Source organism: Megalobrama amblycephala, linkage group LG14, assembly GCF_018812025.1.
Source record: "Megalobrama amblycephala isolate DHTTF-2021 linkage group LG14, ASM1881202v1, whole genome shotgun sequence".
In the NCBI taxonomy this organism is placed as follows: Eukaryota; Metazoa; Chordata; class Actinopteri; order Cypriniformes; family Xenocyprididae; genus Megalobrama; species Megalobrama amblycephala.
In genome coordinates, this window is record NC_063057.1 from 37,291,503 (window position 1) to 37,363,103 (window position 71,601).

At 40.7% G+C, this 71,601-nt stretch overlaps 5 protein-coding genes across 9 annotated transcripts in view; 1 reads left to right on the top strand and 4 right to left on the bottom strand.

The window, feature by feature from the left end:
• Positions 1-10,774: 10,774 nt before the first annotated feature.
• On the bottom strand, positions 10,775-25,645 carry LOC125246080 (gastrula zinc finger protein XlCGF7.1-like). The gene is made up of 3 exons (XM_048156925.1): positions 25,542-25,645; positions 20,530-20,736; positions 10,775-11,727 (listed from the first exon to the last, which is right to left on the bottom strand). Exons 2-3 carry the CDS (start codon positions 20,684-20,686, stop codon positions 10,982-10,984), a joined length of 903 nt encoding a protein of 300 aa, XP_048012882.1. The 5' UTR covers positions 20,687-20,736; positions 25,542-25,645; the 3' UTR covers positions 10,775-10,981.
• A 2,717-nt stretch (positions 25,646-28,362) lies between these two features.
• LOC125246431 (gastrula zinc finger protein XlCGF8.2DB-like) lies at positions 28,363-29,707 on the bottom strand. Its single transcript, XM_048157376.1, has one exon. The coding sequence runs from the start codon at positions 29,409-29,411 to the stop codon at positions 28,587-28,589; it is 825 nt and encodes a 274-aa protein (XP_048013333.1). The 5' UTR covers positions 29,412-29,707; the 3' UTR covers positions 28,363-28,586.
• Positions 29,708-37,683: 7,976 nt separating this feature from the next.
• On the bottom strand, positions 37,684-47,201 carry LOC125244916 (gastrula zinc finger protein XlCGF8.2DB-like). Of its 5 annotated transcripts, none has more exons than XM_048155307.1 (3): positions 47,075-47,201; positions 46,257-46,447; positions 37,684-38,683 (listed from the first exon to the last, which is right to left on the bottom strand). In XM_048155307.1, exons 2-3 carry the CDS (start codon positions 46,375-46,377, stop codon positions 37,713-37,715), a joined length of 1,092 nt encoding a protein of 363 aa, XP_048011264.1. In that variant the 5' UTR covers positions 46,378-46,447; positions 47,075-47,201; the 3' UTR covers positions 37,684-37,712. The 5 variants fall into 5 exon arrangements, with proteins under 5 accessions (XP_048011264.1, XP_048011265.1, XP_048011263.1 ...); XM_048155308.1 differs by lacking the exon at positions 47,075-47,201 and adding an exon at positions 46,739-46,954; XM_048155306.1 differs by lacking the exons at positions 46,257-46,447; positions 47,075-47,201 and adding exons at positions 43,717-43,907; positions 44,537-44,663.
• Positions 47,202-52,500: 5,299 nt separating this feature from the next.
• Positions 52,501-57,101, bottom strand: LOC125244904 (tripartite motif-containing protein 16-like). Its single transcript, XM_048155291.1, has 6 exons — positions 56,478-57,101; positions 55,963-56,058; positions 55,644-55,877; positions 54,026-54,217; positions 53,857-53,890; positions 52,501-53,630 (listed from the first exon to the last, which is right to left on the bottom strand). Exons 1-6 carry the CDS (start codon positions 57,048-57,050, stop codon positions 53,104-53,106), a joined length of 1,656 nt encoding a protein of 551 aa, XP_048011248.1. The 5' UTR covers positions 57,051-57,101; the 3' UTR covers positions 52,501-53,103.
• Positions 57,102-65,809: 8,708 nt separating this feature from the next.
• Positions 65,810-71,601, top strand: part of LOC125244900 (tripartite motif-containing protein 16-like) — a 7,994-nt gene continuing 2,202 nt past the window's right edge. The window contains exons 1-5 of the mRNA XM_048155286.1: positions 65,810-66,444; positions 67,219-67,314; positions 67,401-67,634; positions 68,546-68,705; positions 68,859-68,906. Of these exons, the coding sequence (XP_048011243.1) occupies positions 65,872-66,444; positions 67,219-67,314; positions 67,401-67,634; positions 68,546-68,705; positions 68,859-68,906 (1,111 nt within the window). The 5' untranslated portion in view covers positions 65,810-65,871. The remainder of the gene's footprint in view (positions 66,445-67,218; positions 67,315-67,400; positions 67,635-68,545; positions 68,706-68,858; positions 68,907-71,601) is intronic.

A 71,601-nucleotide genomic window follows, 5' to 3' on the forward strand; every position in this document is an offset into this window, starting at 1 on the left:
TATGAAGTCGGGGTTCTACTGCCCCTACTTCATTGTACCGAAAAAGGGCGGTGGGCTACGGCCAATCCTGGACCGTCCCCAGGATTGGTTTGCAGCAATAGACCTGAAGGACGCGTACTTTCATGTCTCGATTCTGCCTCGACACAGATCCTTTCTCCGGTCTGCGTTCGAGGGTCGGGCATGTCAGTACAAAGTCCTACCCGACATGGTTTTAGCTCCCAGCCGGTTGGGTCTTCAGGTCAACTGGGACAAGAGCAAACTTGCCCCCGGGCAGAGGATCTCTTGTCTCGGTCTCGAGCTAGACTCGGTCGCACGGACTGCGCGTCTCACCGAGGCGCGCGTCCAGTCGGTGTTGAACTGCCTGAGCTCGCTCATGTGCAGGACAGCGGCTCCACTGAAAGATTTTCAGAGGCTCCTGGGGCATATGGCATCTGCAGCCGCGGTAACGCCGCTCGGATTGCTTCATATGAGACCGCTTCAACACTGGCTCCGCGGCCGGGTCCCGAGATGGGCGTGGCAGTGCGGCACGCTCCGTGTTCCCGTGACACCGAGCTGCCGTCGCACCCTTGTCCGGTGGTCGGACCCTTCGTTCCTGCGGGCCGGAGTACCCCTCGAACGAGTGTCCAGGCACGCTGTGGTCTCCACAGATGCCTCTGCCACGGGATAGGGGGCCACGTACAACGGGCATGCAGTGACAGGTCTTTGGACGGGGCCTCAGCTGCATTGGCATATCAATTGCCTCGAGTTGCTAGCGGTTCGTCTTGCGCTGGCCCGCTTCAAGAAGCTGTTGTCAGGCAAGCACGTTCTAGTCCGCTCACACAGCACTGCGGCCGTTGCGTACATCGACCGTCAAGGTGGTCTACGCTTCCGTCGCATGTCGCAACTCGCCCGCCATCTCTTGTTGTGGAGTCAGAAGGATCTGAGGTCCCTTCGGGCCACTCGTGTCTCAGGTGTGCTCAACCGTGCAGCCGACGAGCTGTCACGGCAGCATCTACTTGCGGGCGAGTGGCGGCTCCACCCCCAGGCGGTCCAGCTGATTTGGCAGCGTTTCAGCGAGGCCCAGGTAGTCCTGTTTGCCTCCCCGGAAACTGCCCTCTGCCAGTGGTTTTATTCCCTGACCGGCGGCACGCTCGGCACGGATGCCCTGGCACACAGCTGGCCCCCGGGTCTGCGCAAACATGCGTCTCCCCCAGTGAGCCTTCTCGCACAACTCATGTGCAAGGTCAGGGAGGACGGGGAGCAGGTTCTGTTAGTGGCTCCGTACTGGCCCACTCGGACCTGGTTCTCAGACCTCATTCTCCTCGCGACAGCATCTCCCTGGCCGATTCCTCTGAGGAAGGACCCCCTGACTCAGAGACGGGGCACCCTGTGGCACCCGCGTCCCGATCTGTGGAACCTCCACGTGTGGTCCCTGGACGGGATGCGGAGGTTCTGAGTGATCTCCCGCAAGCGGTTGTAGACACCATCACTTCCGCTAGAGCTCCTTCCACTAGGAATCTCTATGCGTTGAAGTGGAACCTGTTCGTCGAATGGTGCGCCTCTCGCCGAGAGGACCCCCGATCATGTTCGGTCGGATCCGTGCTTTCCTTTCTGCAAGATGGGTTGGAGCGAAGGCTGTCTCCCTCCACCCTCAAGGTGTATGTTGCCGCTATTGCCGCACATCACCATGCAGTTGAGGGTAAGTCCCTGGGGAGACACGATCTGATCGTCAGATTCCTGAGGGGGGCCAGGAGACTCAATCCTCCTCGCCCTTCCTCCGTACCCTCTTGGGATTTGACCCTGGTTCTCACAGCTCTCCGGGGTCATCCCTTTGAACCTTTGCAATCAGTCGACCTGAAACTTATGTCTCTTAAGGCGGTTCTTCTGGTTGCATTGGCTTCCCTGAAGAGGGTAGGGGATCTGCATGCATTTTCGGTCGACGAAACGTGCCTAGAATTCGGGCCCGGTGATTCTCACGTCATCCTGAGACCCCGGCCTGGATATGTGCCCAAGGTTCCTACCACTCCCTTCAGAGATCAGGTAGTGAACCTGCAAGCGCTGCCCTCGGAGGAGGCAGACCCAGCCCTAGCTTTGCTCTGTCCCGTCCGCGCTCTGCGCGTTTACGTGGATAGAACGCGAAGCTTCAGGACCTCAGATCAGCTCTTCATCTGTTACGGAGGCCAGCAGAAGGGAAAGGCTGTCTCCAAGCAGAGGATGGCCCACTGGATAGTGGATGCCATCGCCTTGGCGTATGAATCCCAGGGCGTGCCTTGCCCGCTCGGGTTGAGAGCCCACTCCACCAGAGGGGTGGCCTCTTCCTGGGCGCTGGCTCATGGCGCCTCGCTGACAGATATTTGTAGAGCTGCGGGCTGGGCGACACCCAACACGTTCGCTAGGTTTTATAGCCTACGTGTAGAGCCGGTATCTTCACGTGTACTCGCATCCACTAGTCGGTAGACGTGTTGTACCCACTCTAAGTGTCGGCTTGCAATGCCATTCCCGCCACTGGCCGGATACGTGCATACTTCTCTCCAGTCGTGTTCCCCGCTTGGCGAACCCTGTCGAGCTCCTCCGCCTCCCCCTTCGGCTCGGACATTGCGGAGTGTCTGATGCCAGGCCTACATCCGTCGCTGACGCTGTCTGTTGGCTGGGGCCCATATGTCATGACCCCTCTACGTGAGTGGTCCCATATGTGTATTTTCCACGGTTTAAAACTCCCTACGGGCCGAGTCCGTGTCTTTCCCTTAGCAGAGCCAGCTCTGCTGTCACCTGTCAGATGAGTCTCCCCTACCAGGTGGAGCCATCCCAGGGACTCCATATGCGTACTGCCCCCCGGGCCAGTCCATGTGTGTATTCCCACGTAAACTCCTCCCCCATTGGGTAGGTAGTGGTCTCCGCAGCGTCCCTTACGGGTTCGCTTCCCCAGTGTAGTCTAGTTTACTTAGTGGGTATTGGTTAGACAGCAGTAGACTCTCTCGGTGTAAGCTCGCCCCCTTCACCGCCAGCCGGTGCTATGGGCGGCTGAGCTTGCGCTGGGCACTGGAAGGGGTTTCGTAACTGTGGCGCTTTAGTTGGGATCCCAATTCGTCGGTCACTACTGACGTACGTCGAACGTGACCGACTGAAAGGGAACGTCTCGGTTACGTATGTAACCCTCGTTCCCTGAAGGAGGGAACGGAGACGTACGTCCCGTCGCCACAGTTTCTGTACCCTCGCTGTAGCGCGGACACCAGTTGTCTCCTCAGCGAAAAACAGAGTGCGATTGCATCTGCTTCCTATTTATATACACCTGTCGGGGGCGGTGCGCATTATGCAAATATCGCACGCCAATTCCATTGGCTTGTTTTAGTTTACACGAAGCTGATAGGGCTCTCTAAGCGATATCCCAATTCGTCGGTCACTACTGATGTACGTCTCCGTTCCCTCCTTCAGGGAACGAGGGTTACATACGTAACCGAGACGTTTTTGCAGAGTTGCATGGTTTTTTTTAGATAGTTGCATTAATATTAACCATATAAACAACAAATTAATTTGCAAGAAAACCTGCACTGCTCATTAAAACTGCATTTGTTTTCACAGCGGGAAAAAAAAATATATATATGCTTTATTTAATTTTTTTTTTATTAGTGATGCACCTATTTTGATTTTTTCATGGCCAATTCCAATTTTTTTTAAAGCAAATTGGCCTGGTTGCAGATTTTTTTTAAAGCAAAATTATTTGTTGTTTAATTGTAAAAAAAACAACAAAAAAACGTGTAGCTCTTTGATATTAGAGGCAAACACTGCATTTTTATCAAAATTCCAACAAAGATGTTATGAACATGAGCATGATCATTGTTTTTCATTTAAATTAATGTATAATTTCAAGATTAACAGCATGGTCTGACTTTAGCTTTGTGAAATTATGCTACATAAGACACCTGCACAAAACAAAATCAGCAGACGGACTGAATGAAAATGCATATTCTCTCTCTGACAGTAGGTGGAGCTTAAGGAACAGCTGTAGCGAAAATTAACTCAAAGGGGAAATATTAATAATTATTCATAACTCATTATGATTATTAATTATGATTATGAATATTAGTAGCTACATTAAAATTAATATTACAATCAGTTAACCTGTTCGTCCAGTGAACGCTCAGTGTTAATTGTTTATTAATTCTAAGAAATGTTAATTTCCAAGTTATGGAAAAATAATATTTCTTATTGTACTGTACTACTACGTGTAGAGCACGTAGTCCGGATCTATCACTTAAGAGGCAATTCATTAGCAGACGGAGTCCGAACCAAACATGTCTCGTGCACAATCTTTATTAACTAACTCACAAACACATAACTAAACTAACAAACACGTAACACAACATACATAAAGGGTCACACACACATACGCAAATCAGAATGAGTAATGATAGAGTTGAACCGGAAGAGATGCTGTTACTAGAGCTACATGAAATGTCAAAGGCAATCTGGAAAGGAATCATCAGTTTCTTCAGCAATAGCAAAGGTAAGTCTTACAAATTAATACTAACTCACTGTTTAGTGTTAAAATGTACAATACTTGCAAGATGCCCTTAGGCTGAGGAGCATCGGCTCTGCCATCTGAGGAGAGATCTTGGATGATTCAGTCCAAAGTTATTGCCAGTCTTTTCCATGTTGGATGAGGAGCACATGGCTCGTTTGTAGGCCGAGGCGAGTTCGATTCAGTCGTTCCGAAGCAAGGAGAAAAAGAGAAGGAGTGGCCCTGTTCAATCGTTTTTGACCTCTGGTCAAAGCCAACCTCTCAGGAATGATGGGGGCCAATGAGGTCGTTGTATTTCTGGGTGACACACACCTCCCCTTGGTGGGGCTTTTATGACCGAGCAAGATTAAACTGGTTGAGCTTTGAAGAAGGACTATTAAAGATCCTTATAACACTTATGTGTTGTGCAGGTATAGACATACTGCATACACAAACATTTAAATCTGCTCGATACGAATGCATAGACACCAAACATGGCATAATTGAAGTTACCGTGCAGGTCATAACATTTAAAAATCATCAAACATGTAAATACAATGAGTACAATACAACAACAGTAATAATGGATACCATTTCCTGAGAAGGATTCATTTATAGAACAGTCTGTCTATACATTAATGCCACAGAGTCTGTGTTCTGTGTGGAAAATGCAGGGAAGATGCAGATTTTCTGTGTCTCTTCTCTGCTCTCCATGCGGCAGCCACATTCCTCAGCGCAATAAACTTGTAACTGAAAACTTCCCGGGGGATGGGGACAGACTCCAGAGTGAGCTTAAAACTATTGGTTAACTAATCAATAATTGTGTCTGATTTGCCTTAGTCATTACACAGCGGTGATATAGCGTTTCCATGATCACCGCTATACAAAGCCATCAAAACTTGTCTGAAGACAGTCCCCTTCAGAGATGCATTGTAAACAACAAAAACGGGAATCTGTGAAAACGATGACGTCATGCACATGCGCATTACATGTTCCGTCTATAGTGCTTCATTGCCATAATGACCTGCCAGCAGAATAAAGCGTTTTTAGTCATTTTCACGGATTCGTATGAATGGGGACCGTTTTGACGTGTCGTCTGTACGGAAGAAGATTAGGGCCAAGCAATAATAAAAAAATAAAACCATCTCGAGATTAAAGTTGTTCAATTTCGAGAAAAAAGTCAAAATAAAATGTTGAGAATAAACTCATTAAATTACGAGAAAAAACGTAGAGGTCCAGATAAAATGTTGAGAATGAACTCGTTAAATTATGAGAAAAAAATAGCTAAATTTTGAGAAAAAAGTCGAGATAAAATGTTGAGAATAAAGTCATTAAATTACGAAATTAACGAATTTGTTCTCGTAATTTAATGAGTTTATTCTCAACATTTTATCTCGACCTTTTTTTCTCGTAATTTAACGACTTTTTTCTTGTAATTTAAAGAGTTTATTCTCAACATTTTATCTCAACATTTTATCTCAAAATTTAACGAGTATTTTCTCAAAATTTAACAACTTTAATCTCGAGATGGTTTTATGTTTTTTATTATTGCTTGGCCCTAATCCTCTTCCGTACGTCTATACGCGGAAAACTCAAAGGAAAAACTCTGTTTTGAGCATATTGTTGCCGTGTAAACGTACCCGAGTCTCATGGGAAATGAACTGATTATTTCAACTTGACAGCTCAACAATAAAACATGAACTTGCAACAGAACACATTTTAGATTGTTTTAAATTGAATTTATTTATTTCTATAGAATTTTTTCACAATATGTTTGTGTACCTTAAGCGAAAATGCAAAATAACCAGCACACTGCAATTTCTGCTCCCAAAGAAGTTTAATCAATTGCAATGCTTTGACCCAAAGTGGTTCGTATTTAACAAAAATAAAGCCAAAATGGAAAAGCTGCGCGTGACAAACTAAGTACACCCTATGATTCTGTTGCTTGTAGTCCATTACACCACTGCATCTGACACTTTGCATTGCACTTGGTATTACACAGCAGTAATGACTTTATGAACTTTTTTACTTGCAAGATTGATAATATTAGAGAAAAAATTATAACCATGCAACCGTCTACTACAGTCTTGTGTCAGACAGTGCATTGTAGTGTCCCTGAGGAAAAATTCAATTCATTTACTGCTTTAGGAGAGGAAGAATTGTCTAAACTTGTTAAATCATCAAAATCATCCACATGTATGTTAGACCCTATACCGACTAAGCTATTGAAAGAGATGCTTTCCAGAGGTCATAGATCCTCTTCTTAATATTGTTAATTCATCTTTATCACTAGGATACGTACCAAAAACTTTTAAGCTGGCTGTTATTAAACCTCTTATTAAAAAAAACACAACTTGATCCTAGAGAATTAGTCAATTACAGGCCGATTTCAAATCTCACTTTTCTGTCAAAAATACTAGACTCACAACTATGTTCCTTTTTAGAAAGAAATAGTATCTGTGAGGATTTCCAGTCAGGATTTAGACCATACCATAGTACTGAGACTGCTCTCATTATTGTTACTAATGATTTGCTCTTATCATCAGATCGTGGTTGTATCTCTCTATTAGTGTTACTGGATCTTAGTGCTGCATTTGACACTATTTAGAAGAATATTGTGATCAATAGACTCGAAAACTATGTTGGCATTAGTGGAATTGCATTGGCATGGTTCAAATTATACTTATCTGACCGTTATCAGTTTGTAGTAGTAAACGATGAGATGTCATATCAATCACAAGTTAAATATGGAGTACCGCAAGGCTCAGTACTAGGACCGTTGCTTTTCACTCTGTACATGCTACCCTTGGGAGATATCATTAGGAAGCATGGCATTAGTTTTCATTGTTACGCTGATGATACTCAGCTCTATATTTCTTCGCGCCCTGACGAAACTTACCAATTCGCTAAATTAACAGAATGTATAGCTGATATAAAAAACTGGATGACCAGTAATTTCCTACTACTAAATTCAGAAAAAACAGAGATTCTAATTTTTGGACCGAAAACTTCTTCACGTAATAACCTAGAATACTGTCTAACACTTGATGGCTGCTCTGTTAAGTCTTCGTCGTCAGCTAGGAACCTGGGTGTGCTCTTTGATACCAATCTTTCATTTGAAGGTCATGTTACTAGCATCTGTAAAACTGCATTCTTCCATCTTAAAAATATATCTAAACTACGACATATGCTCTCAATGAAAAATGCAGAAAAGTTAGTTCATGCATTCATGACCTCAAGGCTAGACTACTGTAACGCTCTACTGGGTGGTTGTTCTGCTCGCTTGATAAATAAACTACAGCTTGTACAAAATGCAGCAGCTAGAGTTCTTACTAGAACTAGGAAGTATGACCATATTAGCCCAGTTCTGTCATCACTGCATTGGCTTCCTGTTAAACATCGTATAGATGTTAAAATCTTGCTAATTACTTACAATGCACTAAATGGTTTAGCTCCCCAGTACCTGAGCGAGCTCTTAATGCATTATAGTCCTTCGGGTTTATTGCGATCGCAGAATTCAGGCCAGCTGATAATACCTAGAATATCAAAATCAACTGCAGGCGGTAGATCCTTCTCCTATTTGGCACCTAAACTCTGGAACAATCTTCCTAGCATTGTTCGGGATGCAGACACACTCTGTCAGTTTAAATCTAGACTAAAAACGCATCTCTTTAACCTGACATACACATAACACATTATCAATTTATATTTTCAAATCCATTAAAGGATTATTAGGCTGCATAAAGTAGGTCAGCTGGAACCGGGAACACTTCCTATAATACCAGATGTACTCGTTACATCAGAAGAAGAATGGCATCTACGCTAATATTAGTCTTTCTGTTTATCCCGAGGTTTACCGTAGTCAACCGGATCCGGGCTGTATCCAGCTGAGACCAAGGACCTGCGCCTTGACACGACCACAACGCAGCCCTGAAGTATCAGCAGAGATCGAGTCAACCAGATCATCCACTGTGAAGGCCTCATCGACACGACAGCCAGTGCCACAGTTCCTCAACAGACCGTCCATACCGGCGTGATGAATATGATCCTCAACTAGATGGAACTGAAATAAATACTTTGATTGTTGCGATCCTATCAGACTTATGATAGCAACCTGATTCGTAACAAAGCACTGTTCGCCAGAGGAGAACTGGCCCCCCGACTAAGCCTGGTTTTTCCCAAGGTTTTTTTCTCCTTTTTAACACCTATTTGCCACCTGATGTCACCTGTTGGAGTTTGGGTTCCTTGCCGCTGTCGCCTTTGGCTTGCTTAGTTGGGGACACTTGACATTTGACTTGACATTTGATATTCAACTCCAACAGTGCTTTGACACAATTCTGCATTGTAAAAAGCGCTATATAAATAAAGGTGACTTGACTTGGTGATGTAAGGCTTGGATGCAGCTGCTCGGCCATGGAAACCCATTCCATGAAGCTCTCTACACATTGTTCTTGAGCTAATCTGAAGGCCACATGAAGTTCGGAGGTCTTTAGCTATTGACTCTGCAGAAAGTTGGCGACTTCTGCACACTGTGCGCCTCTGTGACCCCGCTCTGTGATTTTACGTGGTCTTCCACTTCATGGCTGAGTTGCTGTTGTTCCCAATTGCTTCTACTTTGTTATGATACCACTAACAGTTGAGAGTGGAATATTTAGCAGTGAGGAAATTTCACAAATGGACTTACTGCACAGGTGGCAACCTATCACGGTACCACACTTGAACTCACTGAGCTCCTGAGAGTGACCCATTCCTTCACAAATGTTTGTAGAAGCAGTCTGCATGCCTAGGTGCTTGATTTTATACACCTGTGGCCATGGAAGTGACTGCAACACCTGAATTCAATGATTTGGAGGGGTGTCCCAATACTTTGGCAATATAGTGTACATTACTTACATATTGATAGAATATATTTTATAAATACATACCAAAATACCATATACACTTTCAGACAGAAGCGAGTGTTTGAAATTATTTCTGTTTGAGATGGATTCTGATCACCCTACAAGACAGAAATATATTTATATTTAGGATGCTAAAGGCTTTGGATGCTAACCGTTACTAAAGGTGCATTCACTGCATATCATAATTCATGTAACTACAAGATTCTGGCTCGTAAAAAGTGTTCACGCCGACGTAGAGCTTGTAATTAAAGCTTGTAAGCTGGGAGTTTTCTGAAAGCTCCCACATGTACCACCTGACCGCTGTAGATTCGTTTAGGCATTGATAATGGTGCAACAGAAATGCATAATTTCCAGTCAAAGGGCGTGAACAGCTCCGAATATAATGTCACGTCTTGTCATCTCAAGATTCCAGTAAATACAAGCTGGTGTGAACGCAGCAGAAGTAAAAAGTAAAAGACACCATTTTAAGAAATAAGACAAATCATATATCACAATCGTGTATTTATTTGGTTACATATTTTATCTGTCAATACACCTGATATGCATATTTAGCTGCACATATGTCATAAAATATAGTTTCCTCCATCATAACTCCTGTTTTTCATCCAAGAGCTCCCTCTGTTTCTCTGGCTGAAATGATAACGATATATTGAGACTGGTGAGAGCGCTCAAAGCTCCTCAGATGGTGGAAAAATTATAGAAATTTTCTAAGGAAATGTGATGTAAACATGAGAATTTCATCTCTTTTTTATGTGCATTGTTTCTGACTAAAGCCCCAGAGATTTGTGCCGTCTCGTGACTACAAATAAACAGAAATACGTCACTGAATAAGTCCTCCCTCTTTTGTGAAATAATGGTAAAAAAACACTACTTCTATATTACAACTGCAATCCTGACACAAATTAATTATCAATGTTTCACTTTTTATTGTAAAACTGTGGGAAAACATCAATGCTTGGGTTTTAAATAATAAAAAAAGTAAATAAAATCAAAAAGGAAAACATTTATCATGTTTGTTTCACAATCTCACTAGTTTTCAGTCTGATAAAACTTCCCTTTGTTGGTGAAATGATGGGGTTGTGTGACATTGTTTCAGAGAGAAGCATTAAGGTAGGGTTTTAGTAAAGCGCTGCGGAGCTTCAGGCACAACGGTGGAAACCGTGTGATTTTGGGCTCGGTCCTACAGGTCCAAGGCCAATAGCCACACCCGTTGAAAGCAGCTATTGCCAGATCTCTGTATCTTCTGAATCAAAAGCCTGTTTCTGTTATATTGTTTATTATTTTGTGCAGACCAACAGAGTTATATGTATTTTATTTGATACAGATTTATACTTCTGTTGACGTAAAATTGTAAAAACTTTATTCTTCATTTGAGTAATCAATACATTGAATCTAATTTCTTGACTCTGGCTTCTTTATTCCTCTTGTAGTCACTGGACATTAACAGGGATTTCAGTACAATAACAGTAATCAGTACATTATACAATCTCTCAAACATGAGGTGTTTCCTGTCTGTGAAAATCATTTCATGAGGATGACAAACTAAAACTTCATAACTTTATACCTAACACTTTTTCCACGGTGACCACATAAATGGCTTCTCTCAAGTGTGAAATCCCATGTGCCTTTTAAGGTTTTCTTTTCGGTTGAAACGTTTCCCACATTGTTTGCAGGTGTAAGGTGTCTCTTCAGCGTGAACACTCTTGTGCCTGTTAAGGTTTCCTTTTCGCTTAAAACTTTTCCCACACTGTTGGCAGGTGTAAGGCTTCTCTCCAGTGTGAACACTCATGTGGATGTTAAGATTTCCAATTTGAGTGAAACTCTTTCCACACTGTTGGCAAGTGTAAGGCTTTTCTCCAGTGTGAACTCTCATGTGTCTGTTAAGGCTTACTTTTTGAGTGAAACTCTTTCCACACTGCTGGCAGATGTAAGGCTTCTCTCCTGTGTGAATACTCATGTGGATGTTAAGCTTTTCATGTTGATCGAAACTCTTTCCACACTGTTGGCAGGGATAAGGCTTCACTTCAGTGTGAATTGTCATGTGGGCTTTAAGGTTTCCATGTTGATTGAAACTTCTTCCACATTGAGGACACGTGAATGGCTTCTCTCCATTGTGAATCCTCATATGCCTGTTAAGGCTTCCTTTATGAGTAAATCTGTTTCCACACTGTTGGCATGTACAAATCCTTCTAGTTTCTATCTTTATAGCCCTTTTTCGTGAGGAAGTCTTTTCAGTCTGCGAGCAACTAAAAGTTTTTTGGCCCGCTATAAGATCATGGTGATTCTTATATTGATCTTTCTCTTCCATTTCATTCAGTACTTCACTCTCCTCTTTCAGCATCATTAGGTCTAAGGCGAAAAGAGACAAATGTAAATTAACACCAGTATAATGGCAAAAAACAAAACATTTAGACATGTAAAGCATCAAAACCAACATACAGATCCTAGATCCTATACACGGGGTTGCATCAGGGGGAAAACAGAACAGAGTGGGGTGGGTGGGGGAATGTTCGGTGTCCTTCAAAATACCTGAGGAGCCTTTTCTTATTTACCCTAAACAATGACTAAAAAAGAACTTCACTCCAATCAGAGTACATCAGATTCGGAGGACTGCAGCACAAAACAGCATCTTCTCAATGAAGAAAACTGCTAAAGATACACCAGAGTAGAGGTCTGTTTTTTTGTCCCGCTTCCACAAGGTTCTGTTTCGCACCCACCGGCTCCCGCTTAAAATTAACTGTGTGTTCACCTGCTATCCGCTTACAATGATTTCTTCCTGACTATTTACATTTCCTCTAAAGAAAGAGAGAGGGATTGGGGATAACAAATATAAAATGTTGGAAAACCTATACAAGATTTATATTTGTTATTTGTCTTATGATACTGACAAAAGAGAAAAAAAAAGGACAAAGAAAAACAGGCTAAATTAAATAGAACATCTGTCTCTCAAAACTGTAGGCTGAGACAAAAATAAGAATAAATGAAAACTGTTGGCTTACTAGCAATACTGCAAAATGATATCTTTTTTTAACATCCATGTAAGAATTAATCGGATCAATTATGACTGAAAGGTAATTAATTTACAGTGAATAAGAACCGAATTAAAATGTAAATTATTCACAATTAACATTTAACACTTTGTCAACTATTCGTCCACTGAAAAGTCGAGGTTAGGGTATTTTACCAATTCTGGACAAAATGTTATCCTGTGGCCAACGGTAAGTTTTGATTACTGTGTGTGTTCTGTTATTATGATATATAAATACAGCAAGGTAACAAAAATCGAAAGTTTAAGATCGAAAGTTAAGTAATTTGTAAGCACAACACAAGACATTGTTGTATGTGTATTAGAGTAGTTTAATAATCTAACAAAAAAACACAAACACACACACACAAACACATTCATACAGTTACAGGGAAATTGTGAGGTTGTTAACAGAAGGTGAATGGAGTCCCAATGTCTAATGTTAAACACTCTATCTTTGACCGCAACATGAGGGAATTAACAGACTAGTTTGTTTGCTTTTTGTTGTTCAGATCAGTACCTTTACCCAACAGCCATTTCTTCATAGACATACAACGCTTTGTCTTCATATTTACAAATCCTTAAAGATGAGGCATGCCAGAGTCACCTATTTCTCGTCCGACTATAGCAAAGTCACAGGTCTCAAGCGTGAGAATTTCCTTAACGTGACACAGCTGTAGGGTTATTTATTGTGAAAAACCACCTTTTTACCGGCTGCTCGTGCCTAGGAGCATCTTGTCTTGGGTTCTCCAGATGTCTTGTCTTACGGGAGGCCTTCGGCATGCTTGGGGTAGCAAAAATCTCAGCTTTTCAACAAAATTCTTAATTGGTGTTTGGTGCCACAGTGGCTGGTAATACTGAAAAGCCTTTCAGTGGTGAGTATAAGCAATAGTTGCTGAGTTCACTGTGAGTCACATGTGTAAGACTTGATTTTCCTGCTAGACAAAAACTGAGATCAGGCGCCTTGCAATAAAGCAATAAAACTCATCTGGAGAGAAGATCTCAAAGAAATAGCACAGGACAACGCCTTGCCCTCACCCTCACCCTTCAAGATGTATAATGTATCTGGTGTATCTATTGTTTTTCCCTTTATGTTTGGTATCATTTTAAATGTCTCAGTGCGATTGGTAAAATGGTCTCAATTTCGCAGCAGTCACTAGTATTGTGCAGAAGATTGAAAACTAAGGAGAATTCTGTCCTCCTTTTGGGTGTTGACACACCCACTCCTCTTCCCCAAAACAGGTGTTGGTGTAATACAGTTGCATGAAAAAGTATGGAAACCCCTTGCAGAATCTGTGAAAATGTGAATAATTTTAACAAAATAAGAGAGATCATACAAAACGTCTCTGTTACGTATGTAACCCTCATTCCCTGAAGGAGGGAACGGAGACGTACGTCAGTAGTGACCGACAAATTGGGATATCGCTAGAGAGCCCCTATCAGCTTCGAGAGAACTAAAACAAGCCAATGAACATTGGCGTGCGATATTTGCATAATGCGCACCGCCCACATCTGGGGGACATAAATAGGAAGCAGATGCAATCGCACTCTGTTTTTCGCTGAGGAGACAACTGGTGTCCGCACTGCAGAAAGGGTACAGAAACTGTGGTGACGGGACGTATGTCTCCATTCCCTCCTTCAGGGAACGAGGGTTACATATGTAACCGAGACGTTCCCTTTCAGTCGGTCACGTTCGACGTACGTCAGTAGTGACCGACGAATTGGGATCCCAACTAAAGCGCCACAGTTACGAAACCCCTTCCAGTGCTCAGTGCAAGCTCAAGCCACCCGTCGCACCCATGGGATGGTGAAGGGGGCGAGCTAATGCCGAGAGAGTCTACTGCTGTTCCGATCTACCCACTAAGTAAACAAGACTACACTGGGGAAGCGAACCCGAAGGGACGCTGCGGAGGCCACTACCTACCCTTGGGGAGGAAATTACGTGGAGAATACATATGGACTGACGCTAGGGCAGTACGCATACGAAGTCCCTGGAATGGCGCCACCTAAGTAGGGGGAGACTCATTTGACAGGTGACAGCAGAGTTAACTCTGCTCAGGGAATGACACGGGCTCACCGTAGGGAGCTAGACCGTGGACGATATACATATGGGACCACTCATGTAGAGGGGTCATGACATATGGAACCCAGCCAACAGACAGCGACAGGAACGGATGTTGGCCTGGCAACAGACACTCCGCAATGTCCAAGCCGAAGGGGAGGTGGAGGAGCTCAACAGTGTTCGCCAACCGGGGAACACGACTAGAGTCAAAGATGCACGTATCCGGCCCAGAGGGCGGGAATGGCATTGCAAGCCGACACAAAGAGCAGGTACAACGCGTCTACCAGCTGGTTGAAGCGAGTACACGGGAAGATACCGGCTCTACACGTAAGCTATACAACCTAGCAAACGTGTTGGGTGTCGCCCAGCCCGCAGCTCTACAGATATCTGTCAGCGAGGCGCCTTGAGCCAGCGCCCAGGAAGAAGCCACTGCTCTAGGGGAGTGAGCTCTCAACCTGATTGGGCATGGCATGCCCTGGGAATCATACGCCAGGGCAATGGCATCCACTATCCAGTGGGCCATCCTCTGCTTGGAGACAGCCTTTCCCTTCTGCTGGCCTCCATAAAAGACAAGAGCTGATCTGAGGTCCTGAAGCTTCGAGTTCTGTCCACGTAAACGCGCAGAGCGCGAACTGGACAGAGCGAAGCCAGGGCTGGGTCTGCCTCCTCTGAGGGCAGCGCTTGCAGGTTCACTACCTGATCTCTGAAGGGAGTGGTAGGAACCTTGGGCACATATCCGGGTCGGGGTCTCAGGATAACGTGAGAATCCCCAGGCCCGAATTCCAGGCACGATTCGTAGACTGAAAATGCGTGCAGGTCCCCTACCCTCTAAGCGAAGCCAATGCAACCAGGAGGACAGTCTTAAGGGACAGTACTTTTAACTCGACCGATTGCAAAGGTTCGAAGGGATGACCCCGGAGAGATGTAAATACCAGGGTCAGATCCCAAGAGGGTAAGGAGGAAAGGCAAGGCGGATTTAGTCTCCTCGCCCCCCTCAGGAACCTGACGATCAGATGCTACCCCAGGGACTGCAACTGCATGGTGATGTGCGGCTAAGCGGCAACATACACCTTGAGGGTGGAGGGAGACAGCCTTCGCTCCAGGCCCTCTTGCAGGAAGAAAAGCACAGATCTGACCGAACATAATCGGGGGTCCTCTCGCGAGAGGAGCACCATTCGACGAACAGGTTCCACTTCAACGCATAGAGGCTCCTCGTGGAAGGAGCTCTAGCGGAAGTGATGGTGTCTATGACCGCTTACGGGAGATCACTAAGAACCTCTGCATCCCATCCAGGGACCACGCGAGGAGGTTCCACAGGACAGGACAGGTGTCACGAGGACACGGAGCGTACCGCGCTGCCACGCCCATCTTGGGACCCGGCCCCGGAGCCAGTGTTGAAGCAGCCACATATGGAGCAATCCGAGCAGCATGACTGCGGCTGCAGATGCCATATGCCCCAGGAGCCTCTGAAAGTCTTTCAGTGGGGCCGCTGTCCTGCACTTGAACGTACTCAGGCAGTTCAACACCGACTGGACGTGCTCCTTGGTGAGGGGCGTAGTCCGGGCGACCGAGTCTAGCTCGAGACCGAGATAAGAGATCCTCAGCCCGGGGGCGAGTTTGCTCTTCTCCCAGTTGACCTGAAGACCCAACCGGCTGAGGTGAGCTAAAACCATGTCCCTGTGTTCACACAACTGCTCTTGCGAGCTGGCCAGGATCAACCAGTCGTCAAGGTAGTTGCGAACGCCCTGTTCTCTGAGGGGAACAACGGCCGTATCCGCAACCTTCGTAAAGATGCGGCGCGACAGGGCCAGCCCGAAGGGTAGGATTTTGTACTGATATGCTCGACCTGTGGCGAGGCAGAATCGAGACATGAAGTACGCATCCTACAGGTCGAATGCTGCAAACCAATCCTCAGTACGGACGCATTCGAAAATGCGCATCTGCATGAGCATCTTATTACGGCAGCCTGAAGGTACCGGTTCAAGATGCGCAGATCCAGGATTGGCCGTAGCCCACCGCCCCTTTGGGTACAATGAAGTAGAGGCTGTAAACCTTGACTTCAAATCGGCTGGAGGGACCGGCTCGATTGCATCCCTCGCCAGGAGGACAGCAATCTCCGCCCGGAGAACAGGTGCAATGTCCAGCGACACCTGAGTGTAGTGGACACCCCTGAAAACCGGAGGACACCGGATGAACTGAATTGCATAGCCGAGTCTGATAGTACGAATGAACCAGCAGAACGGGCTGGAGAGCACTATCCAGGCTTCCAGACACCAGCAGAACCAAACGCACCACAGATGTACCGGGGGTGGGGCAGCGAACCAGAGTACGGGGACCCGACTCGGACGGCATGGTAGCGGCCCAGAGTGTGATAAGACTCTGCGAGGTAGCAGTGCGTATGGGAGACGGCACACGGGGCACGGCCTGCACCAACACACTGACACCTGCTGGCGAAGTGAGAGGGGGCTGGGAGGGGCAAGGCGGAGCCTTGCACACTGCCAGCCACACCCACTTGGGACCTGGAAGATCAGAAAACAGCTCTTAGTGGGTACCGCCGGACTCCGGAGAGCCAGCGGCGGAACAGACCAAATTCTCCACCCGGCCCTCCTCCGGGGAGGGAGCGATGCGAGCATCGTCTCCCGAAGAACTGTTTACCTCAGCTCCGTGTCGCCTTATCTCCAGGACCGCTACCCGCTAGCCAACTGGGTTGACTGCAGGCTGGGCGGGCTGGGTTTTAGGCCAGCTTGTGAGATGAGTGCATCGAGAAAGCTTACTTTGACGGCGACACATCCCAACAAGGCTAGCCAGGGGTGTTTCTGGACCACCAAGGTGGACATCGTCTGGCCAGGGGCCTGCGCTATGACTTGCATCATGCGTAGCTCAACCCCGACTCAGAACTACCCAATGCAATGAGTACTTTGGCCTACCACGGACTTGCCGGGGCCAAGACTCATGCAGGGCAGAGGTGGTGTGCCCGTAGCACTGCCACCCCACCGTAGAGGGTAGTGAGAGAGAAAAAACTTGCAATGCAGATTATGGCCCCCTTGGCGTTCCATATTTGACGCCAAAAAAGGCCACAAACTGACAAGTTTTTCCATGCACTTCCAGGCTAAGACAGGGGGCGGGGCGGGGCAAGGCGGGTACGCGTCGCACAACGCCCCCAGAGGCCCGGGAAAGCATTGTTGTCTAGTTTGAATCTGATTCAGCACGAGCACACCACAACCGTGGGACGCTCAGCCTCATCTTCATTTTCAGAACCCAACAACACTCTCTCCAATGTAGCAGTCGACATCTGATCCTCTGCTGAAGCTCTGACCAAGACGCTAGGTCCCCCGTGAGAAGGACCAGCAATCCAAGCAGAAGCTACCAGCCATGTTGAACAGTGAACGTGGCCGCCCAACTGGACGACACGCGGCGCACTGGGCACTGACGTGGCTATGATGTTGTACTAAACATGAACCACCCACGAACACGTCACAACATGTTTGCGATGCACTAGAGCAGTGGTTCCCAACCACATTCCTGGAGTACCCCCAACACTGCACATTTTGCATGTCTCCTTGATCAAGCACACCTGAATCAAGTCATCAATTCATTAGCAGAGACTCCAAGACCAGAAATGGGTGTGTCAGACAAAGGAGACATGGAAAATGTGCAGTGTTGGGGGTACTCCAGGAATGTGGTTGGGAACCACTGCACTAGAGGATTGGGGGGCCCACGGAGAATGGCTCGGCGGGTATTGCCCCACTGTGATCCTCTGGTCACCCAAGCTTATTAACCAAAGTAGTATTTTTCTGATTCAGAAAAATGACTAGATCAGGGAATAAGTGAGGGGACTCCACCTCATTAAAAGGCACTCGAGTCTCGACCGTGCATCTAGAGCGCCAGACAGGGTTGCCATAGCAACGCACGCTGTCAACCGGCAGCTCGACGGCACACGGCGCGCTGAGCGCTCAAGCCCTTATGAGAAAGGCGAGACAAACAACGCGCCGACATGGGCATACTCTCATTTTTCACGAGAACATGAACCACCCACAAACACAGTCTCAGCACGCTAAGCAGACATGAGAGAAAGTGATTGTGGCCGTCAGCGAGGATAGGAAACGACCGCCTCCAGAAACACACAGACTGAATGACGTCTTGAAAAAGACGCAGTGTCTGTCTGTGAAGTCTCTTTTAGAAGGGGAATTTCAGCTTTTTCTGTGTCGAGACACACAGGGAGTGTCACGAGCGTGTGTGAACACACGGGAGTACCGGCCCAAATCGCACACCCACACAAAAGGGATTCACAGCGGAACGCTTTGTTCAAAGCAGAAGTTCTGCCCGGCTCCAGCTCGCAACCTCGCTGCAGTGTCGTCTCTCCAACACGAGCGCTGAATCTTCTTTCAGAGGCTTGACTTTCTCAGTCAGCTGCAGGACACCAAAGTATGGCTCCGAAGCGAAAGACAGAGTGCGATTGCATCTGCTTCCTATTTATGTCCCCCAAATGTGGGCGGTGCGCATTATGCAAATATCACACGCCAATGTTCATTGGCTTGTTTTAGTTCTCTCGAAGCTGATAGGGGCTCTCTAGCGATATCCCAATTCGTCGGTCACTACTGACGTACGTCGAACGTGACCGGCTGAAAGGGAATGCATGCTATTTTTTTATTTAGTACTCTCTTGAGTAAGCTATTTTACATAAAAGATGTTTACATATAATCCACAAGACAAAAAAGTAGCTGAATTTATTAAAATGACCCCATTCATAAGTATGTGAACCATTGGTTCTTTATACTGTGTGTGGTTACCTGATGATCCACGACTGTTTTTATGTTTTGTGATGGTTGTTCATGAGTCTCTTGTTTGTCCTGAGCAGTTAAACTGAGCTCTGTTCTTCAGAAAAATCCTCCAGGTCCTGCAGATTCTTCAGTTTTTGAGGATTTTTTTTGCATATTTGAACCCTTTCCAGCAGTGAATGTAGGATTTTGAGATCCATCTTTTCACACTGAGGACAACTGAGGGACTCAAACACAACTTTTAAAAAAGGTTCAAACATTCACTGATGCTCCAGAAGGAAACACGATGCATTAAGAGGCGGGGGGTGAAAACTTTTGAACAGGATGAAGAAGTCCAAATTTTTCTTATTTTGTTGAAATATCATTTTTTTCATTTAGTACTTCCCTTCGGAAGCAACAGAAGATACTTGCATGTTTCCCAGAAGACAAATTAAGTACAATTTACCTTGATCTTCAAATTCAAAAAATTTTCACCCCCCGGCTCTTAATGCATCGTGTTTCCTTCTGGAGCATCAGTGAATCTTTGAACCTTTTTTAATAGTTGTGTTTGAGTCCCTCAATTGTCCTCAGTGTGAAAAGACGCATCTCAAAATCATACAGTCACTCTTGGAAAGGGATCAAATATGCAAAAAAATTCTCGAAAACTGAAGAATTTTCATGACCAAAATCATTATTTGTTCATCCTTCAAAGATTGTACCCATTTGTAAAACTAAATTTCAAGAAGCAGGAAAACTAATTTTTAAGATTATTTAAAAATAAAAAAGATATGAAATTGCCACTATATCCAGTAGATGGCTTAATAAAATATCAAGAAATTATTTTTTGTCAAAGTTTGAAATTTTTTGTACTGAAGTAGGAAAATCACAAAGTCTCATGGAAAACAAAAACTTCAAATTGTGAAGAATTACAGAGAAAGCAAGTGAAAGCCTATCCTTATAGTTACTGTCTTTACTGTGTTTACAGTCACTGAGGATTGGAAATAACTAGTTCTTCCAATGTTTCATCAGACTCGTGCTGAGATTGATACGGTAAAATCAATGCTATAATAACTGTCTTTGATGGGTGTACAATCGCTGAGGATTGGAAATTCCGATATAATAATAGGCGTTTAATTTCTGACATGCATTGCAAGCAGTCGACCAATCACAACAGGCTGGGCCATCTGACCAATCAGAGCAATCTGTATTATTCTCTGTATGATTGTACTTCTGTTTTTTCTTTATTTAGAGCTGGACATTTTAATAAGGATCAAATGACTGAGTTTAGCTTTGATAATGAAACCAACCTGTTTGTTCCTTTGTTTCTTCTTGTTTCACTCTGAATGTTTCTTCAATCTTCATGTCTTCAATCTCCTCTTTAATAAATGACATCTTTATGTCTTCAATCTCCTCTTTAATAAACACCATCTTCATGTCTTCACTCTCCTCTTTAATAAACGGCATCTTTATAATAGTGTCAGTCGCTTCATCAGGATGCTTTCTGTGAGTTTGTCCTGTTTAAAATGAGAATAATTAATAAGATGAGAATAATTAACAAAAAGAAAAATAAATCCAAACTAAATCTCTGGGTGCATCTCAATTGTCTCAATTAATGGCCTTAAATTAGCCAAAGAGACTCAAAACTAGTGCTGCAAATTAATAAAAAGAACACAAATAATACAGGCATTTATTATCTACATTTAATAAATATTTAAATTATTACACTTCAATGAAAACATTAGCAGTTGGTTTGTAAAAGTTGTCATCACGTGTTAAGGCAGAAATACACCAAACCAACGTCGATGAAGTAGTGGCGACGAAATCAGACTGCAGGGTTGGCTCACGTCGGCAGAGTCTGGGTCCAAAGTTGTTCTGACAAACCAAACCAACACTCAACAGCCGACGGCCAAGTAGCTCATCCGTTCTGCGTCTGTGTAAGATGAAATGCTTTTCCGAACCAGCAGGTGGCAGTAGCTGAACAGCCAATCAGAATGATCAACATGTCGAATCGGCCAAAAAAGAAGCAGCGAGGATCAACTTCAGCCGACGGTGCGGAACACACTGAGAAACCTTACAGTAGGTGTCCACTGGCGCAGACCAGAGTGAGCGTTTTCAATTAATTCCTATGGAAGTCGAGCTTCACAATCCCACAATGCACCTCGCGATGCATTTATTAATTCCATAGGAATTCATTGAAAAGGCTCGCTCTGCTCCGCCCGCTCCACGCCAGTGGACACCTAGCGTTAGTCAGCCGACGAAGAAATACTGCCCGACGGCCGACCGTCAGCTTGCCATGTTCCTGCTTTTAGTGTATGTTGTTCTTGTTCATTTACACTGTTTGAGCAGTAGGTGACGTCAGCATGTTGTGATTCAAGCACTTCCAACCAATGAATCAATTTTACAAAGTATTTGATACAACTGCCTCCAAATTTCGAAAAGCTCAGTTTCTCCATCACTACTCGACAGTGTTCATGTTTACGATAAACTGATTCACGATATCCACCTTATTTTTCAGGTAAGAGCATGCATGGCCATTTGTTCCTTTAATACTGCCGTCCGGTGTCATTCGCTTCCAGTTATTTTTAGCTGTACAGTAGGGTTGCCACCCATCCCGTGAAATACATAATCGTCCTGTATTTACAGGTAAAATGATGCGCCTTGTATCATATTAATACGGGATGTGATTTGACCCCCATTTCCCATAGACTCACACATAATTAAATAAACACAATGATGCTTCAAATAACACGAACCCCTTGCTTAGTTTCAAGTGTTACAGGGGTGGTTTCTTCATTAGAGCAATAGGGCAACGCACCACTAAAGTGCGAAAGGGATGGATTTTATCAATCACATTCAACCACAGTTACACTAGCTGTCACTGCTAGACTTTGTTCTGCCTCTGGATATAGGCTATAGACTATCTGGGTATAGGCTTTTTGGGCAATTTCACTCTGGCCGAGAATTGCCCCAAGTGCCCTCATAGACTTCCATTCAAGAAACTTTTTTTCGAACTGCAGGCACTGCAATGCAATCTCTATGGGTTCCGGGAGGGTTAGAACTAACATGCTTTCGTCATCATACGTAACCTTAACTTGTGCAATGATTGGTGGAAACAAACATACCTCTATTAATAACTTTTTTAGCTAAAGTAACCAATAATTTCCTCAGTGCATAACTTACATTAAACAGACATAGAAAGTCGAGGAAATATTTCCATTTTGCAGTCTTCCGAGCGCCGTCACGTGCATGTTCGCCAAACAGACGGAGTTCAATTGAATAGGAGTGCAATAATCCTGACTGTTACGGAACTGTGTAACCCTGTATATTGTTTATTTGGTTTATTGTTATTTGTGTGTGTGTTCTTTTTGCTTTGTGTCTGTCAAGCGGGATATCACTGGATGGCTCCACCTCTCTCTGCTGGGATTGGGTTACAATTACTGCGCGAGGGTTTAAAACCATCTCTTCCGTTTCCTGCCGGCGAGCTGTTGCGGCTTCGGGCCAGTCGCACCTCTCCTGCCTCCTCTCCAGCCGCCAGACCACTCTTTTTATGTTATGTATTAACTTTTATGTTATGTTTTCTTTGGTTTACAGTGAAGGTGTTCTGTAGGGATGACCTGCCCTTTTCTTTTGAAATTAAGTTCGCTCTGTTTTTGTTAGTGTAGTAAGGGTAATTTGTTGTATTTTATTTTGATACGTTGAGGGAAGTTATTTTGGATATTCTTTTCTTTATTACCCGTTTTGTTTGTTATTTTGGGCCTTGGGTCTTCCTGAAGTTTATGCACCCACTGGTTTAAGTTATCCTGGAAACTTTCAAATGTTTATTACTTAATTTCTTTCATCTTAATAAATCGTTAATCGTTTTTCTTGAATCCTGAATCTAGTGAATTTATTTGTCCATCAATTTTCTCTGTTTTTTTTTTGGTCTGACGACTGGGGAAGGCATCCCTTTTCCTTTTATTTTATTGCGATTAAACCTAGACTGGTCGTAATACTGACTAAAATATACATTTTGCTAAAAATATTTGTTGAAAATGTGTTTTTGTTAGCAAACAATTGTGCCATATGTAGAATTTCGATCCTACTACTAAGTGTATTTTTATGATAGCTGTACATTGATTATTGTAGGGTAATCAGAGTAGCCTAAGCCTAATAATTAGTCTGTTTTTTTTTTTTTTTTTTTTAGTTTAGTGTATTTAACTTCTGCTTTAAAAAACATTTTGTTTTTAGATTGTAGTGTTACAATGTTAGAATGTAGGCCTAATGTGATTTGACCCCTTTTTTTTTGCACATAATATTGCCAAAGACTATAGAATAATTCGATTTAGCATAGACTACACGGTTAAGGCCTTTGCACACTGAGTCCGAAATTTTCACATGCGTTTTTTCCGTATTCGTAATCCTAAAAATTTGTCAGAGACAGAGACCTTGCACACTGAGTTCGATGCGATGCACAGTCTGTCTTTATATTCGGTCTCTTTGTATTCCTCATGTTGTTTGTCATTCAGTGCTGCTGTTTTTGTGCTGTAGGCAACTTGGATCTACTTCTCAGATGGCATTCAGGATTTTTGAGCTTGCGTAGGATGGCTCTGGATTGTCAAAACATCTCTCAAAATGCGTGCCACAGATGTGAAAAACGCAGAAAATCGAACCTGATCCGAATATTTTTTTGACGGACGAAAGTTTCGGAGGCAGTGTGTAAACGTGATTGACATAAATAAATTTATTTTTTAACGTGCGAAGATTTTGCATGTGAATTTCGGACTCTTGCAAAGGCCTTTACACGGATGTGAAATAACATTATTTTAATTAAATACAGATTTTTTTTTTTTAGATCGCAGCCCTATGGCATGCTTTAAATACTGAATTTTCCCTGTTTTAGATAAGCAGTAATGATACATTATTATATCACTTGTTAAATGGTTATTTAACAATTAGCCTACATTCATTCCTGCGTTCTATTTTTTTTTTTTGCACCCCCCCCCCCCAAAAAAAAATTTGCACCATCCGCCACTGAAGTGTCATTCGCTTCTTTGACAAAAATAAATCATAAGATGAATAAATATTTAAAGTGAGGTTTTGATCATGTTTGTATCATTTCCCAGTTAATAAGTACTTCAACTGACCATTCCAGGATAATCTTTTATTTCGATCTTACACTCCCACAATCACACTCATTTTTTCATACATTGTTTAAGTCCAATGACACATTAATAACTTATTTATATAGACTTATAGGCCTATTTTCTTTGCTTTACGGTTATCAAAGCACCCACTGATTTATTGTATGAAAAAGTCTAAAAACGTCTGGGTCGTTTCGGACGCAAAGGCAGCTTTTTCCACCTTTTGACCACAAGATGTCGTTAGTGTGCACCATGATGAAAAGATGCGAGTAATGAACCTTTTTATGATACACTTGAGTGGAGAAAGCCTCGGTGCTTCGCAAAGCTTCATTTTTCCATCACTAGAAAACACCTTACAAAAGCATCAAAAAATAAGGTGGACAGGGAGAGAAATGAGACTCAAGTTTACTGTGTCTCATCAGTGGATGTGCTTTACTCACACAGAATATTCTCCATTTAGTGAAGGCTGATTTCGAAACACTGCTTCATGAAGCTCTGAAGCTTCATGAATCTTTTGTTTCAAATCAGTGATTTGGAGCATGTATCAATCTGCCAAAGTCACGTGATTTCAGTAAACGAGGCTTCGTTACGTCATCACTGTTTCAAAACAGTTCGAAACTTCAATGGTTCACCGGTAGAGGGCGATGATAAAGTGAACCCATGAATCATGCAGATTCACTGAGAACTATTGAACAAGTGTCTAGGGTTTTACCTGATCTCTGATCAGTTTTATACATTTGTAGATGTTTTAATTAAACATTAGAATAATTAAAATTAATAATGATAGTTATTAATCTCTTACTGGCCTGTTTAGCTTGAGAGAAACAAGCCCTGATCTTATTAGATGATTAGTTAATTGCATTTGATTGATTTTACTTTCAATAAAACTTTTGCAATGCACTTGTAAAAGGTATTTTTAATGCATGTTTGCCCTGAGTTTTGTTGCATTTACACTGTTCTGACCACTAGGTGTCACGGTGGAGACAGGTGTCAGATTGTTTCAAAGCCTCTACTGCACATTTGCTTCAACTGCTTCAGTGTTTCACGAAGCCTCGATCTGCCCATCACTATCTCCATTAAAGTTAGATAGAGCATTACAATGTTTCATTAAATAGCACTACCTAGTTTTCACACCGCTTGTAAAAACTGTCAAACACTGAACACTATCGAAGTAAACAGATTCAATTCTTAAAACAAACCTTTCTTCAGCCGAATAAACAAATGCAAGGAGTGCGTCGCAGCCTTATGACGTCACGGCATCGCAGCAAAATAAAGGTCCTGTTTACACTTTGCTGCCTGAAATCACAGAAGTGCATAGAAATTAACTATTTTTTAACAGATAATCCCTGATTTAAACTTTAAAGTGACAAATATGATAAAAAAAACAAACATGTTAAGAGTTCATAAAGCACAATCAAAGGGCTGGTTGCATAAACCACTAAGACTAGTCTTAAAAATATATATATATAAAGTATAAATGTAATTCATTCAATACCAAAAATTATTGCTAAAAGGTTCGGTCCAATTAAAAATGTAATATTTCACATTTTTAATTAAATCAATAGCAAGTCAAGTCTTCAGTGTTAAGGGTCATTTGTGTGAGTTGCTGCCTATGTAGTGATTCAAATCACTCACTAATGAGTGAACACAAACACAGTTCACACCTGCGCCACAGAAAACTCTTATATGCATCAATAAAATCTGCAGTTCAAGACTGAGTATAAATGATACACAAATAAAGATTTTTTTTACTTATATTTTATTATCATATTAATGCGTTTTCCTGTTTTTTTGTTTTTGTTTTTTTGGAAGAAGAAGATCTATGACTTCTGGAAACTTTTCTTGCAGTAGATTAGTCAGTATAAGGTCTAACAAACATTTTGAGCCTGTTTGCAGCTGGTCACTTCATGCGTTTTCTCTAATCAGAGTTAAAGACTAGGTTTAAATGCCCTCTGGGACGGATTTGAATCCGATCGCTCAAACCACTTCAGGAGGTGGTCGGAGACGCATTTCAGTCAAAACTGAACAAGTGTAAATGCATCTGGTTGTTGAAACCACATACTAAATTATTTTTTAAATGTTACACTTTGTAACTGACAAACTGTTGACGTCACCTGCATTGATATATCAATAATGGACGTGATGCTTCACACAGGATTTGTCAAGTCACGGTTCAGCGCTTAAGGTGCTGAAATAACTTCTGTTTGTGATCTGATTTGGATACCGATTACCGTATAAGACAGAAATATATTTATATGCGATGCAAAAGGCTTTGCATGCTAACAGTTACCAAGTAAACAGTAAAGACACCGCTAGAAGAAATCAGACAAATCATATATCACAATCGTGTATTTATTTGGTTACATATTTTATCTGTCAATACACCTGAATGCATATTTAGCTGCACATACGTCATAAAATATAGCTTCCTCCATCATAACGTCTGCTTTTCATTTAAGAGCTCCCTCTGTTTCTCTGGCTGAAATGATAACGATATATTGAGACTGGTGAGAGCGCTCAAAGCTCCTCAGATGGTGGAAAAATTATAGAAATGATCATTTCTAAGGAAATGTAATGTGAACATGAGAATTTATCTCTACTTTTTTATGTGCATTGTTTCTGACTAAAGCCCCAGAGATTTGTGCTGTCTCGTGACTACAAATAAACAGAAATATGTGAATAAGTACATGTCCTCCCTCTTTTGTGAAATAATGGTAGAAAACACAATTTCTGTATTATAACAGCAATCCTGACACAAATTAATTATCAATGTTTCACTTTTTATTGTAAAACTGTGGTAAAACATTGATGCTTCTGTTTTAAATCTAAAAAAAAAAGTAAAAAAAAACAAAAAAAAACAACAACAACAAGGCAAACATGTATCATGTTTGTTTCGCAATCTCGCTAGTTTTCGGTCTGATAAAAATTCTCTTTGTTGGTGAAATGATGTGGTTGTGTGACATCGTTTCAAAGAGAAGTGTTAAAGGAACAGTCCACTTTTTTAAAAATAGGCTCATTTTCCAACTCCCCTAGAGTTAAACAGTTGAGTTTTACCATTTTCGAATCTATTCAGCTGATCTCCGGGTCTGGCGGTACCACTTTTAGCATAGCTTAGCATAGTTCATTGCAGCAGGTGCAATGATATTACGCAGCGTCTCTCACAAATGTCTCCATGGTTGCAAGACACGCTCCCTGTGCAAGCAGGGGGTCACAGGCAGTGTGTAATATCATTGCGCCTGCTGCACACATGGTACAGCAGCAAAGTTCCTTGATTATTACGCCAGAATGAGAGTATTGTTCCTAGCCATATCGGCCTAGAAAATCACAACTTTTCATTTTCTGTTGGTCTTAGTACACAATGTAACTACAAAAGAGTCACATTTTATATAGGAAAAATATTGAAACTCTTTGGTCATTTTTGAGCGAGATGCTAACGGTCTAATCAGATTCAATAATAATGATAGTTATTAATCTCTTATTGGCCTGTTTAGCTTGAGCCATGGAACAGAGAAACAAGCCCTGAACATTTATATTTAATCTTATTAGATGATTAGTTAATTACATTTGATTGATTTTACTTTCAATAAAACTTTTGCAATGCATTTGTAAAAGGTATTTTTAATGCATGTTTCAATGCATTAAATACATGATTCAATGAACTAGGCTAAGCTATGCTAAAAGTGGTACGCCAGACCCGGAGATCGGCTGAATGGATTTGAAAACGGTAAAACTCAACTGTTTAACTCTAGGGGAGTTGGAAAATAAGCCTATTTTCAAAAAAAGTGGAGTATTCCTTTATGGGGAGAGTTTTAGTAAAGCGCTGCAGAGCTTCTGGCATGACGGTGGAAACCATGTGATTTTGGGCTCAGTCCTACAGGTCCAAGGCTATTAGCCCCACCTGTTGAAAGCCCTGACATGACAGTTGAAAAGCAGCTATTGCCAGATTGCCATGTCTCTGTATCTACTGAATCAAAAGCCTGTTTCTGTTATATTGTTTGTTTATTATTTTGCACAGGCCTATACTGTTATATGTATGTGTAACTACTTTATTCTTCATTTGACTAATCAATTCATTGAATATAATTCTTGACTCTTACATCTTTATTCCTCTTGTAGTCACTGGACATTAACAGGGAATTCAGCCCTCTAAGGTGATTTAGTACCATAAAAATAATCAGCACATTATTAGACATGAGGTGTTTGTGAAAATCATTTCACGATGAAGACATACAAAAACAGTTCTTTCATACATGAATAGTCATGTGGCACTTAAGGCTTACTTTATACCTAAAACTTTTTCCACAGTGACCAGATGTAAACGGCTTCTCTCCAGTGTGAATTCTCATGTGCCTGTTAAGGCTTCCTTTTCGCTTAAAACTTTTTCCACATTGTTTGCAGGTGAAAAGGCTCTCTCCAGTGTGAATACTCATGTGGTAATTAAGATTCCCTTTTCGGTTGAAACTTTTCCCACACTGTTGGCAGGTGTAAGGCTTCTCTCCAGTGTGAACACTCATGTGGACTTGAAGGTTTCCAATTTGAGCGAAACTCTTTCCACACTGCTGGCATGTGTAAGGCTTTTCTCCAGTGTGAACTCTCATGTGTCTGTTAAGGCTTACTTTTTCAGCAAAAGTCTTTCCACACTGTCGGCAGGTACGACGCTTCTCTCCAGTGTGAATTCTCATGTGGACGTTGAGCTTTTCGTGTTGACCGAAACTCTTTCCACACTGTTGGCAGGGATAAGGCTTCACTTCAGTGTGAATTGTCATGTGGGCTTTAAGGTTTCCATGTTGATTAAAACTTCTTCCACATTGAGGACACGTGAATGGCTTCTCTCCATTGTGAATTCTCATGTGCCTGTTAAGGCTTCCTTTATGAGCGAATCTGTTTCCACACTGTTGGCAGGTAAAATTACTTCTAGTTTCTGTCTTTACAGCCCTTTTTCGTGAGGAAGTCTTTTCAGCCTGTGAGCAACTAAAAGTTTTTTGGCCCGCTATAAGATCATGATGATTCTTATATTGATCTTTCTCTTCCATTTTACTCAGTACTTCACTCTCTTTTTTCAGCATCATTAGATCTAAGGCAAATAGAGACAAATGCAAATTACCAGTTTAATAGCACAAAGCAACAAAAAACAAAACATTTAGAAGATGTTCTGTCCATAACAATGTCCCTTCGAAATACCTGAGGAGCCCCTTCTTATTACCCTAAAGCCGGGTGCACACTGCGATTTATAATAGTCCTTTACGATTGTTAATTGTCAGACTGTAGGAACATGATCCTCATATCACACTGTGGAATCTCAGCTGTCCTGTATGTCAGACTGTACTACAGTCAAGATGCGTTAAAACGGATGCGCACTTGAAAACTTGTCCAGAGTTTTACATCAACCCACACACATTCAGTGACTGTGAGCTGCATTACATGTGGGACTGAAATGGTGGCTAACAAAGAAATCTCTAGTGTTAAATTTGATCACTAATTTTGGCTTGTCTTGAAAAAAGACAATTTGATGTTTGTCGTAGGAGAAATGCAGGACTGTGCGCCAAATCTTCTGACACTGCCAGAATTCCGGTAATTGCCAGAAGGTAAAATTTTATTTTAATGGTCATTAATTGGCTGTCAGTGAACATGTCAAACGCGCAATCAAAGACTACAGATTTTAGCCTAGGATTATAGGAATCTTTTAGGATTCTCGAAATTTGTCTCAGACGACCAAATCGTGGCCAAAATCGCACAGTGTGCACCTGGCTTAAATGATGACTAAAAAATAACTTTGCTCCATTTGGAGTACATCAGACTTAGAGGACTGCAGCACAAAACAGCATCTTCTCAATGAAGAATACTGCTGAAGATCCACCAGAGTAGAGGTCTGCGTGGGACTGTTATTTTGTCCCGCCCCCGCAAGTTTCTATTCCGCACCCACCAGCACCCACTTGTAATGATTTCTTCCTGACCCGACGGGTCCGGCTAAAATTTAGATAGTTTCCAGATTTCCAGTTTCCAGTGGCCGGGATGCAAAGAACATATCTTGAGATGTGGCTCAGGTCAAGGAGCTAGGAACTACGTGAACGTCACTGCTGCAGAAAGTTTTGCTCACTTCAAGTTCATGCGCAGATTGAATAAATAAATGAAACTAATGGAGCAGTGGCCAAATCAGTCAGCAGGACAGTGGGATTGTTCCTGACTGACTCCAGGGCTACAGGCTGTGCTCATGTAACGGATGCCAGCTAGTAGGTCGCTGTGCAAGTAATCCTCACTCCTCTGATATGAAGAGATGCTCTAGCGACTGACCCTAGGGGTTGCAGCCTTTAGCCTCCTTGTTAGAATGTCCGACTACCATGTGGACGGGCCCGGGTTCGAGGAGGCAGGTGCGAACTGAAAGGGCTACATTGGTGCCGTGACCTGGATGGGAGTGAGGTTTAGGGGGGTGACTGTAACAGAGGCCTACTAGTAGGTGCTGTGCGAGTAAGCCTCACTCCTCTGATCTCAAGAGATGCTCTAGCAACTGACCCTAGGGGTTGCAGCCTTTAGCCTCCTTGTTAGAACGTTTGACTCCCATGTGGACGGGCCCGGGTCGAGTCCCACTTGGAGCGGGCAGGTGCAAACTGGAGGGGCTAAATCGGTGCCGTGACCCTGATCGGAGTGAGGTTTAGGGGGGTGAGTGTAACGGAGGCCTACTAGTAGGCGCTGTGTGAGTAAACCTCACTCCTCTGATCTCAAGAGATGCTCTAGCGACTGACGTTAGGGTTAGCAGCCTTTAGCCTCATTAGGATGTTTGAGTCCCGCTTGGAGCAGGCAGGTGCGAACTAGAGAGGCTACGTTGGTGCCGTGACCTGGATGGAAGTGAGGTTTAGGGGGGTGACTGTAACGGAGGCCTACTAGTAGGCGCTGTGCGAGTAAACCTCACTCCACTGATCTCAAGAGATGCTCTAGCGACTGACGCTAGGGGTAGCAGCCTTTAGCCTCCTTGTTAGGATGTTCGACTCCCATGCAGATGGACCTGGGTTCGAGTCCCACTTGGAGCGGGCAGGTGTGAACTGGAGGGGCTAAATTGGTGCCGTGACCCGGATGGGAGAGAGGTTTAGGGGGGTGAGTGTAACGGAGGCCAGCTAGTAGTTGCTGTGTGAGTAAACTTCACTCCTCTGATCTCAAGAGATGCTCTAGCGACTGACGCTAGAGGTTGCAGCCTTTAGCCTCCTTGTTAGAGCATCCAACTCCCATGCTGGAGACCCAGGTTTGAAGCCCGCACAGAGCGGGATGAGTAGGACCTGGGTAGGAGTTACACTCACGTCAATGCCGTTTATGTTCGGGTCCAATTTTATTGGGTCAGGTTTAGGAAAGAAGGGATCCGGGTCGATTCGGATCGGGTACAGATTATAGGAGCCAAGAAGGCCTCTAGTTCCAACCCTGCTTAAACGCAAATACCTGAAGTTTTCAAATAAGTCTGAAGGACTTGATTAGTTGGATCAGGTGTGTTTAATTAGGACTGAAGCTAAACTCTTCAAGGCTGTGGCCCTCCAGGAACTGAGTTTGACACCCCTGAAATAAAACATCTGAACAGGGCCTCAGACTGCTACAAAATGGTTGCATTTTGAAACCTTTTTTCCTGCCGGTGCAACTAAATTTTGTTCACCAGGTTGCACTGCTGCAACTACCACAATGCTCAACTGATCAGAAAGGACATTTCTGTTGCATTTGAGAAACATCAAACAAAACCGTGCTTTAGAGCAGTGCAGACTGTTTATTAGCTTGGACCATTAATAGACAGCAGAGCGCGAGCCCAGAACAGGTTTACTCAAAGGATGAACAAAATCAAACCGTACCGTTCTCCACTTACAGTTCATCATGCACTTGCACCGCGGTTCAACTTAAATCTGACGACACATTTATTTTTCAAGGGCTTTTAAGTGCTTTAGACTTTTTTCAGCTCTTCAAAACTCTAAAAAAAAATCCAATTTAAATGTTATTTTTATTATCAACAATAATAATAATGTATTAATGAACAAAATCATTATTTGTTCATCCTTCAAAGATTGTCCCCATTTGTAAAACTAAACAGGTTATTTAAAAAATAAAGATATGAAATTACTGCTATAACCAGTAGATGGCTTATTAAAATATCAAATCATCAAGAAATTATTTTTTGTCAAAGTTTGACGTCTTTGTGACTTCCTACTTAATATTTCAGTGCAAAAAGTCTCATGGAAAACAAAAACTTAAAATTGCGAAGAATTACAGAGAAAGCAAGTAAAGAGCGCTCCTTCAGTGCAGTATGATACTGTAGAAGAATAGTACATTTAATAAGAGAAGAATACATTTTTCCCCATAAAAATTAGATTGCTGTTAAATGTTTAATTTTTTGCATCTCAACTAAAGCATTTCCAAGAAATAAACATATTATTAGCAACTGCTTGCGATGGAGATTATGGTTAAATAACTAGTTCTTCCAATGTTTCATCATCAGACTCATGCTCAGATTTATATGGTAAAATCAATGCTATAGTTACTGTCTTTACTGTGTGTACAATCGCTGAGGATTGGAAATTTGGATATAATAATAGCCGTTTCATTTCTGACATGCATTGCAAGCAGTCAACTGATCACAACAGACTGAACCATCTGACCAATCAGAGCAATCTGTATTATTTTCTGTATGATTGTATTTCTCTATTTACTTTTTTTTTTGTAGAGCTGGACATTTTATTAAAGATCAAATAAGCAAGTTCAGCTTTGATAATGAAACCAACCTGTTTTTTCCTCCGTATCTTCATATTTTACTCTGAATGTTTCTTCAATCTTAATGTCTTCAATCTCCTCTTTAATAAATGACATCTTCATATCTTCACTCTCCTCTTTAATAAACGCCATCTTTATGATAGTGACACATGGATATCTGTCGCTTCATCAAGATTTTTTCTTTGTGTTTGGTCCCTCTGTCCTGTTTAAGATGAAAATAATTAACAAAAAGAAAAGATAAATCCAAACAATCTTTGGGTGCATCTCAATCATCTTTAGTTCAGTAGTTTAGCACACTGGTGAGAGAGTCAGTCAGAGTTATAGTTATTAGCCTTAAATTATCCCAAAACACTCAAAACTAATGCTGCAAATTAATAAAACCTGTCCCATGGTTTAGCCGTCATTACCAACACGCTCTGCATAAAGGCACTTTCCTACTTTTTTTTCATCAAAAGTTTATTTGGTAGCCATGGTAACCTAATTTCACAGTGGAGCACATGGATTTCAAGCTGCAAGACTGATGCCTTGATGTCCAGAAAAGTAAGTAAATCTACTCTTTATTCTTTGTGTTGGGCATGTACACTTATTATGCGTCATTACCATATGTGTTGTATTTCTGTATTTTTAAACATTTTTGGATTATTTTTTATCATTTTAATAGTTTAAATGGTGTACATTACATGTAGAAAGCTAGCTACACTTGCCAAGTCATCATCTTTGCCAGTAAGGCTAGTTTTTTTACAAAAGCCTTGGCAGGCCATGGAGGGTCAGGAGCCTTGGAAACCCCGCCCACATTCTCCCCACCCACGGGTATTACCCCCGTAAGTAAGAGTAAGAGCCTCAGAGACATGAATTAAATCCATACTTTGTGGAAATCCAGTTGCTTTAAGGGTCCGTTCTTCTGTTACGGGTGCTGTTGCAGGAGAGATGAGGCGAGTACGGATATCCACAAATGATGGGTTTTATTAGCAATCCAGGAATAGAACATAATAGAACATAGGTGATGAGTGCTGATGGGGAGATGACGAGGGAAGTGAGTGCAGGTGTGGAGACAAGAGGATGATGGGAAATGGAGTCCGAGAGACACGGGAACTGTGACAGTAATGTTTTGTGGAAGATTTGGTATCAATGACATGTTTGTGGTGTTTCATTTTTTAAGCAATTGTTGAACAAAAAGTTTAAGTAAGACACAATTCAATAGTAAATAACTAACTTCACAACGCTAGTAAAAACTGCAACACATTGAACGGTTTATGTCGATTTACACAGATTAAAATCTTAAAACAAACCTTTCTTCAACCTAATCTCAATAGATGCAGGAGTGTGGCGCGGCCTTATGACGTCATGTCGCAATATCAAAACAAAAGTGCCATTCACAGGCTGCTGTCTGTATCTCAGAAGTGCATTAAAAAAGCACAGAAAGGCATAGAAATGTACCAGATAATTCCGTATGAAAAATTAAAATAGTGAAAAATGTGATATAAAAACAAAAATGTTAAAAAGAGTGTATGAGTTCAGAAATACATATAAGAGTCGTTTTTTTTTTAGTTGCTGCTGTCGTGTTATTAAACAAAAGAGATCAGGGCCATTGACTCGCTTGCCATTCTTTTATTCACTCAACTCTCTCACTCATACAGGTCTCCCCTGTTATCTCCTGACTCTTCCCAAGCTCTCTCTCTTAAAGAGGCCCATAATAAATAATAATGTGTGAAACTCACATTAGCTCTCCTGTGACTTATAAGCCTAGTCTCTTTGGTTGGATCACTCATCCTGATCGTGTTTTATATAACATGGCAGTTTTGCCTGTTTGGGCTGTTGAAGGTTCTGGGGAGTGCTTTCCTTCCTCTGTTTGATCAACAGTTTTTGGAAGAATTTCGGCACATGGTTTGTTCGGCATAGGAACAAAATAACATCTGTTCATTTTGATGGTGGCTTAAGGGCTTTCCACCAAGTATGAATGAGGTGGTCTATAGTGAACTTACTGTACAGAGTTGTCTGAAACACTGGCAGCGGGACATTAAAGGTGAAGTCCAAACTCACGTTTCGCAAGAGAACGCAAAGTTTTGCGGGGAACGCAAAATTTTGAAAATATTTTTTCCTCCCATTCCATATTTTTTCTGCCACCGTGTCCCTTTAGAGGCTCTGTACTACAATACACTCCTGACTAAAATAACTTTTTAACCTTTTGAATTTGAAGATCAAGGAATATTGTACTTAATTTGTCTTCTGGAAAACATTTAAGTGTCAAATAAATAAACAAAATAAGAAAAATTTGGACATCTTTATCCTGTTCAAAAGTTTTCACCCCTGACTCTTAATGCATCGTGTTTCCTTCTGGAGCATCAGTGAATCTTTGAAACTTTTTTAATAGTTGTGTTTGAATCCCTCAGTTGTCCTCAGTTTAAAAAGATGGATCTCAAAATCCTACAGCTAGAAATGGTTTAAAAGATTGTAAAAGGTAGCAAAAGATGCTGGAAATCTGAAGAATTTTCAGGACCTGGAGGATTTTTCTGAAGAACAGAGCTCCGTTTAACTGCTCAGAACAAACAAGAGATTCATGAACAGCCATCACAAAACAAAACAAAAAACAGTTGTAGATCATCCAGGTAACCACACACAGTATTAAGAATCAAGGGTTCACAAACTTTTGAGCTGGTCGTTTTTATAAATGCAGCTATTCTTTTGTGTTATGGACTGTATGTAAACATTTCTTATGTAAAATATCTTACTCAGGACAGTACTAAATAAAAAATAACATGCATATTGTATGATCCCTCGTATTTTGTTAAAATTATTCACTTTTCACAGATTCCGTAAGGGGTTCACAAACTTTCAAGCAGCACTGTAGGGTGCCACTTGGTAATGTTATAAGAAAACATGGAATTGGTTTCCACTGCTATGCTGATGATACTCAATTATATATCTCATCACAACCAGATTAAATCTCCAAATTATCCAATTATCCAAGAGTGTGATAAAGATATAAAACATTGGATGACCAGTAATTTTCTTCTATTAAATTCAGATAAGACTTAAGTATTACTTATTGGACCAAAAACCTGTACACAGAATCTCTTAGAATACAATTTGTATCTAGAAGGATGTACTGTTACTTCATTCTGTACAGTTAAAGAACTGGGGGTTATATTAGACAGCAAATGTGAATTGAACTCCATCTCTCCCACTTCGATTCCTGTCTGAATACTGTCCTATTGCAATAAAGGCAAAAACACCAAAAAATAAATCTGTTTTAAAAACGAAGAAAAATAAGGAAACATTCTGAATGTGTTGAAATGCTTCGATCTAAAGGTGGGTCAGTGTCAAAAGTGAACAGTTCCTGTCATTGGCGCCGATCCCTTGGGTACTCGAGCTCCCGGAATGGTCAAGCACAGATGAAAAAATTAGGTATTCTCCATTAATTTTTTAACCAATAAAAAAATTGATTGCAGCATTCAGACATGACTATCTTCTCACTTTTATAGTTCATTTAAAGTAGTTTCTATGGGGTTATTTTAATGACAAATGTGTAGAGCATATCCATGTATTGTGTGAGCAAGTGTCTTCTTCACTCTTGCACAAAACTCTCAAATATACAAAACCCATGTGCTCTCAAATATACAGTGGTCTCCTCCATCAGACCGAGTGTTCGTGTCCAATGCCTGTATATACATAAACCCTAACATACTCCCCAAAAACATGCTTCTTCGGCAAGCATCCATTATAAATCAATCGCAGGGCATTCATTTCATGACAACTATGCAAACATACTTAAATGTGCAAAAATACAAAACTTTACTAATGTGACAGTGGTTTGCTTTATTCAACAAAGAGACCTAGATCACATACGAAATGAATAAAAAAAAAAATCAACAAGTCAAATTACCCTGTTTATGTGAAACGGCTCATCATTGGTGGAGTCTGTGACAGTCAGACGTGCTAACACTAAGGCATAACCTGATATTGCTGAGTTCAACATGTTCCTGGAACAACATTCAAATCAACCAATCAGATTTGAGGGACAAGTTTACAGATTATGTCAAGTTTAGGCTTAAAATCATGAATTGGTGCTTCTACATCAGTGTTATTCAGCTATCATTTCCCTCTGATTTTTGGGATAACTTATGGGTAGGGGTAGGTTTAGGGGTAGGAATAGGGTTAAGACTAAATTTTCAGACTAGAATGTTGTTCCAGGATCAAGAAAATATGTTGACCCAGGAACGCATCTAACTCAGCAATATCAGGACGTGCAACACTAAGCGGGCGTTTGATGAATAGTATATGGGGCTATTAGAGAACTGCAGAAGCTTGGTGGACTGTTCAATGTCGCCAGAGATTTTAACATGTAATCCCAGATAGTGCTCCTTAAAACTCAGCTTGGGCCAGGCCTACACAGTTTTATGTATTTTATTTGATACAGATTTATACTTTTGTTGCTGTAAAATTGTAAGTAGTTCTTCTTCATTTTAATAATCCATATATTGAATCTAATCATCTCATACATGAATACTCATGTGGTACTTAAGAGCTTTTTTCTCTTTTTTCACACTGAGGGCATGGTAGGGTTGCTCTCCAATGAACTCTCATGTGGATTTTTCATGGTAAAAACTTTTCCACGCTTTGCTCTATTGGAATTCTCATGTGGCAATTAAGGTTTCTTTTCGGTTGAAACTTCTTCCACACTGTTGGCAGGTAAAAGGCATCTCTCCAGTGTGAACACTCATGTGGACTTTAAGGTTTCCAATTTGAGTGAAACTCTTTCCACACTGAGGGCATGTGTAAGGCTTCTCTCCAGTGTGAATTCTCATGTGTCTGTTAAGGCTTACTTTTTCAGCAAAAGTCTTTCCACACTGAGGACATGTGTAAGGTTTCTCTCCTGTGTGAATTCTCAAGTGTCTGTTAAGGCTTTCTTTTAGAGTGAAACTTATTTCACACTGAGGACAGGTGTAAGGCTTCTCTCCAGTGTGAGTTCTCATGTGTTTTTTAAGGCTTCCTTTTATATTGAATGTGTTTCCACACTGTTGGCAGGTATAAGGGTTCTCTCCAGTATGAATTCTCATGTGGACTTTAAGGCTTCCTTTACTACTGAAACTCTTTCCACACTGAGGGCATGTGTAAGGCTTCTGTCCAGTGTGAATTCTCATGTGTCTTTTAAGGCTTACTTTTTCAGCAAAACACTTTCCACACTGTTGGCAGGTGTAAGGCTTCTCTCCTGTGTGAATTCTCATGTGTCTTTTAAGGCTTACTTTTTCAGCAAAAGTGTTCCCACACTGTTGGCAAGTGTAAGGCTTTTCTCCAGTGTGACCTCTCATGTGTCTTTTAAGGCTTACTTTTTCAGAAAAAGTCTTTTCACACTGAGGACATGTGTAAGGTTTCTCTCCTGTGTGAATTCTCATGTGGACTTTAAGATTTTCATGTTGGTTGAAACACTTTCCACACTGTTGGCAGGTGAAATTCCTTCTAGTTCCTGTCTTTTTAGCCCTTTTTCGTGAGGAAGTCTTTTCAGTTTGTGAGCAACTAAAAGTTTTTTCTCCAGTTGTGAAATCATGATGATTCTTGTATTGATCATGCTCTTCTACTTCACTCTCCTCTTTTAGCACCATCAGGCCTAAGGTGAAAAGAGACAAATGCAAATTAACACTATTTTATTGGCACAAAGCAACAGACAACAAAACAAAACAACAAAAAAGATCTTGATCTTGGAAAGCTGGACTGGATCACCCTGATCGAGATCAGATTACCAAATCCAGATTACCAGTGCTCTAAATGGAATCACATTCACAGTGTGAATTTTTATTTTTATTTTTTATTTGAAGAGACAGAAAACAGCACAATAAAACAATGCAAACACCCCCTTTTTATTTTCATTTAAACAGTCAGACTCATACGGAAACCCTAAAGCAGGGGTGTTAAACACACCTGATACAGCTAATCAAGTCCTTCAAGCTCATTTGAAAGAAACAGATATGTTTTTATGTTCTATCTGAAAAGTTTTGTGTCGGGTTCACCTGAGAAACTGAGTTCTTTCGCAAATAACTGAAAATCTTTGCAATCAAATGCAAAGTTTCATGAAGGAAAGCAAAACATTTGCAAGAAAATGCAGAAGCATTAAGATAATTTTTCTTCCCATCTCAAATTCCCATCACCATGTCCCTTTAAGGGCCTTGTAGCTACACCTCTGACTCACAACAAAAAAAAAAAGATGCAGTTGTTAGAAACTACTCTTGACTGGTTCATCTCTGATAATTGCGTCACTTTAATTAAGATACAATAATAAAAAACAAACAAACAAAACAACAGTTAAAATGAAATATATAATTTTAGTTTAGGCCTCTAGACCATTTTTCCTGCCGGTGTGACCACAACATTGCACAACATTCAGATCGATAATAGAGAGAGCAGTGCCACAAGCTACTCACGAGTCGCAGGCCGATCTTGATCATGCGACACTCTGTTACTACACAATGATGGGAGATCCAGTGAAGAAATCCATTGAATTCCCCACAGAATTAACAACTAGTTAATAACTAATTAAGATCTAGTGAGAAGCATTCAGATTCAGCTCAGAGATCTCTGATATATACGACAGATATCAGAGAAAACAGCATTGACTTGGAAACCAACAAGACTGCACAGTCTGCAAAAAAGGGAGATCAAAGTTAGGAGAATGTAAGAGTGGCCCGCCGCCACACAGGGCAGCCTTTAATTTGGTTAGAGCCTGTTGGCACAGCTCTGTCCACTGGACCGGATCTTGTGCTTCCTTTTTAGTGAGATCAGTCAACAGGCTGGTAAGACTCCCAAAATCCCCAATAATAGTGAAAAAGCTGGCCAATCTGTACCCAAAATTAGTGGATGCCTTAAATGGGAATTAACTGCCACTTTAACTCCTATGATTTTTTTCCCTAAATTGAATACTGACTCGTACAAAATGATAATCCATCACATCCTCTTGCACACACCTCATCTTAACCTTGCGGCTCATATTCAATGCCCTTTGTTGCATAATGCTTTGATGAATTGAGGTTTGGTTACAGCCTGAATCCACCAAAGTGTAATATATACCCCCCTTAATACTCCCAGGTATTTGGTACTGCCCAACTTGATCAGGGGCAGCCCACAGGGAGTCAGGGGCAGCCCACAGGTAGTCAGGGACCGGATCAATGCTCCCACCTCCATCACTGGACACTGGTCCTGGAAATGACCTGGCTAACCGCATCTGCAGCCGAGGTCTTCCCGCCGCCCCAGCATCAGAAGGATGGCCAAGAGACTGGCGGAGAGAGGGAAGAGATGAATGTGGAGCAGAGGGTCTGAAGCTTTCTGACATGCCTCCTCGTATCCCAGATCTAGCTCCCTGGGAAAACTCTGAGGCCAGACTGCTTCTTTTTCTCTGCTGTTGGGTTCAAGGGGGCACGTTGCTCCATGACCTGGGAAAAGGGAAAGGACGAGAGAAAGAGAGGGAGAGGAGCTGGAGAGAGAGAGATTAGGGAGGGTCTCACCGACCCCGGGGCACACCACCAGATGGTCTTCAGCCAGCTGGATGGCCTGATTTAGAGACGCCGGGCGGTGGCACTGGACGCGTTCAGCTGTTCTTCAAGGAAGCAGAATGATGAACTGCTCCAGTACCACCAAATCAATCACTTCCTTGACGTTGCATGTCTGGGCCATCAGCCACTTGCGGCAAGCGTCACAAAGCTGCCATCACAAAATGTTGACCGCCATCTCCCAGCTCCACTGGGGCCCGTTGAAGGATGCTTCAAACACTCCACTATCATTCCAGTCACCAAAAACCCCAAAACATTGGACTTAATAACTTCAGACCTATAGGTCTCATGTCTGTGATCTTGAAGTCATTTGAGAGACTGGTGTTAGCCTACCTGAAAACATCACTGGATCCTTGCTGGACCCTCTGCATTTTGCCTACAGAGCAAACAGGTCTGTGGATGATGGAGTCAACATGGGACTGCATTATATCCTGCAACATCTCAATAGACCTGTGACTTGCGCAACAATCTTATTTGTAGACTTCGCTTTGGCTTTCAATACCATTAGGCCAGAACTTGATCATACAAACTGATCAGGCTTTTTGTGCCCATCCCAATCTGTCGATGGATTACCAGCTTTCTGACATATAGGCAGCAGCTAGTGAGGCTGGGAAAATTCACATCCAGGACTCTGACTATCAGCACTGGCACTCCACATGGTTTCATCCTCTCCCCACTGCTCTTCTTACTGTACACAAATGACTGCACCTTCTAAAGATTCCTCTGTCAAGCTTTTGAAGTTTGCAGATGACACCACAGTCACTGGCCTCATCCAGGATGGTGACGAGTCTGCAAACCGACAAGAGGTTGAACAACTGGCTATCTGGTGCAGTCATAACGACCTGCAGCTGAAAACAGTGGAGATGATAGTGGACTTCAGGAGGAACATACCAGCACTCCCCCAACTCACCATCATGGACAGCACTGTAAAAGCAGTGGAGTCATTCAGGTTCCTGGGGACCACCATCTCGGACCTGAAGTTGGACTCCATTGTCATAAAGGCCCAGCTGAGGTTGTACTTTTTTCGCCAGCTAAGGAAGTTGAACCTGCCACAGGAGCTGCTGACACACAGCTGCTCAGCTGTCATTGAGTCTGTCCTGTGTTCATCTACAGCTGTCTGGTTTGATTCAGCCACCAAATCAGTCATCAGGAGACTACAACGGACAGTCCGGAATGCTTAGAGAATTATTGGTGCCCCCTGCCCACCCTACAGGACCTGTACTCTTCTAGAGTGAGGAAAAGGGCAGGTAAAATCATCACAGGCTCCACTCACCCCACAAACTAATTTAACTGTTGCCGTCCAGACAGGACCTCACTAGGCACTAGAACATCTATGCACAGAAACTGTTTTTTCCCACAGGCTACTTCTCTCTTGAACAGTTAAATGCCTTCCGAGAGCAATACTAATTTAATTTATTATTATTTATTCATACTATTCACAATACTGTAAATGTTCTTTATCTGTAAATGGTTATTCTGACTAAACTTTTCTGTCTTTACACTTTTTATATTTTTTTTCCTAAATGTTGTGTGTCTTGTTATATTTATGTGTGTGTACCGGAAGATTCAATACCAAGGTAAATTCCTCATGTGTGCACACTTGGCAATAAAGCTCTTTCTGATTGTAAGATATGTTCTTTGTGACCATAGAACCTAGCTGAGAAATGGCACAAGACAAAAACCCAGCTGAACTAAGCAAGGACCATTCTCCCCTGTTCTTTCACCTCAAGAGTTTTTGTTACCAAGGTCTCTTATTAACAAAACTAAACCAGCAACACCTCAGGCAGCTGTAAACATGCACAATGTTCACTTTAAGCCTAAAGAATATTTTGGCCATCCGCATCCCCACACCCTGCCTTTGGTGCAGCTAAATTTTTGTGACCGTGCAGATGGTGCACATACAACAACGCATGTGCAAGTGACTTTAGTGCTTGAAAACAAAGTCCACTAAATAGCGCATACATGGCAAAAGGAGTATACTCTAAGGGTGCGTTCACAATTGTAGTTCGGTGTGTTTGGTTCATTTGGTCCAGACCAAGGAAGAAAAAAAAAAAAAACATTTAGTCCTGGTCCGATTAGCATTCAGATTGGCAATTTTATCACCGAACCAAAAGATACCGAACCTTCAGGCATAGGGATACATTCACAACGTGATTGGTCGGATTTTATGACGTATTGCCGATTTTGAGACAGAATTTACATAACATCCAAAACAATGCTGTTTGCTGAGGTAAATACGCTCGTTGTGTGTGCGTAGCGGTGCATAGCCTGCATGTAATGGTATTTTGGCCAGCTGGGAACTCGTGAAGAGCTTATAAAATGTGTAAAGTAGTCAAAACAGCGGAGGGAATCCATCCGTCACACACACAAACAAACAAACAAACAAACAATCTGCTGCGTGGAGACGCCCGTCTGATGCCTGTGATGGGCAAACTCGCGACTATGACAAGAAAAACCGACATGCGTGAGGATTCTGTCCTTTTTAGGGTCTCGTCTTCCTGTTTTTGGTTTGTTTACATGTCTTTGGTCTGTGTTGCGTTCATATATCATTCGAACCACACCAGAGTTCGTTTGGAAGTGGACCAAGACCCATCTTTTCGGTCCGCTTGTTTGGTGCGCACCAGGGTTCGGATGGCAGCGTTTACATATGTTCAAATGAACCGCACTAACCAAGCAATCACACCAGGGTTCGTTTTAATCGAACCAAACATGACAAGTGTGAACGCACCCAAAAAACTCCCTAAGAACACGCTCACTCTGTGAAAATCAAGGGGACGAGAGTCTGTCCATATAAACTTCCCTCGTCCACTTCATTAAGTGGAATGCAATTAAAGACGGTGGCAGTGATTCCCCCAAGGGGAAGTTTGCGAGTACGTGTCTAAAATTGGAGTGGAATGCAGCCCAGGAACTGAGTTTGACACTCCCGAAATAAAATATAAAACATGACTTTTTCATTGTTCTCTATTCAGAAGTAGATATTGGGATTCATGTTAAATAATTGTCTTGTTAAGGGTAATTCTGTATTATTCTCTATTTCTGTAGAGCTGGACATTTTAATGAGGATCAAATGACTGAGTTCAGCTTTGAGAATGAAACCAACCTGCTTGTTCCTCACTTTCTTCTTGTTTCACTCTGAATGTTTCTTCAATCTTTATGTCTTCACTCTCCTCTTTAATAAACACCATCTTTAAGTCTTCACGCTCCTCTTTAATAAACGGCATCTTTATAATAATGTGTCACGTGGATCTCAGTCGCTTCATCAAGAGTTTTTCTGTGTTTGGTCCCTCTGTCCTGTTTAAGATGAGAATCAATAACAGAGAAGAATGAATCCATACTAAATTTTTGGGTGCGTCTCAATCAGCTCTAGTTCAGCGCACAGGTAAGAGAGTCAGTCAGAGTGAGATTTAATGGATTTAAATTACCTGATTAGACAAAAAAAAAAAAAAAAAACAACTCAAAACTAACATTGCAAATTTATAAAAGAACACAAACATTTCATAATTAACCATTTGTGATTTATATTTAGTATATAGTTTATAAAACTGTGAAAACATTTTAGGTTTGAAAAAGTTTCCACTACACACGTTTGTGTTTGTTGTTCTCCTTCATAGTTTGACCAGCACGTCTCGTGATGCAAGCGATTCGAATCACTGAATCATTTTGCAAAGTATTTGATTCAATTGACTCGAAATTTAGAAAAGCTCAGTTTTTCCATCACTACTCGCCAGTGACCGAATTCGTGATAATTTATGATATTATCACGAATTTATGATAAACTGATTCACCATAAAGGGAGCGCAATGAGACGCAGGTTTACTGTTTCTTATGTGTGGATGTTCTTTACTCACACAAAACATCCTATTTTAAAGTTAGATAAAGCATTACAATGTTATATTCAATAGTAAATAAACCAATTTTACCTCGTTTGTAAAAACTATAAAACAATGAACGATGTCTATCAATTTAAACAGCTTCAATTCTTTAAACAAATCTTTCTTCAGCCGAATCACAACAGATGCAGGAGCGCGGCGCAGCATTATGACGTCATGTCGCCACGCTAAAATAAAAGTCCTGTTCACACTCTGCTGCCTAAAATCACAGAAGTGCAACCAGATAATCCCTTATTAAAGTATAAATAGTGACTAATGTGATAAAATGCTAAAAAGAAGTTGAGTTTGTATGTGTTAATTGAAATACATATAAAAGGCAGTGTGTTTTTACCAATATTAAAAATGTGGACTTTCAAGTCTAAAAATAGGTATATATTTCACAATATTTTTAATGAAATTAATAGCAAGTCAAACAATGTCATTGAGACAATTTTTTTTTAAGTTTGTTTGAATTTGAAAATTTGTTTGAGTTGCTGCCCATGTAGTGATTCAAATCGCCCACTAATGAGTGAACACAGACTCAATTCACTCCTGCTCCACAGAAAACACTGCATTTTTAAAATCAGCCAGTTTAATAAATGTTCTGCTTAAAAATGATACACAAATAAAGAATTATTTCTTCATATTGTATTGTATTAATGTGTTTTCCTTAAAGTATTTTTAAGATTCACTTATAAAGTGGAAAACACACAAGAACAATTATTTGGAGAAACAGTGTTTGAGTTCATTTGACTCAGATAACAATTTTATCACCGAACCAAAAGATACCGAACCTTCAGGCATAGGGATACATTCACAACGTGATTGGTCGGATTTTATGACGTATTGCCGATTTTGAGACAGAATTTACATAACATCCAAAACAATGCTGTTTGCTGAGGTAAATACGCTCGTTGTGTGTGCGTAGCGGTGCATAGCCTGCATGTAATGGTATTTTGGCCAGCTGGGAACTCGTGAAGAGCTTATAAAATGTGTAAAGTAGTCAAAACAGCGGAGGGAATCCATCCGTCACACACACAAACAAACAAACAAACAAACAATCTGCTGCGTGGAGACGCCCGTCTGATGCCTGTGATGGGCAAACTCGCGACTATGACAAGAAAAACCGACATGCGTGAGGATTCTGTCCTTTTTAGGGTCTCGTCTTCCTGTTTTTGGTTTGTTTACATGTCTTTGGTCTGTGTTGCGTTCATATATCATTCGAACCACACCAGAGTTCGTTTGGAAGTGGACCAAGACCCATCTTTTCGGTCCGCTTGTTTGGTGCGCACCAGGGTTCGGATGGCAGCGTTTACATATGTTCAAATGAACCGCACTAACCAAGCAATCACACCAGGGTTCGTTTTAATCGAACCAAACATGACAAGTGTGAACGCACCCAAAAAACTCCCTAAGAACACGCTCACTCTGTGAAAATCAAGGGGACGAGAGTCTGTCCATATAAACTTCCCTCGTCCACTTCATTAAGTGGAATGCAATTAAAGACGGTGGCAGTGATTCCCCCAAGGGGAAGTTTGCGAGTACGTGTCTAAAATTGGAGTGGAATGCAGCCCAGGAACTGAGTTTGACACTCCCGAAATAAAATATAAAACATGACTTTTTCATTGTTCTCTATTCAGAAGTAGATATTGGGATTCATGTTAAATAATTGTCTTGTTAAGGGTAATTCTGTATTATTCTCTATTTCTGTAGAGCTGGACATTTTAATGAGGATCAAATGACTGAGTTCAGCTTTGAGAATGAAACCAACCTGCTTGTTCCTCACTTTCTTCTTGTTTCACTCTGAATGTTTCTTCAATCTTTATGTCTTCACTCTCCTCTTTAATAAACACCATCTTTAAGTCTTCACGCTCCTCTTTAATAAACGGCATCTTTATAATAATGTGTCACGTGGATCTCAGTCGCTTCATCAAGAGTTTTTCTGTGTTTGGTCCCTCTGTCCTGTTTAAGATGAGAATCAATAACAGAGAAGAATGAATCCATACTAAATTTTTGGGTGCGTCTCAATCAGCTCTAGTTCAGCGCACAGGTAAGAGAGTCAGTCAGAGTGAGATTTAATGGATTTAAATTACCTGATTAGACAAAAAAAAAAAAAAAACAACTCAAAACTAACATTGCAAATTTATAAAAGAACACAAACATTTCATAATTAACCATTTGTGATTTATATTTAGTATATAGTTTATAAAACTGTGAAAACATTTTAGGTTTGAAAAAGTTTCCACTACACACGTTTGTGTTTGTTGTTCTCCTTCATAGTTTGACCAGCACGTCTCGTGATGCAAGCGATTCGAATCACTGAATCATTTTGCAAAGTATTTGATTCAATTGACTCGAAATTTAGAAAAGCTCAGTTTTTCCATCACTACTCGCCAGTGACCGAATTCGTGATAATTTATGATATTATCACGAATTTATGATAAACTGATTCACGATAAAGGGAGCGAAATGAGACGCAGGTTTACTGTTTCTTATGTGTGGATGTGCTTTACTCACACAAAACATCCTATTTTAAAGTTAGATAAAGCATTACAATGTTATATTCAATAGTAAATAAACCAATTTTACCTCGTTTGTAAAAACTATAAAACAATGAACGATGTCTATCAATTTAAACAGCTTCAATTCTTTAAACAAATCTTTCTTCAGCCGAATCACAACAGATGCAGGAGCGCGGCGCAGCATTATGACGTCATGTCGCCACGCTAAAATAAAAGTCCTGTTCACACTCTGCTGCCTAAAATCACAGAAGTGCAACCAGATAATCCCTTATTAAAGTATAAATAGTGACTAATGTGATAAAATGCTAAAAAAGAAGTTGAGTTTGTATGTGTTAATTGAAATACATATAAAAGGCAGTGTGTTTTTACCAATATTAAAAATGTGGACTTTCAAGTCTAAAAATAGGTATATATTTCACAATATTTTTAATGAAATTAATAGCAAGTCAAACAATGTCATTGAGACAATTTTTTTTTAAGTTTGTTTGAATTTGAAAATTTGTTTGAGTTGCTGCCCATGTAGTGATTCAAATCGCCCACTAATGAGTGAACACAGACTCAATTCACTCCTGCTCCACAGAAAACACTGCATTTTTAAAATCAGCCAGTTTAATAAATGTTCTGCTTAAAAATGATACACAAATAAAGAATTATTTCTTCATATTGTATTGTATTAATGTGTTTTCCTTAAAGTATTTTTAAGATTCACTTATAAAGTGGAAAACACACAAGAACAATTATTTGGAGAAACAGTGTTTGAGTTCATTTGACTCAGATAATCTACTGTGAGTGAATGTGTTTTATTCATGTTTTATTAGTCATTCTGTTTACTTTCATGGCTTTTTTTAACACATAGACTTGAGAATGGAAATGGTTGTAATTCCTGAATGTTTGAGTACACAGGTCTAGGTTTGGTCTCTGTTGAAGAAAACACTTAGCAGATTATTTATAATGTAATTATTGAAGTTTATTGTAATGAAAACATACTTAAAATATTAGAACACTACACTCAGAAATGCTGTGTAACAACATACAAGACTTCGCAATGAAGGAGTGAAATCACCGGGCTTATATAGGCAGAGCTAATCAGATGATGACACAGCTGAATGTAATCACATATAATGGGAACAGGCAGTGGATACTGGGAAATGGATGTCATGAGGAGATAGTGCAGGAGACGGAAGGAGGGCGATCATGAGCACTCCAGCTAGCGGATGTGACAGTAGCTCCAGACTCCAGTACAATTATAAGGTAATCATTCCCTCACCAATAAATGTCTCAGTGAGAAAAACTGGCTATAGAAATACTATGTCTATGCAACATTATAATATTATTTTCAAATAAATTTTTAAATTAGGCAATAATTATCTTAAGTTATTATTGTCCCTGGTTCAATAGGGTGCAAATTATAATTTCCTTTGTTTGAGGAATACCATAAATCTTACATGATAAATTGTTGGTAATGCATATACAGCTGTCCGTCATGTATTTATTTGCCAAACCACATTAATTTTCTTCAAATCTGCCAGTGACGGAGGGTTGCTGTAAGCGGATCCAGAACAGCTTTGCCATCTACTGTCTGTTGTTATGGATCATCATTCTCATTGGTAAGCTAGTAAGCTGGTTACTGCTAACTGTACCTCACCTCAAACTTGTGAATCTTATTTTCCATGGATGCCTGAACTCTACCTTTGATTATACCAGCTGGGTTCCTGCTTTCCTTATTTTTTTGTTGTTAGGCATGCAAAAAAAAAGATGATTCATTATGGGCTTCGATGCTTTATGAATCATTTGTTTTGAATCTGTTTCGAATCAGCAGTTTGGAGCGCCAAAGTCACGTGATTTCAGTAAACGAGGCATCATTATGTCATAAGTCTTTTGAAATTTTAGTGGTTCAGATGACTTTTGCAGTTTGATACACGCTCCGAACCGTTGATTCATCAAAGCATCAAAACTTTAAGAATCAGTGTTCTGAAATCGCCCATCACTAGATATTGCTGAAAAATTTTGTTTTGTTCTTGCACACAAATAGTATTCTCGTCGCTTTATTTTATTAAGGTGCCGAAGAACATGTTTTCAAAAAATGTAATATAAGTCTAAGGTGTCCCCTGAATGTGTCTGTTAAGTTTCAGCACAAAATACACCATAGTTTTTTTTTTTATAAATTTTTTTAACTGCCTATTTCGGGGCATCATTATAAACGCGCCGATTCAGGCTGCGGTCCCTTTAATTCCTCGCGCTCCCCGGCCCCGGAGCTCGCGCTTGCCTTGAACAGCATAAACAAAGTTCACACAGCTAATATAACCCTCAAAATGGATCTTTACAAAGTGTTTGTCATGCAAAATGTCTAATCGCGTAAGTATAGTATTTATTTGGATGTTTACATTTGATTCTGAATGAGTTTGATAGTGCTCCGTGGCTAAAGCTAACATTACACACTGTTGGAGAGATTTATAAAGAATGAAGTTGTGTTTATGAATTATACAGACTGCAAGTGTTTAATAATGAAAATAACGACAGTCTTGTCTCCGTGAATACAGTAAGAAACGATGGTAACTTTAACCACATTTAACAGTACATTAGCAACATGCTAACGAAACATTTAGAAAGACAATTTACAAATATCACTAAAAATATCATGTTATCATGGATCATGTCAGTTATTATTGCTCCATCTGCCATTTTTCGCTATTGTCCTTGCTTGCTTACCTAGTCTGATGATTCAGCTGTGCAGATCCAGACGTTAATACTGGCTGCCCTTGTGTAATGCCTCGATCATGGGCTGGCATATGCAAATATTGGGGCGTGCACCCCCACTGTTACGTAACAGTCGGTGTTATGTTGAGATTCGCCTGTTCTTCGGAGATCTTTTAAACAAATGAGATTTATATAAGAAGGAGGAAACAATAGAGTTTGAGACTCACTGTATGTCATTTCCATGTACTGAACTCTTGTTCAACTATGCCGAGGTAAATTCAATTTTTGAATCTAGGGCACCTTTAAGTGTAACATGTTTGAAGAGATGAGGCAGAGAGAGAGAGAAATGCACACACAGTTTAATAACAAAAGGCAAAAAACAAAGACACTCCGAACCCGGAAACTGGCAAGTAGTCCACACTGTAGCAAATTAGCTCAAAATAAATATTAATAATTAATCATAACTAGTTATAATTAATTATTAATATTTGAATCAGTTAACCCTTTAAGACCTGAAGGCTTTTTTAGAGTTTTTTTTTCTGAGCGACACACACAAAATTAAAGACTCATAACTCCAAAACTGTAGCAAGGAAAGTCAAAAGGTAGGTATCATTTGATAGAAAACATTTAAAAATTTTAAGAAAATATAAATTACATTACATTTGGACATTTTCTTGCTGAGAAACAGCTGATAAAAGACAAAAAATACATATAATTTTTTTTAAATAATTTTTCTTTTTTTTATTTGACATGGAATAACTCAGGAACGCAATAAGATCGCTAAAAAATTCTTTTTTGGTGATGCTCTCCTATATGTGATTTGCATTTATTTTAAATTTCGTGATGATAGCATAAAGAATAGTTTGAAAAAATGTTGTTCATTTTTTCCGCAGCCAGGTGGCGCCAACGGGCGGTAAACTCCGGTTTAGAGGTGCTTCTCAGCACTTGTTAGGAGTTTTTCAAAATGGTTAGATGCATTAAAAAGATGAGATTCTAAGCTTTAAAATGATATCTATTTTGTGTTATTCAACGTTGGAAAACGAACATGGATGGGTCCGGGAACATTGGATACACACTGCATCCCGGAGAGATGAGAGACATGTTTTTAGCCAAGTATGTTAAATCATTCCGTGAGTAATATCTTGTGATCAACGCAATATATTATATTGATTTTGGATTCATTTTAATCTTGAGAATCTGCTTTAAATATTGATGTGCCATTTTGTATGATCTGTGCATTTTTCATGAAGTTATGAGCACGTGAAATATACATACTTGTATTCAGTTAGCGGCTGGGCTGTTTTTGTTGTAAACACATATTTCTCAGACTCATTAGAGGGCGAAAACAACGCAACAGAAGCATGTTGGAGGCTTGATATGAAAGTTTAAAGTCTATGGATTTGTATGCAAAAAGAATTTTTGTGCTACCTATAGGGCTGGGTATCGTTCAAAAAATTTCGATACCGAGACGATACCGATACCTTGACTTCGATACCGATACCTGAACGATACCTTTTTCGATACCAATTTTATAAAATCTGTTTTAACAATATTACATTACCTCAAAAAAATCTTTGGTTTTATATTTTAACTTTGTTGACTTTTTTCAGACTCAAAGACTCATCTCCTGAGCCACTGCAGGGAATAAAAAAGCACAAATGAACAAAATTTACCCAACACAATAAATCAGTGCAAATAGTTTTAACAAAGTTTAGTTTTCAGTATGCGAGGCTCTTTTTAAATCACTCAGCAATTGTTGTTCTTCTTCAAAAAATGTATTATTATTAACAAGATCAAAGCGGAAGACGAGTGACGCACGTTCGTTGCGTCTTACCGTGAAATAAGAGTTCTGTGTCTTTATTAAAATAAACACATTAATGATTCATCTCTCATCCACCCGCCATTAATTGGAATGTTATTTTTTTATTACTTGGCCCGACCCACGGATTATCCGCAGTATGGCAGTATCAGGAGGATGCTGATACCCTTTTCCAGCAGAATTGTTCGCGTTCTGGAGCCAGAGCATGTGCTCGTGCAGGCGAACTAGAGGCCGTCGCGAACCGGTCGCGTGTTTCCATAGACTTAAGGAACGAACGCTGTAAAGCTGCTGTGTGTTGTACCTGTCCAGAACTAGTCTAAAAACATTGCGCGTTCCGCTGTTTCTGCAGGCAGCGCGACACTTCTGTTTTCTGTTCACAGTATCTGTAGTGAACCGGCTGCTCGCATAAACAGCCGTTTCTCACCCTTCCATTCGGAGATAAACTGAAAACGAAACCGTTGATTCACTCGCCCTCTCGCACATAGGGTCTCTCTCGGGCGCATAGTTATAGATATAAATATAAATAACAATGTAGCGCAACTTGCTCATCAACGAGACAGCGAAAGCATTTCTCCGCCCCCTCTCCCCGGCTCCATTCTGAGGTACCGAAATTTGGTACCGAATGACAAGACACTTTTCGATACTCGGTTGTATCGACGCAATTCGATCGGTACCTAAAAAGTATCGAGTTCGGTACCCAGCCCTAGCTACCTATATGGATTCAGTTTTTATTGGCTTTTAAAGAGAGACACGCAAATGGGAGCGCTGACGCTCCATCCGGTTTTAACGGGTTAATAAAATTAACTTAATGTAATAAAATTAATATTACGATCAATTAACCTGTTGTCCAGTGAACACACAGTGTTAATTGTTTATTAATTCTAAGAAATGTTCATTTCCAGGTTATGGGAAATAACAATCTTATTCTACTAAAAGTCTATAGTCAGGATCGACATGAATAGGGACTCCAGTATATGAGCATGTTTGTGTCGTTTTGTGAGGAACACAGAAAATGGTGCAGTGAAAAAAATCACATAGAACTAATTTATTAGCATATTAAACAATCTTTTTAGTAGGTGAAAATATACAAGTTTAATGCGAGTAAAAATGAAGGACAGAAAGTCTTTACTGTCATTGTATTATGCAAAATACAATGAAATTTCGCTGCACACACGCCACCATATTTCTAATATGGTTATTGAATATAACTTCTGAAGAATGAAGGTCTGTTTGGGGCAACATGAGGGTGAGTAATTAATGACTGAAATTTAGACTTTTTTTCCAGGAGACTTGATTTAATGAATGAATTGAAATTATTAAAATCTTCCAATTAATACCAAGGTATAAAACCACCATCTTACGTTTTCCTGTTGTTATTTCTTTCGACATCCCTCCTCCTCCCCCTCTCCTCCTTTTTGTACAATTTTGCCTGTTATAGGGGGTCAATCTGCGCTTGAGCTTCTCTCCGAGCCCCTCTATAGCAGACAGCAAGCCAAATCTGTTTGGCTTGATTATATGGGCACATGAACTCTTGAAATGAGTGTTATGGGTAGAATCTCTCTACAGTCTATTCTGATTCATCAACACAGTTTCATTGATGATCCAGAACAAACAGTAAACCCAGGATAGAGCGGTTGAGTGAATGTGGTCTGGACTGTGTGGATGAGGCTCATTGTGTCTCCAGAGACGCTGTAGAAGGACAGAGTTCCTGCACTGTGATCCACATACACTCCTATTCTACTGCTGATGGACTTTACAGGGAGTTTAGTCACTTCGTTTTTGTGACTGAATGAGGAACTGGAGGAAGAGCAAGAAAAACTCCAGGACTGATCATTACCTCCAAACAAACACCCTACCCCTTCCTCTCCCTTCCTGCTGATGCTCTTATATGACACTGATATACGCACATATTCACCACTCCACTCAATCTCCCAGTAACAGCGTCCACACACACTCTCTCTACACAACACCTGAAACCACACATCAAATCTGTCTGGATGATCAGGATACGGCTGCGCTGTGTCAGTGAATGTAATCACTCTGTTCTTTTCAGACAGATGGAGATATTTATTCGCTGTGTTCAGATCCAGATTGAGCTGATGGGAATCTGATGGAGAGAAAACACATCAGAATCAGGAATTATGAATCCGATGTTTTAATATATCTGAACACTTCATGTTCAATATATCATCAGTGTCTCAGTACAGTTTACCAGATATCCTGTGAAAATCATCATTAACATGATAAACTCATAAAACTCTTCTGTCATGTTTTCTTTCTCCTTCATAAAACACACTCAGTGAGTTTCTCTGCTTGTTTTCTTAGTGACTTACATTGTAGGAAGTTGTTCCTGGTTCTGGGAACAATGTTGGTGAAAGTGACTGTGGAAATCAACAGACATGAAGAGTGTGATTATCATGACAAGAGAAAATGATCCCTGCATCCGTTCCTAAGACATTTCTAATATGATCTTCTACATGATATGAGATGATGGAGGATCATTTCTGAGAGCAGATGAATCTCCAGGACTTTACCTCTGTCAGAGATCTTCTTCAGCTCCTCTTTGCAGAAATCCTCCAGTTTGTCTCTCAGCTGACGGACAGATTCTCTCACTCCATCAAAAGAGGAGAGAGAACTGAAGGGATCGTCATTTACGTCTGTAGATTCAGGAGGAGCTGAGAGAGACTGGAAACTCTACAGAAAACAGAAATCAAAGCTCATCACCTCCACACTTCAGCCAATAACCTGCACTACTGTCAGATTTGAGCAGCTCTTGTTGATCTTTAGTAACTCTCCTCAATCCAGCACTTTCACAGCATCAGCTTCATTCTTCTCATGTTCATTATATCATGTTAGAGCTGTAAGTTCTAGTGTTTGACACTTACACTATATGTGAACTTTCTAGGAAATCACTTGGATGATCAAACATCTGGCAATAACAAATGTAACAGGTCAATTCAGGGCCTTTTCTAGACACAGGTAAACTAGCCATTGGTCTAGTGTCCCACCAGCTGGAGGGGGCGCCAGTGAGCACCTCAATGCTCCCATTACCATGGTAACAAAATCACACAGCACTTTAGTAAACATAAGAAAAATATGATTATTTTAAATGTATTAAATTATTTAAATTATATATTTAAAGCAGCAGTGAAATAATGCAATTTTTTAATAAAAAACAAAAAACAAAAAAAACATTTGTGCAGAAAACATGAACGTGATTCATTCACATATGGAAAAAAATCTAAAGGTCAGTAATATACCAACATCTCTTTCACATAATCATAAATAATCAATATCCTAATCAAATGCATCAATGGCCATCTTAACTGTATTATATTGTGTAAATTGGACTCTAAAAAGTTTAAAAACATACAGGGAATGTCATTAAAGCCTTTGTTTTAATCACAGAATTATAGAGCAAAGTTTGCTAAATTCAAATTTGTGTGATAAAAAGGCATTAATATGTGATAAATTTGTTTACATTAATTTAATTTACTTAGAATGTGAAGTAGTATTACTAAATTTAATATATGCTTCAATTTGGGATAATTTAATTTTTAATAAAGTCTGATTGAAAAAAGAATAGGCTACTGTTACATTATTGAAAAGGAAGAAACAATACTGTTGTATTATCAAAGGAAATAATATAACATTTTATTCTAAGCTTTGTCCATTTATTTTTCATTTAATACACTGTGTGTCTAGAGATTGGAAAGACTAAAAGCACCCTGGAATAATTTTGACAAGGAGTGAATACAGAGCGGGGTTTTTGTTATTGATCGAGCAGCGAGTGGTTGTGAGACGCCTGACCCCGGTCACATTGTAGGCTTGAGTAGATTTGCTCAGGAAAAGCAGTTCAAAAGTTACGAGCAGATGGACCATTTATAACTTTTTAGCAATTATAAGAGTTTTCTTAAGAGATTTCCAGAGCTGAACTGCATTTGTAAGTGCGTCTCTTTCAAAAGAAGAAGATCAGATGAGAGTCTGACTGATGATTATATAATAACCAAACACACAGATCAACACTTCAGTCAACGGCTCATTCTGCTCTCATGAAATGTTTCTCTGTGAGTCTCTTGCTGAAGTCCACTATGATCCTGTTCTTCTAGATCTCTGTTACCTGCAGGAAATGGATGTGATCCTGTGTGTGTGAAAGCTGCTCCAGCTCAGCGTCTCTCCTCCTCAGATCATTGATCTCCTGCTCCAGTCGCTCCAGTCGTCCTTCAGCTCGACTCACTGCAGTCTTTTCCTGATCTCTGATCCGCTGTGTAGCCTCAGAGCGGCTTCTCTCAATGGAGCGGATGAGCTCAGTGAAGATCCTCTCACTGTCTTCCACTGCTGTCTGTGCAGAGCGCTGTTAGGACACACATCACAATCACACAGTGGCTTCAGTGAGTCTGACTGAGACTTCTCAAACTTCTCTTCTTCTCCAGACTCACCTTATGAGACTCCACAGCCTCTCTCAGCTGCTGAAGATCTTTCTCTCTCTGCTGGATCCTCTGCTGGAACAACCTCTGCGTCTCCTTCAGCTGGTGCTAAAGGACAAACCAATGACAGGAGAAACATCACAAAAATCAAGTAAACAGATATGAATCCAGTATCAGTGCTGAGATTGAGTGATTAAAGATTTTGCATAATAAGGTTATAGGTTCAGTCATAAGTGCCATCATTTCATCAATGTCTAGTTTTGTAGGGAAAGTTCATGCAGAAATGTAAATTCTTTCATTGTTTACTCATCCTCATGTCTTTACAAACTTGTTTTTTTTCTTGCAGAACACAAAAGAAGATATTCTGAAGAATGTCTCTGTTTCTAGAGCCCAAATCAAATATGGCGACACGTCAATAACATCAAACCTCACTGGCTCATGCATGTCACATGACTAAATGTATTCTAGTAGGCACCATATAAAAATTATGAACCTGTAAATGAGCATAACGGGACCTCTTTTCAAACCTGTTTCTCTGTCCTCTGTGCTGCAGCTGATACAGTGTCGTGGTTTTTATGTTCATACATCGTACACAGCACACATATACACTTCTGATCAGTGCGGCAGAAAACCTCAAGGATCTTGTCGTGTTTCGGGCAGATCATCTCCTGCAGTCGTCCAGTGGCATCAGTCAGATTGTGTCTCTTTCCTTTAAACAAACTCTCATGTTGTTCAAGGTGATTCTGACAGTAAGAGTTCAGACACACCAGACAGGACTTGACGGCTTTGTGTTTTCTTCCAGTACAGACGTCACACTGCACATCTCCAGCTCCAGCATAACAGTCAGCAGGAAGTTTAATCTTCTTCAGTTTCTCCACCATTTCAGCCAGAATGGTGTTTTTACCTAAAGCAGGTCTTGGACTGAAGGTCTGTCTGCACTGAGGACAGCTGTAGACTCTCTTCTGATCCTCCTGATCCCAGCAGCCTGTAATACAGATCTTACAGTAACTGTGTCCACAGGGAATGGTCACTGGATCCTTCAGGAGATCCAGACACACTGGACACATGAACTCATCCTGAGAAAATCTGGCTTCTGCCATTTTACTGCATGAACACAGAGACACAAACACACAACAGCTCAGTTACACTTCAGTTTCATTTTCTCTTTCTCTGTGTCCTGGTTCTGTGTTTGAGTGACGTGTGCAAATGTCTGCAAGTCTGTACAGTCACAAATCGTAAAACGTCCACTAGATGTCAGTCGCAGACAGACATTCAAAGAATATACAGGTGCATCTCAATAAATTAGAATATCATGAAAAAGTTTTTTTTTTGTAAATGAATTCAAAAAGTACAACTTATATATTCTAGATTTATTAGACATAAAGTAAAATATTTCCAGACTTTTTTGTTTTCATTTTGATGAATCAGTATACAAAAAAAATCAGCATTTTAAATTATTAGAATATTTAATTTCAAGTTCTATTAAATTTATTAAATAATTCTCAGGGTAGAAATACTGGGTTTAGGTCAGTAATCCCAACAGCAGTCATGGGGAAGTCTGCTGACTTGACAGTTGTCCAGAAGATAATCATCAAGACCCTCTACAATGAGGGTAAGCCACAGAGGGTCTTTGCTTAAAGAGCTGGCTGTTCGTGCACGTCCTGATATTGCTGAGTTAGATGCGTTCCTGGATCAACATATTTTGTTGATCCTCGAATAACATTCTAGTCTGAAAATGTAGTCTTAACCCTATTCCTACCCCTAACCCTACCCATAAGTTATCCCAAAAATCAGAAGGAAATGATCGATGAATAACACTGATGTAGAAGCACCAATTCATGTTTTTAAGCCTAAACTTGACATAATCTGTAAACTTGTCCCTCAAATCTGATTGGTTGATTTGAATGTTGTACCAGGATCAACAAAAATGTTGACCCAGGAACATGTTGAACTCAGCAATATCAGGTTATGCGCTGTTTGCAGAGTGTTATGCCAAAGCATATTCATGGAAAGTTGACTGGAAGGAAAAAGTGTGGTAGGAAAAGGTGTACAAGTGAAAGGAATGACCGCAGGCTTGAGAAGATTGTCAGACGAAGCCGAGTTAAGAACTTAGGAGAGCTTCAAAAGGAGTGGACTGAAGCTGGAGTCAGTGCATCAAGAGCACAGCACACAGACATCTTCAGGAGATTAGTTACAACCGTCATGTAACGGTGGCCACCCCGATTTAACTTAAAGCATTAAAGTTTCAATTGCTCGGGCGCCAGACAAGTCAAAACTTGTCAAGAAAAAAATAATAATTTTAGTTTCCCGGTACAGCTCATAAACCACCGATACAAAAAAAAAGTACGCCATTCAAAATGGCTTAAATGACAGTCACTGAATGAAGGCTTTCAGATCAGGATAAATGTTATTTAAAGAAAAAAAAATAAACACAATAAGACAGTTACTCAATTCATTTTTCAACAGAATTTGTATATTTCTTTTGTCAGTAACAACCAAAATACCAAAAACATTCTGATTCACATTGCATAATTCACAATCGATTTTTCTTTCCCTTTAACCAGTTTTCATAGAAAATTACTAAATTTCAAACCACCACAATATAAAACAAAACAAAACAAAACAAAAAAACAGACCAGCGATCATCTCGCTCAGTGTATTTGTAGTGAGGAAGCGAGCGTGTTTGCGTGCGTGTGTGTGTGTGCGTGTTGCTATGGTTGCTGGCTGCGTATCGGCCACACTACTGGACGGAGAGCCCTGGAAATAGTTTGGGGACTTCAATGCGAATACCTGGGCAGGCGAGACAAACTTGGGTTACGATGCACCCGGCAGATGAACCATTCCGGAGATCAATTCCGCCGTCACTCTGCGATCGCGTCCAGTTGCCAAGGAACAGGTTAGGCGAGTTCCCGTGAGGTTAGAAGATGTCGGAGTCAACCAATGCGAATACCTGTAGTAGGCGAGTCAAACTGGGAGGTAGCTGGAGGTATGTTGCACCAGGAAGGCAAACAGTGCAGAGCTCAGTTCCTGACGTCACTTTAGGATTGCACCCGGTCAGCACACAGAAAATCCAGCAACAACAATGGCAGGCCTTCAGTTCAGGTAGCATGTGTCCCACTTCAGTAACCAACACGTTTCTTTCTCTCTCTTTTTCTTTTTTCTTTTACCTGTCTTCCTTCCGTTTCCCCTTCCTTTTATACCATTTCCTCTTTACTTCCTGATTGATCATTTCCGCCCATTTTGGAAAAGTAATTTGTATGCATTTTTTTTCCTGTTTTCTTTTCAGTTCGCCACAGTCACATTCCACGTACCAAGCCACTTCTGAACCAAAGACAACGTCAGAAGCGTCTTACCTGGCCTAAGGAGAAGAAGAACTGGACTGTGGCTCAGTGGTCCAAAATCCTATTTTCAGATTGTTTTAGATTTTGATGTTGATATTTCTATTTACCTGTTTCAGTGTTGTTATTTGCTTGCTTTTAAGTTAAAGCGGAACTCAGTAAGATTTGCGAAGCTCCGCCTACATGTTCCTTCAGTGAATCACACTGTCGTAAATACTCCAAGCGCTGCTCTGGACTACAACAACTACAACGCTCACCAGCGCAGTAGTTTTGCAAATACAGTACAAGAAATCTCGATGGAGGTGGGTAATTTTTGAAATTGTCTTATAAAGTCATAATATATACATTGTTTTTGAATTACCGTAAAGCATTTTGTCACTCTCTCATGAACATGAGGCGAGTAGGCGTGCCAGAGGGGGTTAGTGCACATCTCAAACACACCACTACAAGTCAATTAACCATCGTAAAACTATTTATGAAGGTAAAAAAAGTTACTTAGTTCTGCTTTAAGGCCATATATGCTGGAATGATTATAAAATTAAGTAACTACAATACTTCCTTTGTTTGTTATAAGATAAGTTGACTAAGCAACAGTTGTGAAATTTAGGTTTTTGAGTTTGATGATTGTGTTGGGAAAATTCATTGATCATTGACGTATTAAATGTAGAAAATAGCCTGTATGAAAAACACTGGAAAGCACCGGGTTTTCTGCTCAGAAAGTACCAAACGTAAATGTATTGAATGTAAAGAACAATAACAAGCTGTGGAAAGTACCAAAAAGACCATTTAAAATATGTTTTTTTAAAAATTGAATGGTTGGAGATTCGCCACCATTAAAAATAAAATGAAGGAGGATTCATAAATAATGGGGGTGGTGGATCCGAAATGATCAATATTCATATTCATGCATTTTTATTAATATTTATGTTAATCGTTTATGGCTTATGATTTATCAGTTGCACTTTTGATTTCCTATATTTATGTACTCATACTTTATATATATATATATTAATTCTTATCATATTTTCAAGTATTTACTTGTTATTGTACCTTTATGGTTATTCTTATTTTATCTTTAAGAGTATGTATGCTTGTTATGTTCAATTGTTCTTCAAAGTGTTCCAGTGTGACAGGTCACGCTGATACGTTTGTGGTTAGACACTGGACGCCTGAAGAATTAGCCTAGTGCTCATTTGAATCTGATCAAAATATGCTTGCTGACATTTAATACCGTAAGACCTAAGGGTTAAAACAACTATTTTTGACACTGGACCAGTGGACGACGTAATGGGTGAAATTAACCTTTTTCATTTTAACAAAAAACATCAGTTTGAGTGGGTTGGGAATTTCCCTGTATGCTTATGGTATAATATGGTCTGGGTTATTGATAATTTAGCTTTTTCTCTCCTTTGCTCTCCTGGGCTTCTGCTTCTTCTCTCTTATCTCCAAATGTCTTAATGTTTTAATTCTTTTTGATTTTCATCTATTAGATACAATTCTCTGGATTTTACAATACTCTAAATTTATTATTAACTAATTATTATTGACTAATACTTTATGATGGTTATTTTACCTTTTGGTTTTATTAAGTATTTTCATTATCGATTAAAGTTTGCGTGTGAGGCTAAATTTTTTAATGAATAAATAATTTTTCATCAACGTCATCACAGCCTGGATCTCATTTTCCCAAGTTTTTGCATCAGGTGGCAAAACGTCAAGGTGGAGCTAAAAGAAAAAGATAGCTAGAGGAATCCCCATTGGATCTGTAACGATAAGAAAAACATATAAAACTAGCTGATTCGCCCTTTAGATCAGATGTGAAGCTGGCATCTCACTTTGTTGCCTGGCAATAAAGATTGCCTTTTGAAGACCTGGAACTTCTGGCTCTGAGAGCTTTCTTTGAGAAAACATCAGAAACAACTTAGGGCACTGCAGACTGGCCACAACATTGTAACCATACACAAAGGTTAACAATAAGGATGAAGAGAGCATGTTGCAACCTAAAGCGGCGGTGAGCCAGACGAAAACTTCACTGAAGAAGAGGAAGAGTGCTATAAGAAGATGACAGCATAGGTGACAAAGGAAGGACATCTGGCTTAGTAAGCAAGAGATACAGAGACTGATATGCCTGTAGAAGGACACCTGAGGGGCGCTTAACAGCATCTCCAATACTGCTGGGTAAAACTAGGACATAGAGCTTTTTAGCTTAAGCTGAAAATTTCTTTTGTCAGAAATTTACAATTAACAATATTTCTCCTTTCTGCCTTAGGAGCATCTGGATTCGGCAGAGGTCTGGTTTGTGTAGTGGCAGGATGTTGTCACCAGCTGAACAGATTTTGAATGGAAGACCAATTTTAAAAGGAGAAAAAACTAATTCTTGCAGTTGTGCAACATCCTGCGGCCAAAGAGAGACAACTACATTCAGGAAACCAGTGCCTGTGGACCAGCGTGTAGTGATATGCATATGAAGACTGGCCACAAATGTGGAGTTCAGAACCATCTCCCATTTATTTGGGATTGGTCAGTCAACTGCTGTCACTATTTCCGGTCATGTTGCCTCTGTAATTGTGAAAAATTTGCTTTCCCTCAGAACACACTCTGTGCATGAATTCAGGGTTTCTGTGACTGGTGTGTTTTCCCACAATGTGGAGGAGCTACTGATGGGACTTATGCCTGATTCACACTGGATGTACAAGCAGTGCGGAGGCAGCGCAGTGCTTTCACACTGGCAGCGTTTGTCGTACACAGCTAAACCGTTGCTTGTGTACTGCAAATACAGATGAGTATCGTCTATTCTGTTATCTGTTATCCTACAAGGTGTGGTATCACCTTCAGTTCTGGGATATCAATGTGGGTTGCAGGCAAGGTCCATGATACCAGAGTGTTTGGCAATTCATACTTGTTTGAGAGGTGTCAGAGTGATGCACTGTTCCCTAGTATCACAGAGAGGTTTGCAGGAGAGGTGCCAGTGGTGATTTTGGGGATGCAGCATATCCACTACTGCCATGGTTGATGAAACCATAGCCTGAAAACCAACAAACAACCCCTGCACAACCCTTTTAACAACTGGCTCAGCAATGCACAGATGAGTGTGGAAAGGGCATTTTGCCTTCTTAATTGCCTTCACAATTTTTTTTTAAAGTTAATAGTGTGGAATATGATGAGATTGACGTTCATAAAGAAAACAAGACTCGTGAATTGAATCCTCTCCATTCAAACGCCACGTCAAGAGATGCCTTGTGTTCATGTTTCTCAAATCTGTAGAGTTTTTTCTGGGGGGCTGGTGCTGGCACTTAATTCATATTGTTCATTGCATTGCACTTTGTTTGTTAACATGCACTATATTTTTCTATGTGATGCTGCCACTAAATTCATATTGCTCTTTCCAAGAACAGTGTGGACATCATTTGTCAAGACAAAACATCAGCTAATGTCCAAAATATGTTTTATTCAAAGTAAACTTTTAAAGCACTTTCAGTGGTATCAACTGTTTGGTTACCCCCATTCTTCAAAATACCTTCTTCTGTGTTGGTTGGATACTAGATTTAAGGCCGATTATTTTGTTGACAGCATCATACCACTGGAATTTTTTTTTTTACCTCTCTCCTCAATTTCCTGTAGGAAGTCCTGGAAAAAGTTAATTTCCTTGCTGTATTTCAGAAAACTCTTCTCAACTAAGACAGGGTGGCATTTCTCCAAAATGAAGGCTTCATCAACCATAAACAGACATAAACAGATTTAATTTGCATTTGAACAGATGGCTCAAACAAATGAAATTATTAGTTATGTCATCATTTACCCACCCTCATAAGTTTCCAAACCTGTAAAATATCTAGGTTCCGCCAGACTGCCTTCCGTATTCAAGTTATGAAGAAAGTGTAAACTGGCATTACGTCAACTAGGGTTAAATAGGGTAGGCATAGGACGTAGCGTAAGCTTTGTGAACTGCAAGAGTTTTACACTTTCTTTGTATGCTGAATACGGAAGACGGCTCGTGCAGAAGCTATATACAGCTCTGGAAAAAATTAAGAGACCACTCCAAGTTCAGAAATCAATGTTAAGTGGTCTCTTATTTTTTTCCAGAGCTGTATTTCACTTTATAACTTGTTAAATATGGATTTTTTTTTAACATAAAAATGCATCGCTTTGCTTCAAAAGGTCTTTATTAACCCCCCGGAGCTGTGTGGAGCACATATTTATGATGGAAGGATGTGGATGGAAGCACTTTCTTCAGCTCATACTCTACAGCTGATCCCTATCACTTTTATGTTTCTATAATGTTATGCTGTCATAGAGGTGTAAATTCAATTACATGTTTTAGCATTGAGGTCATAGTTTGCGGGGGTGTTGTTGTCTTTAGCAAGGCAACAAGTGCAGGCCTGAAAAACATGATGGAGCAGGAACAAAGACCAACCCCTTACAGGACAACAGCATGGTTTCTGGGGCAGGTGGACCACTGGTTTGACATCATGTCCTCTCACCACCCAGTAATGGCACTGAGCAAACACAAGATGGAGGAATACCAAGAGGCCATTGAGTTCCTCCAGGACACCACCTAACTCTTAAATGGACTGAAGATTGGATGAACTGGTAGCTGGAAGCTTGTGCAAACAGGATTTGTGATGGCAACATCTACATTTCTATAAATCCAACAGACATGCTGGCCCAGAGGCACGTCTGTGTTGATCAGCAGGTTTACCCAAGACTGTCTTGAAAACCTGTTCAGCTGCAATAACAGAGGAATCCAGTCCAGACTCCAATAGAGTTTCAGTATCATTTGGGCAGTTTCTTGCAACAGTGAAATCAGGAAGCTATCAGGAGGATGACAACTTTTGTCTTTTGGCAGACTTCCTGGACACAAAGCGGACACATCCCAGTCCTGGCGTCACAGTGGAGGAGCTGATGGACTGAGACCAGTGATCTCTATCATCTTACAGGCTACACTGTGAATAAAGTGATCAAAGATTCCAACATTTGTGATGATTGCCAAAGTGCAGTTAAGCAAAATGATGATAGTCCTTTAGGAAAGCACAGTGTTTTAGTGAAGCTAAAGGAGTTCAAGCCAGGTGTACTTTGTCGGCCATCACCAGAGGCCTTCGATGTAGTCTGCCAAATCGAGGAGCTGTTCTGAACCAGGAAAAAGGGTAGACACTTGTTCAGCAGGCTTCCTTCATGTTGTGGAAAACGTTGATCGTTGCCATGGCGGAGTGTGGTCTGACCTTTGCTTCTGCAAATGTCCCACCACCTAGTGTGGCTTCAGCATCAATAGGTATGAAGGGTCTATTTTGCCTGTTTTGTGGTCTCAGCTGGAACTTGAGACTTACTTTATCTAGGTATAAGTCTTTCTTTAGGCTTCTCTATTACCTTCTAAAAGAGAAAGATTCTGAGAGATATTCTAGTTTCAGGTGTATACATTAATCACTAGAGTATCACTTTTCACTGTTATCAGTCACAGGGAGCCATAAACATGAGTTATGTTATGCAGCTGAAATTCTTCACTGCATTCTTAATAAACATGATTTAAGTTTTTTGGTCAAAATTCAGTCTCCAATTGTTTCAGCCTCTTCAATTTTAAAATTGCAATTAGCAATTCTACTTTCAGTTATCAGTAATCTGCAGTTATGCTTTCTTTTTACTGGGATCATCCACATTTATACTGCATATCCTGTATGTCTTTTGGTGTAACACCAAATCCCTTTAAGACAAGGCATTTCATTCAGCGGCCATCTTTGAAACGCCTCTTGGGCATCCAGCTCCAATCTCTTTGAATGGGGAAACATCAAATTCTCCAAAGCTGTTTACCAAGCTTTCGATTAAATTTCATATTTGAAATCACCAATGAAATCTGACAACAACTGTCATAAATTTTGTTTCCAAATGCTTGAATCATGACAAAAACGACATTGGATCAAGCTAATGTGCAGTCCTAAATGCGCATCTCTTGTGTCTCATTTCAGAGGCGCATGTCTGACTGTTTCTACAGGAACAGGAGCTTCTAACGGACACTGCAGTGATGCGATGACTTTACCAGTCGGTGATTGGCTCTCATTTAGACGGCGGGACTTATTTAGCCATATTGCCCATTGCATTTTCTCCCATTCACAACAGTATGAGTAACAGTACGTTCACTCTGTGAGCCTTCATTTTTGCTCAGATCTGATTTTTTTTGTATAGCTGTTCATGTTGTTTTAAATGTGGCCAATATCATGTGAGCTGACCTGCATGCACCAAAAAATGATACAAACAGGGTTGCCAGGTTTTAACCACAAAATCCACTTAATTTCTTCTCATAACTACTCCAAAACTAACCCAGTCGTGTTCTTTGGGGTATCCCAGTAAAAACATTCACGTGTGTCTGAGACTGAGACTGATTAAACACAATGTGTGTGGGAACAAACATGAAAACTAAAAACTTAGCAGCTCTTCAGGACCAGGAATGAGGAAGCTGCTTTACAGACACACCTGTTTTAAACACGTCACTAAAACACAGAACCAGGAAACAAGAATCACCTGAGTTCAGAGTGCACTCACCTGAGTGTAGTTGAGCTGTTGTGCGTTTGTGTCTCTGTGTTCATGCTGTAAAATGGCAGAAGCCAGAATTTCTCAGGATGAGTTCATGTGTTCAGTGTGTCTGGATCTCCTGAAGTATCCAGTGACCCTTCCCTGTGGACACAGTTACTGTAAGATCTGTATTACAGGCTACTGGGATCAGGAGGATCAGAAGAGAGTCTACAGCTGCCCTCAGTGCAGACAGACCTTCAGTCCAAGACCTGCTTTAGCTAAAAACACCATTCTGACTGAAATGGTGGAGAAACTGAAGAAGATTAAACTTTCTGCTGACTGTTATGCTGGAGCTGGAGATGTGCAGTGTGACGTCTGTACTGGAAGAAAACACAAAGCCGTCAAGTCCTGTCTGGTGTGTCTGAACTCTTACTGTCAGAATCACCTTGAACAACATGAGACCTTCTTTAAAGGAAAGAGACACAATCTGACTGAAGCCACTGGACGACTGCAGGAGATGATCTGCCCGAAACATGACAAGATCCTTGAGGTTTTCTGCCGCACTGATCAGAAGTGTATATGTGTGCTGTGTACGATGTATGAACATAAAAACCACAACACTGTATCAGCTGCAGCACAGAGGACAGAGAAACAGGTATGAACTTAAAGAGTCCCATTTTGATCATCTCAGGCTCATAATTTTGTTTATGGGGTCTACTAGAATACATTTACATATTTAATGTCCGTTTACACCCTCTCTCTGTCTGAACACTGTTTTAGTTTACTTTATAATGCTTGTAATGATGATTAGTCTCCATATATAACTCCATATGTAGCAGTCATTATAAAAATGGTGAGAACACAATAAAAGATTGATGTTGTGAACTGTTGAGGAAGAGTGTTAAAAGTTCATTTTAACTATCAAGTTAATCTGCATTAGGAAGGCCAGAAAGGGGAAGGAGTATGTTATAATTCACAGTAATCATAAAAAAGTAGGCAAAAAGTACCTGGATGACCAACCACTTCTGAGATTCTGAAGTGTGCATACGATGGACTTTATCCCATGAGGCCACTGGAGAGGATTTATGGCAGTGAAGCAATGCAACTGATGCTGGTAGATCATGTGATAATGACAACATGGTGAATGTGATTTGTCCAGATTACATTCATACTATATAGATCGTACTTTTTAGCAGTCGTAAAGTAATTACTTATTCAAATATAAGTACTTATTCAAAATAAGTGTTATGCAAGATAAAATCATGCAAGTTTGGAAAGACATGAGGATGAGTAAACAATGAAAGAATTATTTAACCTTATCATGAAAGATCTTTAACCCCTCAATCTCAGCACTTCACTGATACTGGATTCATATCTGTTTACTTGACGATTTCTGTGATGTTTCTCATGTCATTGGTTTGTCCTTTAGCACCAGCTGAAGGAGACGCAGAGGTCGTTCCAGCAGAGGATCCAGCAGAGAGAGAAAGATCTTCAGCAGCTGAGAGAGGCTGTGGAGTCTCATAAGGTGAGTCTGGAGAAGAAGAGAAGTTTGAGAAGTCTCAGTCAGGACTCATTGAAGCCACTGTGTGATTGTGATGTGTGTCCTAACAGCGCTCTGCACAGACAGCAGTGGAGGACAGTGAGAGGATCTTCACTGAGCTCATCCGCTCCATTGAGAGAAGCCGCTCTGAGGCCACACAGCGGATCAGAGATCAGGAAAAGACTGCAGTGAGTCGAGCTGAAGGACGACTGGAGCGACTGGAGCAGGAGATCAATGATCTGAGGAGGAGAGACACTGAGCTGGAGCAGCTTTCACACACACAGGATCACATCCATTTCCTGCAGGTAACAGAGATCTAGAAGAACAGGATCATAGTGGACTTGAGCAAGAGACTCACAGAGAAACATTTCATGAGAGCAGAATGAGCCGTTGACCGAAGTGTTGATCTGTGTGTTCGGTTATTATATAATCATCAGTCAGACTCTCATCTGATCTTCTTCTTTTGAAAGAGACAAACTTACAAATGCAGTTCAGCTCTGGAAATCTCTTAGGAAACTTTTTCCTGAAAGATATATTGAGATTCCAGACATCAACAGCTCAAAGCTTCACTAATATTAGTTCAAGTTTCCCTCAGCTAGATTTCCCATCATCTCTTATATTTTTACAAACTTTGACTTAAACTACAAATTTTGAGTAGTAAAAAATCAGATAATCTTCAAACCTGCTGATACATTTTATAATAATTTTCAGTAACACATTAATGAATTTGACAGTGAAAGTCCTCAAACAGGAAGTGAGGCTGTATATTAGCGATGCTTCAGCGTATTTAAACCACAAAACCTGACCTTGGGATCGTGTCCTAAGAGTCCTTGTGAATTTCAGAGCCACTAACTGCTCAAAAGTTATAAATAATGATCAATCTACTCGTTGCCTTTGAACTGCTTTTCGTGATCAAATCTACTCAACCCTGTCATGTGACTCCATTGATGCTCTTGATCTGTTACATTTATGTTATTGTCAGATGTTTGATCATCAAGTGTTTTCCTAGAAAGTTCACATACAGTTTAAGTGTCAAACACTAGATCTTACAGCTCTAACATGATATAATGAATATGAGAAGAATGAAGCTGATGCTGTGAAAGTGCTGGATTGAGGAGAGTTACTAAAGATCAACAAGAGCTGCTCAAATCTGACAGTAGTGCAGGTTATTGGCTGAAGTGTGGAGGTGATGAGCTTTGATTTCTGTTTTCTGTAGAGTTTCCAGTCTCTCTCAGCTCCTCCTGAATCTACAGACGTAAATGACGATCCCTTCAGTTCTCTCTTCTCTTTTGATGTTGTGAGAGAATCTGTCCGTCAGCTGAGAGACAAACTGGAGGATTTCTGCAAAGAGGAGCTGAAGAAGATCTCTGACAGAGGTAAAGTCCTGGAGATTCATCTGCTCTCAGAAATGATCCTCCATCATCTCATATCATGTAGAAGATCATATTAGAAATGTCTTAGGAACGGATGCTGGGATCATTTTCTCTTGACATGATAATCACACTCTTCATGTCTGTTGATTTCCACAGTCACTTTCACCAACATTGTTCCCAGAACCAGGAACGACTTCCTACAATGTAAGTCACCAAGACAACAAACAGAAAAACTCAGTGTGTTCATGTTCTTTGTGGGGGTGGGGGGGGGATGGAAGCAATATCTTCGATAGCGAGGTGTTGAGGTGTTCTTGGGTGGCATTTGTATATGCCAAAGATTTACAAGATGAAACTTGTAATTACTAAGAAAATGATCTGCAACATTAACAACATTCTACTCAACGTTTCAAATGCATTTGCATTTTATTATTATTTTTATTTTAATGCACATTTTCCACATTTACAAAGTAGGACAGAGAGCATAACTATAAGCCCTACTTGGCCGGTAGTTGTTTTTTAGGGGGACACAAGGTATGTTCCATTTATAGATGGTAGTCTGTGATTTTATTGCCATCTGAATCCAGAATGTCTGTGTTTTTCTCCGACCACCCGCGTAAAAATCCCCAGCCAAATTACCCACAATTTTTTGACAAACACCAAGGTCGTGTGGTAATTTAATTGCCATCCGAATCCACATCTCTAAGTTATTCTGGCAGCAACAGGTGTGCATTAGCCTACCTTTTCAAATATGTAGCCTATTATATTACATGAAAAATATAAACCAAGCAGCTTCATGATTACCTGTAAATTAGAGGCAAGACAATTTTATTTGTATAGCACATTTCATACACAATGGTAATTCAAAGTGCTTTACATAAAAAAGAATAATAAAAATAGAACATAAGGAATAGAAATAACAGTAAAAACAGAGAATTTTGCTATCTGGATGGAAGAGCTAGGAAGTCTTCAGGGAGTTGTTGTTGTTGTTGTTGTCGTCCATCAGAGTTGGATCTAAACGGATCTATCCATCAGAGCGGATCAGAATGGATCTTCCTCACACAACAGGACTGCTACCTGTTAAGACACTTCAAACTGATAAACACAGTTTCAATCTCCCCTTTTGCCAAGACACCTCAAACTGCACCACACAGCCCTAATCCCCCTTCCGGAGATATCTTACCTATGCAACGCAGTTCAAATTTCCCCTTTGGAAATTCCCCTTTGGAAAGTGTCCTGACTGTAATCCAGAGATATCTTAACCATGCACTACAGCTTAAATTTCCCCATGGTTTGTCCCCTTATCCAAATTTACCAAATTTTAACCTAATCACAAATGCTTTCTTCCTAATTCTCCCTAGCTCTTTCAAACCAGACAGCAATATTTAAAATGCATTAAAAAGTCAGAATAACAAGATGATACAAGATAAAATACATTAAAAATGAAATAAAAACAGGAAAAAGAATTAAAATAATAAAAAGATAAGTACGTATAAAGATAAAGTGCAAACAGTTCAGACATAGCACAGTGCTCAATCAGCAAATGCATAGGATAAAAAGATGTGTTTTGAGTCTTGGATTTGAATGTGGCTACTGTTGGAGCACACCTGATCTCTTCTGGAAGCTGGTTCCAGCTGCGGCTGGCGTAACAGCTAAAAGCAGACTCTCCTTGCTTTGAGTGAACCCTTGGTATTTCTAAGTGACTTGATCCTGATGATCTGAGTGATCTGTTAGGTTTATATTCTATGTGCACATCCTGCAATGTATTGGAGGTCCTAGGCCATTGAGTGATTTATAAACAAGTAACAGTACTTTAAAATCAATTCTAAATGCAACTGGAAGCCAGTGCAAGGACCTGAGGACTGGTGTGATGTGTTCATGTTTTATGGTTCTGCTCAGAATCCTGGCAGCAGCATTCTGTACGAGCTGCAGCTGTCTTATGGTCTTTTTGGGAAGACCAGTGAGGAGCCCATTACAATAATCCACCCTGCTGGTGATGAAAGCATGAACAAGTTTCTCTAAGTCTTGACTGGAGACAAAGCATCTAATTCTTGCAATATTTTTGAGATGATAATATGCTGATTTAGTTATTGTCTTTACATGGCTACTGAAACTCAGGTCTGACTCCTAAAATCACACCAAGATTCCTGACTTGATTTTTAGTTGTTTGACCCCTAGCAGTGAAGGTACATGTTCACTTTGAGAACTTCATCTTTGTTTCCAAACGCAATGATTTCAGTTTTGTCTTTGTTTAACTGAAGGAAGTTTAGACACATCCAATTTTTAATTTCATCCATGCAATGGCACAGGGAGTCAATGGGGCTGTAGTCGTTAGGTGATAGGGCTAGGTAAATCTGGGTGTCATCTGCATAGCTGTGATATGCAATTTGGTTCTTTCTCATTATTTGGCTCAGTGGCAGCATATATAGGTTGAACAGGAGGGGTGCAAGAATTGAACCTTGAGGGACTCCGCATATCATGGATGTCCACTCAGACTTATGGTCACCGATACTCACATAATAACCTCTCCCTTCTAAGTATGACCTGAACCATTTAATGAACCATCCCAGAAAGCCCAACCCAGTTTTCCAGCCTGTCAAGAAGAATGTTGTGATCAACAGTGTCAAACGCAGCACTGAGGTCGAGTAGAACCAGCACTGATAATTTACCTGTATCTGTGTTTAAGGCGAATATCATTTATTATCTTTATGAGTGCTGTCTCTGTGCTGTGATGCGGTCGGAAACCAGATTGAAAGTTGTCAAAGTATCCATTCAAAGCTTAAGAACTTGTTCAGCTGATTGAAAACAACTTTTTCAATGATCTTGCCTATGAAAGGAAGATTTGAAATTGGCCTGTAGTTGCTCATATATGGTGTTATCCTAGATTGCTCTTTTTCAGGAG

Bases quoted from the DNA above. Each gene is read 5' to 3' on its own strand.
- LOC125244916 (XM_048155307.1), bottom strand. From the start codon at position 46,377: ATGCCGTTTATTAAAGAGGAGCGTGAAGACTTAAAGATGGTGTTTATT. The intron at 38,684-46,256 runs GTTGGTTTCATT...TTTTCACCTTAG, and splicing joins AGAAAGTGAGGAACAAGCAG to GCCTGATGGTGCTAAAAGAG.
- LOC125246080 (XM_048156925.1), bottom strand. From the start codon at position 20,686: ATGCCGTTTATTAAAGAGGAGAGTGAAGACATGAAGATGGTGTTTATT. The intron at 11,728-20,529 runs GTTGGTTTCATT...TTTTCGCCTTAG, and splicing joins AGAAACAAAGGAACAAACAG to ACCTAATGATGCTGAAAGAG.
- LOC125244904 (XM_048155291.1), bottom strand. From the start codon at position 57,050: ATGGCAGAAGCCAGATTTTCTCAGGATGAGTTCATGTGTCCAGTGTGT. The intron at 56,059-56,477 runs GTTTGAAAAGAG...TTTGTCCTTTAG, and splicing joins CACAGAGGACAGAGAAACAG to CACCAGCTGAAGGAGACGCA. The intron at 53,631-53,856 runs GTAAGTCACTAA...TCTCTCCATCAG, and splicing joins CAGGAACAACTTCCTACAAT to ATTCCCATCAGCTCAATCTG.
- LOC125246431 (XM_048157376.1), bottom strand. From the start codon at position 29,411: ATGATGCTGAAAAAAGAGAGTGAAGTACTGAGTAAAATGGAAGAGAAA.